The sequence below is a fragment of the Ischnura elegans genome, chromosome 6, assembly GCF_921293095.1.
Source record: "Ischnura elegans chromosome 6, ioIscEleg1.1, whole genome shotgun sequence".
NCBI lineage: Eukaryota > Metazoa > Arthropoda > Insecta > Odonata > Coenagrionidae > Ischnura > Ischnura elegans.
Window position 1 is genome coordinate 100,862,599 of NC_060251.1, and position 56,629 is coordinate 100,919,227.

General features: G+C 38.3%; 2 protein-coding genes across 3 annotated transcripts; both read right to left on the reverse strand.

Moving 5' to 3' along the window:
* Nucleotides 1-16,607: 16,607 nt before the first annotated feature.
* Nucleotides 16,608-48,568, reverse strand: LOC124161263 (protein takeout-like). Its single transcript, XM_046537551.1, has 6 exons — nucleotides 48,278-48,568; nucleotides 33,806-33,898; nucleotides 32,906-33,053; nucleotides 26,392-26,525; nucleotides 20,238-20,387; nucleotides 16,608-17,790 (listed from the first exon to the last, which is right to left on the reverse strand). The coding sequence occupies exons 1-6, from the start codon at nucleotides 48,345-48,347 to the stop codon at nucleotides 17,636-17,638; spliced, it is 750 nt and encodes a 249-aa protein (XP_046393507.1). The 5' UTR covers nucleotides 48,348-48,568; the 3' UTR covers nucleotides 16,608-17,635.
* On the reverse strand, nucleotides 28,584-30,973 carry LOC124161262 (piggyBac transposable element-derived protein 4-like). 2 transcript variants are annotated; one of them, XM_046537548.1, is made up of 3 exons: nucleotides 30,883-30,973; nucleotides 30,671-30,784; nucleotides 28,584-30,564 (listed from the first exon to the last, which is right to left on the reverse strand). In XM_046537548.1, the coding sequence occupies exon 3, from the start codon at nucleotides 30,560-30,562 to the stop codon at nucleotides 29,066-29,068; it is 1,497 nt and encodes a 498-aa protein (XP_046393504.1). In that variant the 5' UTR covers nucleotides 30,563-30,564; nucleotides 30,671-30,784; nucleotides 30,883-30,973; the 3' UTR covers nucleotides 28,584-29,065. The 2 variants fall into 2 exon arrangements, with proteins under 2 accessions (XP_046393504.1, XP_046393506.1); XM_046537550.1 differs by having other exon boundaries at nucleotides 28,584-30,567.
* Nucleotides 48,569-56,629: the final 8,061 nt, after the last annotated feature.

Here is a 56,629-nt window from a genome sequence, read left to right on the forward strand (position 1 = left end):
ACCGTTTAGTTCTACCACTATTATTGCATAGAAAAATTACAGAATTTGAGGGTATCCGTTTTTGGCTGTCATAAAATATCTTCAGAATATATATGTGGCTGCTTCTCTTTTGAGTAAACGACTTCATCATTGCGTAATATATTAATATTCATTTACGTGTCAACTTCAAGTTTGGAAAGAGTAGTACGAATAGCACATTGAATCTTTAATAAATGCATGATGGAATTTATTTTTCGCTGGGTATATTTTGGCACAATGACGTTTATCATGCCAAAACGTTTTTTGTAAGAACCGAGTCAAACTTATAAACCTATTTCAGACGTTTGCTGCAAGACTTATTCGTTGCGTATGTATTCACGCCGGCCGGAACGTTCGCCCTTCGCAACTAGAATCATGGGATGTTAGCCTTATTTCCGAGCTGGCTGGTTGTTGCAATGGTTCGCTGTCCAGGATGGGTTCAAGAAAAGATAATCTTGGTTGGGAGAAGGAAAATTCCAACGAATTATAAATGGTATACCAAACTTTGATGTATTTATGGTTACTGAATAAGGAGGACAGGTTCAACGCTCCATAGAAATGCGAGACGTTAAGGCTAACAAGGGGAGACCGCGTACCTTGCTGCATCTTTTTCAATTAGGGCGTTAGTTAGGCTGTAAATAATTAATTTTCATGCGTTACTTTTTACAAGTTATATATATCAATCCAAAATGTCCAATACTCCCTAATGGGTCGGTTGGGGTAGTGGTAGCGTGCACTATTCAAAAGATAGATTCACCCGAAGGACCGTGGTTCAAGTCTGCGTCATGGCTTTATTTTTTGTTGTCTTCATTGTGATCCTACGGCATCAAGTTTATCATTAATTATAATTGCAGCAATCATTGACATGAGACAATTTTTTTATCATCATTATGGCGTTTAGGTATTTTAGCAGTGTCATTACAAACGCAGAGATACGATGACTACAAGGGTTGGTGTGCGCTAAAATGTTAATTTTTTTCTTTGCTTATACTGACCAACTTCCACATTAAAAATGAAAACCACTCTTGCAAGAGCACATACCATTAAAGGCTCGCGGCAAGCAACAATATGCGTACAGGCATAATTAATAAGAACACAAAGCGAATATAAAATGCCATATATCTCGAACACTTGTAATTCACATTACTCCAAAGGGAGTTTACTTACTCAGTACATACCTCAGTACCTTGTACTCAGTACCTACCAGTTTACCTCAGTAGCAGTGCTAAAAGAACCATTCTGAAATATAATTTCAACTAACAAATAGGATGAAATAAAAGTTGATAACCCTGGACCGGGCGCGCTGGCGTATAAAATACGTCAATCCTTGAAAACCAAGGATTTCGGGGCTATAATGGTCTCGTGTATTCTTACAATGTACTTTGACTGCCTATATTGCGAGTTTTCAAAGTTCGAGGTATTGTAGCTAATTTTTTGGATCAGCAAGATGAACCCGTCACCAGTGGAGTACAAATTACGCCGCGCGACCTGCCGTCTACCTTTATATCTGTATCACCTATAAATGTACTAATTTCAACAAATAAAGATTAACTTTAACAAAAATAGTTTGTTATCATATATGCACATATCATGGGCAAACTACGCATTTTGCCCGGTCGTGTAAAAAGACAGTCGCGCCATAATTCTTTAACCAAACTACTTTCAGTTTATAAATTACGTAGGTCTACGCGGAAGATGCTATATTTTGACTCAACACACTTTCTGATGTGACTGAGGTACCTATTAAGTAAATTATTATAATATAAATATCAATTTGATCTTACAATACCTTCAAATGATCTTCAAAACAGAATATCATCGATAGGTAAGAGTCAGGAGCAGCCTTGAACCATTTATTCCGTATAGCTTGTGCTTAAGGCACGGGAATAAATATCTTCTCCAGGCTTTTGTTTCGACGTCGAGATGAAATTTGGAACAAAAAATCATTTATAATTCTATTTTGAATTCATGTTTTCGGTACTAGACGACATTTTTAGGAAGCAAACTCCACCGATTCCCGGAAACTCTCGCCGCGCTAAAGAAAGCGACGGAATTCAGCGATACTCCACTGGTGACTACTGCCTTGTGACGTCACATCTCAATCAAGATGGAGGCACTGTGTTTCAGCGCAACATGAAATTTTCCGACTTTCAAAACGTTTTAAAGTGCATACCCCAGATGCAGAAAATAAAAGTGACTATACTAATGTTTCTTTTTTAGGCTAAACTTTCATATTCAGCAATAAAAAAAAATAGTGCACTTCCCTATAGGAGACCCTTTTTTATTGAAAGAGCTTAGCAGAAATCAATATGCTACTTTAATGTAAAGGAACAATGAGCGGTGCTAATGTCGACGGTGGTAATGTCGAGCGGAGAAAAAACGCATTTCTTCTTCTTCTTCTTGAATCGGTCATTGCGCCCTGACCCACTCCTATCTCTTCACTGAAGAGAAGACCCCACCGCGATGTGGCTGTTGTGACAGCCCTCTCACTGTGAGAATCCTCCTGACGGAGTGTGATGATTACCAGCTTACACGAGACAGGATAGGCTTCAGAGGCAACCTAGAATGTATTCTGGTCGATGACACTGACCGCCTAGGCCGTGGCAGAGAATTCACTGAGAAAACTGGCCTTATACATTCAATTTGATTGGTTAAACTTTTATATCAACATTCTCAACAGTGCCGCACTAAACTGAAAATATAGCATATTCTTATGTTGCAATTTGATTGTGCGTGGTGCTGATGACCTTCGCTGTCGACGCACCCGTAACCTCACCTACTACTACTTTTCTTTCTCTCCGCAAAGAACATTTGACCATAACGGTATGAATGGCATGAGTCGTTTCAGCAGCCATTTGAAAAAGCTAGAACAATGTTTTTTTCCGCGTGACGTTGAATTTCTTATGCATTGCATTATATCCACGAAAAACGAACTTCTCGTATACAGCCTATCGCGTGGCTCCTTCGATTCCTCATCAAGATAACTATTGACTAAATCTTCTCTGATTCACATCTGCTCTCCCACAGCATAAAAGAGTGATTGTGTCTTTCATTCATAATGCTATCGATGACACCCAATGAGGTGGCTCTAGCAATTCTAATTGTGAGACATCTCGCAAAATGCGCGATTTGTTTTGATATCGAAGGATTTGATCAATTTCCTCATAACGATTTGCATGAAATGTGCGCAACATTTATAAACGGAAATCTCGATTACACTTTCCGTGCGACCACTAACCTCCTCATATGCGATCTCTTATTTCCGCGTTAAGGTACACCTTGAAAAACAAAATACAAGGGCATGAATTATCGCGAAACTAAAATCTCAAACTGCAGCCTTGAAGAGGCTCTTGCTTTTGCCTGTTTTCACCTTTGCACGGTAGTTAAACGATGACAAGAAATTAGCTCTTGTGTCAGTGTTATGGATGAGGTAACCATTTCCATGTGCGGTAATATAACATGCCTAATGTTTACTACTTCTACGTAATAGACCACCCTATTCCGAATTCCTGGAAACGACTTTGCAAGAGAACCCGTCTCATCAAAATACAGAATGGTTTTTTCAGACGAAGGAGGGACCATTACTAATCCTATCCTATGTAATGCCTATATATACATACATTGACCTGCTATTATTAATTTTATAACCTCTCATGCGCACCACGTTTTTCGTTTTAGGCATCTGAAATGTTCTTGTATAACTTATTTTACTTTCTCATCAGCAATATTCCCTGGGCTACAACCTTTTCGCGGTGGAAAGGCTTGCGAGTTCCTCTGACCCCTAGAACTGCACTGGCGGGATTAATTCTAAATTATTCCCGGTAGGTCCACCCATGCCAGATAGGTCGCAGGGTAGGAGCCAGACGAAAAGTAGTCCACGTGATGGTGTCACGTGAAAAACACCGTTGGAATGGAAGTGGGAAATCGTACCAACTATCTTTTCCCTGAAAACATGGAGTACAACCAAATGAGCCTCGGAATCGGATCGAACGGGAACTGTCGCAAAGGGCGGGTGTCGTTAACGGCAGCGAGGTCGGCTAAGTCCTCGGGGTCGTCAACATGCGAAATCCTTGCAGAGACTTATCATCATCACCAGCAGCAGCAATGAAGAAAAGAAGACCAAGAAGAAGTCGGCCATAAATGTATGGACGTGGAATGTGAGGACAATGATGAGGGCGGGGAAATTAGAAAATATCAAAAGGGAAATGGATAAAGGGAGGATCTTAGGATTATGCGACGTGAGGTGGAAGGATGGTGGGGACTATTGGAGTGATGGGTATAGGGTTATATATAGTGGGGGGGAGGAAAGCCAGCTAGGGGTAGTCTTAGTATCGAATGGGAAAATGGCTAAGCGAGTGGTTGTTATAGACCAGATAAACGATAGAATTCTGGTGGTAGAAATTGAGGCACGGCCCACCAACCTTATGGTGGTTGAAGTTTACATGCCCACTAGCAATCATAGGGAGGAAGACGTAGATGAGGTGTATGAACAACTCGAGGAAATAATTAGAAAAAAAAATCCGCATAAGAAAAATTTAGTAGTGATGGGGGACTGGGACGCCTCAGTCGGAAAAGGGAGGGATGGACATGAAATAGGAGATTTCGGACTAGGAATGCGGAACGACAAGGGAGAGAAAGCAGCAGAATTTTGCAGGAGAAACATATCAGAAATCAACTCCACACACCTCATGTCAAAAACTCTTTAATTAAATAGCACATGTTATAATACACGCCATTTGCACACACACCCGTTGTACACTCTACAACTCAACACTAACTCAAGAAGACTTCTGGGACGAAAACAAAAGAATGGCGAAAAGTTGGCAAATTTATATGACACACCATAATACAAAATATTAATTCCGATACCTCCCCTTGTCATAAAATTTGAACACAAGTAATACAAAACCAAAAAAAAACAAACATCAGTCAATAATCCCCAATAAATTTCGGAACTTTGATGTAGCCTCCCCTGACAATGCCTTTGTAAAGATATCAGCCACATTTTCCTTTGACGGCAAATACACAAACTTAATTAACCCTTTGGCCACAATATCTTTAAGGAACAAGTAACGAACATCAATATGTTTTGTTTTATCAGACAGCGCATAAGTGGAACTAACATGTATTGCGCCTTGATTGTCACAAAAAATTGTGATTGGCAACTTAATGTAATTAAAATCATTAAGCTCATTGAAAAAATTGTGCAACCATAACATTTCTTTTGCACAAACTACCATAGAAATAAATTCAGCTTCTACAGTTGAAGTAGCAACTACTTGCTGTTTCTTGCTAGACCATAAGATAGGAGAACCAGCAAATTTACATACATGACCAGAAATTGACTTTCTATCCTCTGAATTAGCATAGTCAGCATCACAAAAAACACTCAAAGATATGTCACTAGCTTTGAAACACAATTTCGCATTTCTAGTTTTCTTTAAATATCTGAACACCTTCTTGACTCTCTGCCAGTCTTTTACACTAGGTTTTTGTGAATATTGACTCAACTTACATGCAGCAAATGAAATATCAGGTCTCGTATTATTTGCTATGTAGAGCAAATTTCCTACTGCCTTTTGATACAATGTTTGATTACAGCTATCTGCTTCTTCCGAAATTCTCTTATCTCCTATATCTAAAGGAGCTACACAACCATTCACATTTTCCAGATTATATTCATGCAACAGATTATCAATGTATTTACATTGATCAACATGCACCTCACCTTTGGTTACAGTCACAGACATGGACAAGAAACTCTTAATTTGTCCAAGATCCTTAAAATCTAGATAGCATTTCAACTCAGATTTAAACCAATTCAAAATGTCAACAGGACCAATAGCTACCATATCATCTACGTACACTCCAACTAGCATATTTTCACAAAAATATACACAAGGCTCACATACAGATTTCTGTAAACCAACTGACTTTAGCACATTATCAAAACAAATATTCCAATCCTTTGAACTTTGGTGTAAACCATACATACTCTTTTTTAACTTGTAAACAGAATTTAAATTTCTCTCAAAACCATCTGGTTGCTCCACAAAGACATCTTCCTTAATGCTACTTTTAAGGAATGCTGCATCTACATCATAGTGTTGAATGTTCCACCCTTTGATTACAGCAAGAGCAATTAGGACTCTTACAGTTTGACGTCTTAAAACAGGACTATAAGTGTCATTATAATCAATACCCTCAACTTGCCTATAACCCAAAGCCACAAGCCTAGCCTTGTAAATGTTGTCGTTATTGTCAAGCCCTTCCTTGATTCTGAACACCCACTTGGTTCCAATAACGTTCTTGCCCTTTGGTCTATCCACTAATTCCCAACACTCATTTTTCTCAAAATTATCTAATTCCTTTTTCATTGCTGATTTCCATCTTTCACATTCATCACCATTCAAAGCTTCTTTGGCACTCTTTGGAATATTATTGATTATAGTAGACACAACATGCAAATTACAACCAATACAACCATCACACTCTTTCCTGTTTTTGATTCTTTGTGATCTTCGCAAGCTTGAAATCATTGGCTCCTCATGTACTCCTACATTGATTTCATCACAAGGTTCATTCAATACATCAACTATTCTTGGCATTGAATCAGATTCATCCTCAGGATCAAATGAACTTAAATCCACAACTAATGGTTTATTATTTGAATATACTGACAAATCACCAGTTGCAACTTCCTTATTTTTCATAGGAAACACTTTCTCTTCAAACACTACATTTCTCGATAGAATGACACATTTATCCTTTAAACTCCATAATCTATACCCTCTTCTATTTTCAGGATAGCCTAGAAAGACACATTCCTTGGCTCTAGCGTCTAATTTCTCAGCTTTACTGTGTTCCTCGTACACCCAGGCACGACATCCAAACACTCTCATTCTATCAAGTTCCTCATCAGATAGTTTTTTATTAAACCACACCTCGCACGGTACATTATTGTCAATGGCAGTTGATCTACACCTATTCTTGATGTAGCACGCAGTATAGAGAGCCTCACCCCAAAAATTCAAGGGCATACCTGCATTCAACAACATACATCGAATGAGCGTTAAAAGCCGTTGATTTAGTCTCTCTGCCACTCCCATTTGTTGATGCTCTCCAGGCAAGGATAATCTATGAATGATGCCATGGTCAATAAAAAATTGCCTCAGTTCATTATTACAATATTCTCCTCCACTATCTGTTTGAACGCTCTTTAATTTCCTTTCATGCAGATTCTCAGCTCTTTTCTTAAAGTTAACGATTGCCAAACAAGCCTCATTCTTATGTTTCAACACACTCACTTCACTGTATCTAGAATAGTCATCAGTTAGGGTTAGGAAATAATTACCTCCTCCTAAAGACTCAGGTTTCACGTAACAAATGTCAGAGTAAACAATGTTTAAGGGAGCTTGTGATTTCACTAACCTGTCGGGGAAAGGACTTTTTCTTGCTTTGCCTTTTATACACACCTCACATTTTTCACCTGCCCTCTGCTTGCTGATCAAATCGCTGTAAGGCAAATTTTCAGCATGCCCAAAACGACTATGCCATATCTCTCTTGTTACCATTTTACAAGCAACAGCATCCACAGATTCTTGTCCACAGTTACTGCCCTCAGAGTCTGATTTCTTTAGTTCATACCAATCAACTTTGATGATATACATGTCGTCTTCCTTTCTTGCATGGGCACTGAACAGCTCTTCATTTTCATTTCCTTTGTCATAAGCAGTCAGTATACCATTGTCAATCTCAAAACGCACGTTGGTTTTTTCAAGTTGCCTAACCGATAAAATGTTATCAGATGCATCAGGGACCCACAGCACTTTTGTCAGTTTCAGAGTCCATCCACCATACTGATCATTTATTTTTAGTGTAACAGATCCACTGCCTCTTACATCACAAACAACTGTTTTTTTTCCACTTGCACTGAACCAGATACATTATTTGCAAAGTCATTTAGTAACTCACGGTGGGGTGTAATATGATGATTGCAGCCGTTGTCCACAATCCATATATTAGCATCGCCTGATTTGTTGTTCTCTTCAAAATCATTGTCCTCGTTACCTTTCATCAAATGCACAGCATATTTCACTTTTACGGTATTGTTTCCAATCTTCTTTTCTTCTACTTCAGGTTCTGCATTTTTATCATACGTAGCAACTTTATTCTTAAACTCCTTCTGTGGCTTTTTGTTTTCATTGCTCTCTGAATTCCTGTAGTAACTAGTACTTGCCTCCGAGTTTCTACATTTGAAGGATGGATGTCCTTCTTGACCACAATTATAACAAACCAAATTTCCCCTTGATTTTGCTTCTTTTGCTTTCGGACATTCTCGGGCATTAGACATTTTCAAGGGCATGGACGATAAGATGAGTAAGACCAATGTCGCAACAAAGTACACGATTTTTTTCAATGAATTTTTGATTTGTTTCATTTTGTGCGTCAGCGCTTCTGTTCGGCAGTTTAAATTGCCGAGGAGAATCTGTGTTACGTAGTTTGAATGGAGTACATGCCGGCGAAGAAATTAATTTTTTATCAGTAAAATATTTAGGAAAACGACCGAAATAAAAGTGGGGTGAGAGTACGGATTCAGGTGAGGAGGAGCGTATCAATGAAAAGATGAGAGAGGAGCACTCTTGATCGACTGCGTGATCGTCTCGAGTCCAAAAGGCGAACCCGGCGACCGAGCCTCGAGGGCTGTGTCCGGCTGCATGACTGCGGTTGCTAGCGGTCGCCAGGTTCCCACGCCTGCTGGGACGTGATTGGGGAGGGCGCAAAAGCTTTTCATCGATCGTAAAAATATTTAGCGAGGATAATAACATTTGACGATGTTTTGAGATGTTTTTGATGCGCTAGACTAAAAGAGCTTCACTTATTCCCCTCAGCGGAGATTAGCATCGATAGGTAACTAATTAATTATATTATTCAATTATATCAATATAAGACTGAATCATATTACGCATTTATGATAAGTCAGCATCCCCCTCTCCACGCTTGACAATGAATTTAACAGGATTTAAATGGAAGACTTGCCCAAGCATTCCTGCGCGAGGTTATAAAATGAAAGCCGTGATATAACTGCAGTAAGCTTGGTTCGAAATTCAATTCAAAGTTCACAAGAGGGGGCCCACATATAACAAAGTAAACTTCCGGGCCCCTCAACTTCGCTATATGTGTGCTCCACTGTATTACGAATCTATGACAAAACAACAATTCTATGCCTAATAAATAGTTTAAATGCTCCACAGGGCCAAAGATATATTGTAAATTTTAACATGTAAAACTACATAACACTTACCTTAAAAATCTTCTTACTTCACATAAAAGTAATCACTACTCCAAATAAAACCACGAACTGCCGCTCGAAGGCCAAAATGAGCCGGTAGTCAAAATAACTGGAAACGCAGGAGGATGCTGTCCCAGTCACTCGGAAGAAGTTGGAAGAAGCACATTACAGCGCCAGTAATTCGACAACCGATTACCTGTCCGTCCAATAGTTGTCTATTGTTTCACACGTGTTCTGTAGAAACTCCCTCCCCTACTCTTCCTACCCGTCACCCTCCACCCTTCGCCCTCTACCACCGCTTTTTAAGCACGCGCAGGCAGCGGTGGCGTTCACGTTTACAAAATTGCCACCTTTTTCCTCTTTCTAAATCACTTATAAACGCGCGACCAGGACAAAAGATCACCTTTACGAGGAGGCGAAGTTACGATAACTAGCCCCATCGTAGTCATCCTCCAGGCGCCTGTCCCCCTCCCGATCACCCTCAAGCACGACCCGTCTGTCTCGCGTTACCCTTTTCCCCTTCGGACTAGCGTTGCGAGCCAAAATTCATGCGATTGCAATCTCAATAGAACATCATTTTGTAGTTAGGTCTGACCCGGTGACCAAGTTGATACTTTGAGAGCAGGCTTAGCACAAAGAAAAGTCTCCCGAGGTGCGATCTCTAATCGCTGACAATTGATACATGGCAGCTATCTAAAAGTGAGTCTTGGAATTTGATACAATGTGAAGCAAATGTTGGCAATCTGTATGGCCGTATTCCTCGTAATCAGTGAAAGGAATGTTTACATGATTCAGGCACTCGCGCAATTACGTGGCAGTATAGATGCTGCATAAATGCAGCAAATTAGAGCATGGGCTCTTTCGCGGTCATGCGTTCATGCATTTACTTAATTTTGGGTGTTTGTGTCATGATGAATTTTGATTTTATAACCAATAGGAGAACTTTTCTCTCTTCGTCACCTAATTTATTCATTCATCTCTTTACTGAAGAGAAAGAACCTCCCCACTGTGATGATTGTAGGTGCCGGTTAAATATTAGACATATCCTGATAGATTGTGTTACATACCGCGACGAGCGAAGACAGATTAATCTAGGGGGAGACCTAGAAGTCCTTTTAGGAGACCACCCTACCAACTTAAATTATGCATTTCAGTAACTCAAAGAAATAAATATTTTTAATAAAATCTAATTATGCTCACCCTTGTTCGAAGACATCATATGCAGTGGGTCTCTTTCTACATAAGTTTTGGAATTAAATGACACAGTAGTGGTGCGAAATGACCTAGCCGTCGACGAACCCTAAATTTAAATACAACTACTACAAAAGGTTTGGATGGAGCGAGTACTTAGCGGAGAGGAGATGTTGAAAACGGTATTAGAGGGTAGAATGTTAGGTGAACGAGAGAGGGGAAGGGAGAGAATAGGATTTTTAGATAGATTGATAGGGAGTAGGCCTTTCAGTGAATTAAAGAAGGCAGTGTTGGAAGGAGAGGGAGGCTCCCTGATTACTTCTTTAGTATTCCATGGAAACCTACCTTGATCGGTAGAATACTGTCTAATAATAATAATAAGTGCTCTGTTTACTTCCGTTCACTTCATTTTTTGGATCAAGTTAAAGAACTTAAGTTCCTATTTACCTTCAAATATGAATAGGTTTCTATTCACTTTCATTCACCATATACTCGTATCTGATTGTAAAATTAAAAGCATTATTTAGATTGCATATTATTTTAATGAACAATATATTTCAAGAAGCAATGCAAGTTTCACGATGAGCCTTCAAAATTTTTGTTAGGAATTTTTCTTTAAAACGCATCATTCGCATAATTTGTAATGTAAAAGTAATTAAACCAAATTGACGCGAGTGCGCTAATCGGGTAAATTATGCTAATTAAACTCTTTCTTCTTGCCAACTTACCTTGTTCTGATGCCCCGAAATTTATGTCCTGACAGACAGTATTATTATGTAGTTCCACTGTGTAGTTTTTCACATCCTCTTTTGTTTGAAATATCTTTTAACGTCTTAATTAAATTTCTTTGGCTTTGTCTACAGTCGGTTCAATATAGCTATAATGATTGCAGCGCCTGCCTTTTGGTGACCATATTTGGAACTCCAGATTTAATTTTTTTTCTAAATATTTCACGAAATACTGTTCCGATCATGGTATAAGAGTAAGAAAATTGCTTTGTCGTCCTGTTATAACCTATCCTGTGAATTTCACTGCTTTAGGTAATCAGGAAGTGGTCTAAATTTACAAGATAAATTCACTCAGAGGCATATGTTACGTGCAAATTGATCATTTTGTTTCGATATATGTCAGGTTTAATGATTATATTCGCTGTTGGCACCTTTGCATTGGTAATTTTTGGGTTAGAAAAAGTTTGGGCTAAGGTAACACAAACTGAATCATTACGGCAACATGTAAGCAAACTACGCATTCGTAAACGGGGAATAAACATGAGTAAACTGTATGACGGCTGTTTCAACTAACCTTTCGAATCAATTTATGGTTCTCATCACTTTCACTGCTGGCCATTTTGATGAAAAATATCACCATGAGCGGCAGTGATTTTTGTGCATAACTAAGTAGATATGTCTCTATGGATACCGTAAAAAATGATAATAATAATCCTATGATTGTTTTAAACAAATACAATTTAAATAAACGTCCTCCGCTCACAGCATTGGCAAAGCTACGCAACCCGTGTCACATGAGTTATGCAACCCGCTCTACGAAAAATTTTATCTCCATTAATTCTCATCTAACGTTCACGTATTTCGACTTATTTTGCAAATAAATAGATATATTTAAAAATTTGGAGCATTTGAAAATGATAATATTTTATTTATTTTTAATGAAATAATATTTTTCTCGTAAAATAATTACAAACTCATTATTTACTCATTGTTTTGGGATAACTTTCAAGAATCAAACTGAAAAAAACACAAGAATGAAGAGTGCTATTTAAGTCAGTGATAAATTTTAGACATACGAAAATATCATAAAGCATAAAATCGTTTTTTTTACGGGCAATCAGGATCGTAAGTGTTAACAGATTTCCTCACTCTATTTTTGGCACATACTCTGCACTTTTTTCTTCCTTTTCTTTTCATTTCCAAATTATGTGGTGAGTGAATATGTTCAGGGGAACCCATTGAAGGCATTGCCTCAGGATAGACATTTAGCCATGATTTTATTAGTTCATCACGGTATTCTAACAATTTTTCACGTTTGCCACTAAATCTTTGGTATAGAATGAAAGAATGAATAATTATTATCTGAATGAAGTATATTCTCAACTTAAGGTACCAACGGAGAGTTTTTTGTTTCGCAAAGACAATATGACAACAATTGATCGGTCTTGTCTTTGCCTCCAATATGTTTATTGTAAGCTTCGACCATACTGGGCTTAGTTGAAACCCTTCCCCGCCTGCCCGCAAAATCGTGTCCATACTCGGACGAAATCATCTTCACATCTCTTTTATCCCTCCATTTCAACACGCACCCCCCATTATATTGTAGCGAGCCACACATTCACCCTTCTCTAACTTTTCAAAAATATATTCGGGTTATTTTTTCTCTTCATTAGCAGAATGACTCTACAGTATGCTTTCTCTGTACAGTATGTTTTTGCAGACAATGGAAAAGGTTCACGCTGTCGTAAAAGTTATCCATGTACACAGTGTACCCCTTATTTTTAAAATTTTCCAGCAATTTGTGAGTCACTTTCTCTGCGTTCCCTTTCTCTCCACTTCTTTACCCTCGGTGCCACAATGTATCAAGCTATCCAAAACCAAACCGCATGGATCAGCGATCACGGATAATTTTATTTCGTATTTGTGACGTTTGTTAGGAATTGTTTTAATAGTAACCGTGGATAACGTCAACTACATAGAACCATGGATTCGTCTAGACTCACAGCCCTTTCCGCGTAGTACACTTCACTCATACTTGCATGGAATGTATCATGCAAGGGTCGTATTTTGTAAAATGGATCACTGGGTAAGTGTTCGCCTTCAACCAATTTCTAAGTGCATAGTGCGCAATATTTGCAAAAGCTTTCTCGATATATGCATTTGGAAAAAACAGGGAGATTATATATTTCAGATTTTCCATTAATATTATAATCTACTAAGAGAAATATTTCCCATCGGAAATAGAAGGCCAAAAATTTCCAATTATCTTGGACTCAAGACTTATTCAAAGACACTATTCGCATTTGGAGAAGTATTATTTCGAACCACATTTTCAGCATTGATATTCGTTTCTGTTACAACTCAAAAAAACGTCATTGGCAATGAGTACTAAATAGTCGTAGGGATTCTCGCTGGGAACATTTAATTTTAGTCCTGAGGTGCCAGAAAAATGGATATCTGTTACTTGGAGTTCAGCTTAGTACCATTAATCGAAGTTATTTGAGTACTTTCGAAAAAGTTTTGATGAAGGTGCATGGGCGTTTTCTTCCTCACTCTCTTCGGAAGACTCCTTTGGGATTCCTTTCTGGGATGCATTATCTTCCTCGCTATCCATCTCCTCATCAAACTGCATGAGGATATCCATCAACTCTAAATAAGTCTTTTTCTTCAAATTTCTCTTAGGATATTCATCTCTTTTTTTCATCACGTTCCCGCTGAACCAGATGTTGATGCCACTGACTCCTTAGCTATCTAATGAGATGGGAAAAAATCAAGATAGGTAACAGGTGACACCTCCGATAATGCTTCAGAGGATAGATATCTCCGAAAATCGAGCATATCAATCTATTCCGAAGGCTCCGAGCACCTAGTACTTTCCTGTGGCAGCGTCGTACTTGCAATGATATTTTGGCCAGAGGGCGTGGAGGGATGAGAGTGAAAGGAATGCCTTGACGACACTGTTTTTATAGGCCATACGAAACGATATCCGCATGAAATGAGACGAAATATTACCCTTTTATTCCACACATTATTGTGATCGTCTTGGAATACCCGGTATTAAATTTCCGTCATATCGGCATTGAATTTCATTCTCAAGGTCAATACTAATGGATCCTGTGTCAAATATTTTATCTTGAAATGGTGGTCGATTTCAGTTCCGTGTGTAATGTATATGCAGAGTGGTAATTATATTCTTATCTGTCAGTTTAACAAAGTATTTAACCCTTTGCAATTGAACCGTAATATAACGAGACATTTGTCTATCATATTTTGACTCGGGGTTTTGTGAAACAAGTGATTGAATGTTCAGCAACACTTTTCATTATATTTAAGAAAAATCCGGCAACATTACGGCATGTTTACATAATCAATAGGCCATTTGGAAGAATAAAAGAAGAGTGCAATGGATTATAATTCATTATTATAGAGGGGGATTACCTAATGCCCCTCTATATGCCTTATGGTAATAACTTCTTAGAGCTAACTTTTTCCGCGTTATGCACGACAAAGGTACATATAGAGAAAATTCTGGCATCGAACCTGGGTCAACTACGCGTATTACTTTTTCAAGGGATTTATCGTCGCTAAACGTAATATCTAATATTTTCAAAAGCAGCAACCATGGCAATTGTCGAAACCTATGTGTTCACATATTTTTGCTATCTTCAGATATATCTACGCATTTCCACATATTCGAATAAACTAAATTTAACACTTTATATGACATAAATAAGATTTAGAAGAGTTTTGAATGCATACGAGACCAATTTATCTCCGGTTCCGAGACGATTAAGTTCAGAAAAAAGTAAAATATCATAAAAATTACGAAAAAATGGAAAAAATTAAAAAGTAGTTAGCAAAAAAATGAGAGATGATTCCTAGAAACGACGGTCAACACTGAATAATATGGAATGTAATAGAGCAGCGAGAGTTAATTTGGAGCGCCCAAGACGTTCTCGGCTTATTCTATGGGCAATTGAAAACGGGTCGGAGCAGGACGCACGGGTGCGTCCTCCGCTCAGCACAATAGTTTGCGCAGGACGCACCGGTGCGTCCGCCGCAGCGAAAGTGTTAAGGTACTCGATGCTTAATATTCTTTACGAAACTGTCCTGAGGGCAAAGAAGTTTCCATCCAAGCACATTGTTGAGTTCAGTTCATTATTAAATATTATTAAAAATAAATGTGACAAACATGCTTTCATCGAACAAATCTTCCACTGAGTGCCGGCGCCATCTTGAGAAGCTCTCTCGCATAAATGGAGAACACAGACACTCAATTTCGTACTAGTGATATTATATTACACTTGAGCAGAACTAAAATGTGTTCGTTTATTTAGTGACATAATGCATAATTTATATAGCTGTGAAACTTGCATGACATTGAAATTCTTTATTTACTAAAGCAATGAGTGAAACTCCAGTTATTTTTCAACGCTTTTCTCAAGATGGATCTAAATTAAAATTCGTCCTCTGCCGACACGCAGAGATCATGGATGCATTAATGAATATTTCTCGGATGAGTTTTACCCAAGAATGGGTCTCATAAATAGACAGTGATGGACAGAATCTTAGACCAAAAAGCATACAGATTACATGTAGCTAGTCTTCCGAGTACATGGGTAATCTACTTCTCTTAAATTACTTCTGCAGAATCTTTACCAATGTGGATCCCTGTTGCTTATTCCCGTTGACTCAGTTTTTACTATTTTCTATGCCAAATAGAAATAGAATAATCATTCTTCTTGTTGGATATTTGTCTGATAAAATCTGTAGAGTTGCATCATGAAATGGTTTTAAAACATTTACATTAGAGTTAATCTAATTCCGTTCAGTAGAAGTCCGGCAATGGATATGGCAACTTGGTGGAGTTCAATCACCAGGTCATCTACCAAATACGGGTTTTTACATCATGAGGTACTGAAGAGCTCCAACGTGTTTCTATATTTTGTATCAATTCCAATTGTCTCATCCCTAGCTGTTTCTACCGTGAACGTAAATTTGCTCTTGCCATTGCACTGTGGCTGAAATGATCTACAATGGTCTTTGTATCTTTAACGAACAGATAAAGGGTATGTGTAAAACGTTAGAGCTGAGCGATTTCTGGCATTAAATTCAAAGCTGATAGTATATTTTTAGCATTACCGTAGCAGAGTAAAGTGCGTTAGTGTCCAACAAACCATATTCATTCAATATATTCTGTAATTCCTGTCGGATTACTTATCTGTGTGGATCCGTCACAAGTGTGCATTCCGAGCAATCGCAATGAGATGCTAGTGCAAGCATTATGTACAGTAACTGCCAGATATGAAGTAGTATTGACCGAAGCCCACACGTCAGTAGTGATAGGCAGTATAAGGTTGCAGTCATAAATAGAGCTGTTAATAGTTAACAAATTTTTATTTCACTTCTTCAGAGAAAAATTAGTGGCGCTCTTTTTGCCATTGTAAATGGGATTACCAGATTATCTTAGAAGATTGTCGGATATAGTTTTTGTAAATGTGGTACATTGCATTTTATTACGTACAGAAATGATGCTATGAAATCAGTAAAGTCACAAAATTATGCATCAATCACATGCCTGAATAACAAACATTACCAAACAAATATTTACACTTACTTGCTTTTTTATGTTAGTGTGTGCAACAAAAGTATTGCAAAAACCAGCCTTACCGTCAATTTTTTAAGGAACTTAAGGATTCCAAATGTCAATGTGTGACTTCCGTTGAGTGTTTGTAGTTTGTAAATAGGAGGACATGCAATATCTTGTTGGAATTTCTACCATGTGCTTATCATAAGTTTCAATGATGTGCCCCGCTGGCGAGTGGGCTTACCACACCGCTTAACCAAGATTCTGTTCAATTTCCTCCTGTGTTGTTTCATCACTCGAGAAATGGTTGCCGTTATTGTCCAATTTACTGATTTGTGCGTATTCGCGAAGACTATGTTCAACAAGGAAATCGTTTTGCGCTAGCGGCACATCCAGGTTTTCTGAAGGTCTGGTAACCCTATACACGATTCATGTGACAGTAAAATAATGTAGTCCCAGTTTACAGCGTGTTATGTAGTTAATTCCGGGCGTGCAGCAGCAGCGGTAATCCCTTTTTACAAGAATGGGAGTTCCTTTCTCTCCTTCTTTAAGAGTAACCAGAAGTTCTTTGAATTACAGCGATGCAGCCGACGTGCGCACTTGGAAAGCATGGCAAACCTGGCATAATTCTTCAACAGCGGCGGCACGTTTCCACGAAAACGTAACTCACACGAAGAAATCTTCATTTTCCCCCCTATTTATCACTCCACAGGGTCATTGTCTGGGATTCAACCCTTGGCTCGCATCTTCAACCACGGTTCTGAGTCCTGCCCTCTCGTGATTGCCATAAAATTAGTTAACAATGGGTCACTGGAAGGATTATTGGTCGGGGAAAAACTCCGTGAAAGGTATCTTTGAGAACATTTTCTTCGTGAGAGCAAGGTGAAGTTGTGAAATGGCTTCCTCAAGACCGGGCCCCAGATCCTTGTACAGTTCCTTCCAGTGAGTGTTCAGCAAGTTGTTCATGGTGGCACCTTTGGAAAGTAAACATGCGTGTTAACAGGGTAGATTAAGAGTTCCAGAATGAGCAACTGGGTTCAGTGATATCTACTTTTTTAAATTAGTAATCATTTACAATTATCAGTTATAATTCCAAAAAGTAAATAGTTACAATTTAATTTTTTCCCCGTAACTTGCAGTAAATCTTAACCCATTCCCGGCCGAGGAAAGAAATACTTGAAAATATATTGTTTTTTGCTTTATTTTACCTATTAAAATGCTAAATAAGGTAAATTGAAAATATAGGCCGTAAAAAATTGCTTGTAGTAAAAAATTAATGTTGCGTTTTCGCAACTTTAGCAGAATTCAGTATCTATATGTAGATATGCAACCCACAGTACCGTATATTGCCGTCTCGTGGGAATGTGCCGTTTTTACTGTCAGATATAATCCTACGTCTCTTTATGGCACGTATTTAACAGATATCGCCATATTTGATTATTAGAATTCTGAAATGTCATGTTTCCAGTGAGATGTTGAATTATTTAGCCTGAATCCACTATAAAATATGACTTACGGTTTGAAAGAAATGAGTCAAAGCGAATATTTTCTCAGGAGAGCATGCATTTCAAAGTTTCTAATTGACATTAATTTTATCATTGCAGATTTAATAACAACATTTAATGACTATTTATGAAATAAATGAAAGTATTTTGGGTGCAATGGAACACAACATTTTGTACATTCGTGCATAGTTTGGCGTTTACGCTGTCGCGTCGGCAACTTCTTCTGATCTCACTTTTTTAAGCTCTATGGCCAAATTCGTCCTTTCTTACTTGACGAATCTGCGATGAATTACATGGCCTACCTGTTCCATGTTTATGGACGTGAATTGCATAGGGGTGCGTCATGTACTGACTCATTCACTTCACTTTTTAGATACGTCCCTGCTAGATACGATTAGAAGTTTACCAGTGACGTTTATTTGCGTTGCATAACCTGTACATTTTCCAGGCGTTATTGCGAACGCTGTCCAGTAAGATGATAAACTAGGACTTTTGTCCCCCACTTTTTAGTGCGGTAATTTGCATTTACATTATCACGTAGGCCCACACCTCCTATGTATTTACTATACTCTCCAAAAACTCGAGGCTTTGGAATAGCTTTTTTTCTCCTGAAACGTTTCCCTGTGCCTAATGGAAGCGCAGAACAATATTATGACCTACAGCTTCATCAAATGCTTGTTTTCATGTTCCTCTCGGTTTTTTGCCTATGGTTTTACGATATTCTATCGGGCACTCTGTTCTATTTTCACGGATGGTTCCAGTGACACAAAATCCTTTTTCTTTCAAAACAATAAATAGTCTGCACGATGAAAAGAAGTTATTGAAAAATACACGATGATTAGAGGGCTCAGGGATAACCTTGAGCAACTCCAGAATAACTCTTGCTTCCAAGCCCAACTTTCAATCGAAGTAATTTCCCATCCCCTGGTTGAACCCTAAAGCCGCCTGAAGAACATAAGCACTAAAGTTTAAAGCGAAATCTAAAAAGGCTTGTTTTTAAAGAACATTTTTTCGCTGTGGTGACAAAAGTAAGGCACCATTTGCTCATTCAGTGACAAATGATGCGCAAATGTTCCGAATTGTAAACATTTACAAATCTGTCATTTTTTTCCAGACAAGAATTGTCTGAAAAGAGTAGATTTTCTTTTATTGATCTAAATCTGTTGCGGCTCAATGATTTTCAAACCAAATCCGTCTTTATCGTCGTCTTTCGACCGTCGATAGGTTTCTATGTCGTAAGAAACAAATCCTCTAGAAGTTCTCGTATTTTTCCCGTGACTCTTACTTCAATGCTTGTTTTTAAAATAAGCGTTACTTTTAAACATAGTAATTTGATTCCATTTATGTGATGTTTGCTAGATTATTTGGAAGATAGTGATTTATACGCTAGGAGATATATATTTTTCTCAGAGCATCTGAGGTTAAAATGTCGATCCGCTAGCGTGGGAGGCTTTAATTACACGTGCTGCTAGAGAACAGTTTAACGAAACAATTGATATATTAGTTAGTCTTTGAAAGAGTCAAATCTCAATAATAAAGTATAGATATGAAAGTGTGTCAAGAGTAACTGATTGTTTAAAAACATCAATAATATGCGTGACTGTGAGGCGGTGCGAATGGGCTTTTGCGTCGAAGTACCCTTGGAAACTAGTACTAATAATGTATTACCGTACTACTATACTATATTTAAGCATACTACATGCATGCTTAATGTCAATGCTGGCGATTCACACTCAAGTCATACTGTCAAAGGTAACCTTGTGAAATAGCACTGTCAACTATACACTGAAATAGTGTCAACTGATGATGTGCACGTCAACAAAATATCCTGGAGGCGTCACTCAGGAAGTAAGTTTTCAAGTCAATTCCTATTTTGAAATAAGTGTTACTCCGAAATTACGACCTCTAAGTCTTACCCAAAAGCCTGTTTCCTTCGAAAAGATTTTCGAATCGTACTCGTACTTTCTCTGGGAACACTTTGACTCGGAACTGCTGTTGATCCATATAAGTGAGACCGTCTCGTACCATCGGCTTCCCTCTAAGAGTCCACTCCGCTGTCAGGTTGCCTACGAAAAGAAAAATACATGTTTTTATGCGAAAATTTGAAACGGACACGGGTACTAAATGGTAATTTTTAATGGTTAGGCCTAGAAATGGAAATTATTTTCTGTTGCGATTAGTTTTCACATTATGATTTTATGGAATTTTTATTTATAATAATAATAATAATATCGTTTATTTTCGTAGGCACTGGGGCCCATAAGAAAATATAAGTACATCTTTCTACATTTCACATTGAGATAGATAAATAAAAGAAAAAGTAAATAAATATATATACATATACAGTCAAATGTGAACAGTGCATATCGCCTAGTACATGAAAGAAACAATACAATATTTTCGACAAAAAAAATAATAATAAATAATCGCACTTCGATATAACACACTAATTACAAAATTAAAGGTGACAAACAAAAGAAATATGAACAAGAGATATGAACATAAGAAAGTGAATATAAACAAGAAATATGAACATAAGAAAGTGAATATAAACAAGAAATATGAGCATAAGAAAGTGAATATAAACAAGAAATATGAACATAAGAAAGTGAATATAAACAAGGAATATGAACATAAGAAAGTGAATATAAACAAAAGAAATTTAACTTGGGGATAAGGAGGCATTCTTCAGAAACCCATATGTGCTGTGTTTGAACCTATTGACATTTGTACTGCTTCTTATTTGGGCTGGGAGAGAGTTCCATATTTGTGAGGCGGTTACTATGAATGATTTGTTCATATGTAGCGTGTGATGTTTTGGAATATGGAGGTCAATGTTATGATTTCGGGTTGGTATATCATGAACCTCAGATTTTCTAATGAATTTCTCATACAAGTATGGCGGGTAACCGGTCGTTAATATACTGAAGGCTAGAGTTATTATGTGAAGGGTGCGACGCTCTTTATTGTGACCAATCCGGTGTTCGCTCCGGCACTGCTAGCGCCAGCGGTCGGAATAGGAACAAGGAGCAGTTCACGAAACCTGGGGAAGACGAACGGAGAACGAGGAGTCAGACGGAGGAGGTGCACGCCGGCGGACGGGGAAGGTGCACGCGGACAGACGGAGAAGAGGCTTTTTTCACGGAAGAGTCGGCCTCACCTGGGGAACCACATCCCGGGATTTTGTTCTTGTCTTTCGTTTTTTCAGGCTTATAAGTCTGATTTTTTGTATTCAGTGTTCAATTTAATATATCCAAATTGAAAAGTGGAGTCTCTTTCATTCCACAATTTTTCTCACCAACGACCGGCAGGCAACCCACGAACCCAACCCGAGAGAGAGAGAGAGGAGTCTGGTTACATTTGGCGCCCAACTCGCGGCCGAAACCGGTACGTTTCTAAATCTTTATTTTGTGAAATCTTCTTTAATTTACTGTGAAAACGGCACGAAATTTTGGCTCATCGGTGGTGTAGGCACCAATTAGCATAGGATTTGAATGTCCCATCCAAATGCTACCTTTTTCCACGGCCCAAACCCATAACCTGTAGTGAAGTCTCCCTGACGGGCCTCTGGGAGTGAAGTAATTGTTTTACCTATCCTTTTTATTTTGGTGGGGTAAATTAGATTAGGCTGAGATTCGTGCGTAGTCGTGCCGTTCCGTTAGTGTTATTCAGTGCTGGCAATGGCCACGTATCGGGGAAGAAGGGAGGAATCATCGGACGATGATACTTTTAGTTCACCGCACCAAATCAGTACGGCGTTAAAAAAGATGTCACTTGAAGACCACGTGTCTACCCCCGTGGTCACGGGCACGCGCGTCGAGGACGGGCAACAGGCCATCCACGCACAAGGCGTAGACCGCGAACTAAAAGATTTACTCGTAAGTGTATTGAATAATCAGACCGCATTAATCCGGGGTATCAGGGATGAAGTGAAAAGAAGTTCTGATAGAGTCACGTCCGAAATGGTCTCGCAAAGTGAGAGGTTGCACGGTATTAGCATGCGATTGAATGAGACGGACCGTGGGAATGTAGTAGAGGGAGAGAATAGGAACGAGGTAGGACGGAATTTGAATCAGCCCTTATTTGTGCCTCCACCGAACTGTCTCTCTAGACCCACGTTTCGAGCCCGGCATTTTGAGCATCCCGTAAGTTTTATTCGCAAAGTTGAGGAATATATATGTTTTTATTCCATTCCTACGCGGCAAAGTGTGATTCTGGCAACAAATATGCTTGAGGGAGCCGCGAAAGACTGGGTAGATACGCTATATCCTCCGCTAGAAGATTTTCATGATTTCAAAACGGGGTTTTTGGAACGATTTTGGAATCGGGAAGCTCAATTTCAGCATAAATTAAAGCTGTTAACTGGATCATTCGACATACATCGACATGGCCGAATGTCTGATTATTTTATGGAACAGGTTAGAGCTGCTAAACTTTGTGAACCGCCGATGGAGGACGACGAAATCATTTATTCTGTCGCAAGGCATTTCCACCCCACAATTCAAAATTTGATATACACGGCAGGAGAGTTGACCATTAATAAAATGAGGGATCTCTTAAGCTATTATGATACCACAAGTGCAATGCAACGCGAGGGGCCACGTGGGTCGGACGGCCATCAGCCATATCGTGGATCACTTCAAACGAGCGAGGCTCATTCAAATCCATCCCGCAATTGGTATAATACGCGAATGGGCGAGGGTGCGAGGGGAAACAACCGTTTCACCGCTCGCGAGGACGACCCAAACCGCCCGCGCGGTGAAATTGGGTGTGTTCCTCGGCAGAATGACATTTCAACACGGGATAGTGGCGTGAGGGACCCTGTAGATTTAAACTTAACCCGTTTGGATTGCCCAGATCCCCAATGCCAAACGATGACTTAAAGGCGGATCTACCAACCGTGCTATCTTTTCAGCTGGAGGGAGACCCCTACGATGATTTAATATGGGAGAGAGAACGCGAACCTGAAGTGCTTAAATGTCCTACGATGGAAGTTGAATGCTATGGAACGAACGTAGAAGCTTTGTTAGACACGGGTAGTTCGATCTCCGCAATATCAGAGGAGTTATGGGTGGAACTCTCGTCAAAAAGAAACGACATTCCTCTCTTTCCCATGTGTAAGTCGCACATAATTTGCGCGAACGGTAAAAAATCGATGCCGATTCGAAAACAGGTGTTACTCCCATTGCGGATTGAAAACCGAGAAATCGAAGTTGTTTGTTTAGTAATCAATCACTTGATACGACCTTTAATTTTGGGAGTAGATTTTTTGTCCAAGTTTCGCGTTGGAATTGATTTCCAGGATAATGGGGTAGACATTAAAATCCCGTCTGACGAGTTCGCAGAAGCATGCGCCGTAAAAACTGCCGAATCATTTAAGGAAAAGCTCAACGTCATCCAAGACGAAGGGATGCCGCTGAATACGAAAAATCCGAAGCCTAGCGGGGACGACCGTGTTGAAGGAACGCTCAATGAACTCCTCGAGGAGTTCGAAAATCTATTTTCAGAAAAACCGGGGTTGGTTCCCAATGGTGAACGTGGAAATAAATTTGCATTTGTGGTAGTTGATGTTTTTTCGAAATATGTTCAGGTGTATCCCATCAACAAGCCCAATACCAACTCTTGTTTAAGGTGCCTTAAAGATAAGTACTTTGCATTGTGTGGTCGGCCTAAGTGTGTTCTTAGCGACCATGGGACGCAGTTCACAAGTGCCAAATGGAAGGACGAGTTGAAGGTCGTGGGAGTAGATGTTGCCTTTTCGTCTATACGCCACCCGCAATCGAACCCGTGTGAGCGGATAATGAGGGAGCTGTCGAGAGTTTTTAGAACGTATTGCAGCGATAATCATGTGAATTGGCAAGCAGTGGTCCCGTTCATAAACAAATGGTTTAATGAAGTAACTCATGAGAGCACGGGTACAACCCCGTTTGCCTTGCATTTTGGCAGGCAACCGCGGCGCGATTTCAGCGAACTGTTAGTCATTCCAGAAACAAATGTTTTTACCCACGAGGCATTAGTCGCGTGTGCTTTCCGAAAATTGAAGGCCGCCGGTTCGAAAAGGAGAAACGCTCAAAGAGGGAGGACACACCGTTTTTGTGAGGGTGATCGCGTTTTATTGCGATGCCCAAGAGCCTCTGACACGAAGTTGAAGCTATTTCACAAGTTCTTTCACCTATACACTGGGCTATACAGAATTGCGCGCATTGTTGGTGGGAATGCAAGTGAACTTACAAATGAAGAAGGGGATAAAATAGGGATTTTTAATTTTTACAATTTGAAACCGTACATCGTCGAGGAAAAATAAAACGAGAAGTTTATTTTTTTTTGCTATTACCCTCATGTTAAAGCATTTTTTTTAATTCCAGTGATCAACAAAAGAGTAAATTTATTTTGGTCTAGAAATTTCCCTTTTGTTGAGGGAGCCATGTGACCAATCCGGTGTTCGCTCCGGCACTGCTAGCGCCAGCGGTCGGAATAGGAACAAGGAGCAGTTCACGAAACCTGGGGAAGACGAACGGAGAACGAGGAGTCAGACGGAGGAGGTGCACGCCGGCGGACGGGGAAGGTGCACGCGGACAGACGGAGAAGAGGCTTTTTTCACGGAAGAGTCGGCCTCACCTGGGGAACCACATCCCGGGATTTTGTTCTTGTCTTTCGTTTTTTCAGGCTTATAAGTCTGATTTTTTGTATTCAGTGTTCAATTTAATATATCCAAATTGAAAAGTGGAGTCTCTTTCATTCCACAATTTTTCTCACCAACGACCGGCAGGCAACCCACGAACCCAACCCGAGAGAGAGAGAGAGGAGTCTGGTTACATTATACTTAAGCCAGTTGAGGTGATTGTAATAGTTACTGAAATGGTCCCATTTTTTTAAATCGTAAATAAACCTTACCTTAATAAATTTATGATTCATATGTATTTACTATCATTTTAGAATCATTCATTTATAAACAAAAGTCATACGTTTCAACAAAGTTTCGCGTATTTATTTGTGCATCGTCAGGCCATCGATGCTTTGTGCATCAAGGAGAAATGTGAAGGAGAAGAAATACGTTGGCGTAAAAAGATTGGCGGATGGGAGAATTGAGTGGAGAGCTGCGTCAAGCCAATCTTACCATTGTTGACCAATAGTGATGAAGATACCATAAATAATATTATTACCGATTGGAAAAATATTAATTCCCCATGACCGTACTCTTTGCTGGGCAAAATAAGGGCGGCGTGGGAAACACTTCCCAAGCAGGCCTCCTCGAAGGAGAATGTTCATGAAGTTTGAAATCTTAGCAGTAGAATGCCCAGATGGGCCAATTTACCATTGAAATTCATTGTACCTCCCAAAACCCGTCAGAGGGAAGTGATAGGTATTCACAAATTTGTGGAAGCTAGTTTCCCAAACCACAATAGAAATTGTGGAACAACTACAATTTTTATCCTAATTAAATTTTCTACTACCCTACCAAATGCTTTAAAGGCAGTATCAATAAATGAACTGGGAAGGAATCAAGTATTTTGAGTAAAATATGCAAACATGGTCATGTTGGGTCAAGTTGACCCACCCGGTCAAAATAGGGTGTGAGGATTGGTCGGGCATGCTAGTGTTAAGCCAAGTAATGACCGTTGATGGACTATGGTGAACGGGTGGAGGCATTTGGTCGAACTTCCGGGGGCGGGGGAGGTTTGGAGCCAATAGTGGGGAAGGGTCGGGTGTTGCGAGGGGGCGTGAGGAGGAGTTGGAGTGGGGGTGGCGGAATGACGTTGAAATGTGTGGGGAGGGGGGAGGGAAAGTTATGGAGTGGGTGGAAGAGAGCCGTTACTACGAGTATATGTTTTGTTACGAGTATAAGTTTGACATGAAGGAAAAAAGGCAAGATGTGACCCGCCCTTGGTCACTGTTCATGGTGTTGTTGGATGTGGATAGATTCTTAGAAGTCTAATGAATGATCTGGTGCATGTTTAAGTTGGGTGATATCATTGATGGTGATTGAATGAGCGTACGACCGAAATATTACTACCACTACTACTGTTTCTAAGAAGAGCTCCGATGTTATTGATAAACCAGTGTACTCACTCAGTGTGATGTTGCTGTCGCCCCTTCCGGTAATTGGCAAAAGAAGCAACCTTCCACTCATGTCATACTTTCCCACGATGCTGTATCTTGGCAACCACACCTTGAATCTTAGCTCGTAGTTCTTTGGACGGGCGCTAGAAGATAAAACGTGTGTTAGCACTATCAAACAATCCTCCATCCCCTAATTGATGTAGGGGATCGAGGATTGTTGCTTGCATTCTTTTTTTCCGTTTTTTGTGGAGATAGTATTGTTTTTTATTAAGAAACTTTTGATTGGCACTCGGTGCTTCGAGCAATTGGAAGAATTGAGTGAAGTAGAATCGCCTAAAATGCTAAATATTACAGCCAACCCTTTCATTGTTTTGTGCCACATGATTAATTGTGTTTACTGATGGGATTTTTGTTATCTTGCGGAAAATATCATGAGGTAGGAATTACATTATTGTTAATAAATATGTAAAAGTCGTATAAAAACCTATGGCAGACCCCAAGAATCCCCCCTCATTGTTCTGCCTTATCTAGCATTTTTTTATTCACAAACCTCGTAAAATAGCTCATATTGACTGTTTTATATCGGTATATTCAACAAATGCACGTACACGAACAACCATGCCCTGGATAGGGGAAACCTACCCTGGCGGGACACGAACCCGCGACCTCTTGTAAGACTGGCGAGGACTTTACCCGCCGCCACCGAGGCCGGCAAATGATCATTTATGTCATGTTTCGCTACGCTTATCTGGAAGATAGTTGATATGAATAGTGTTGGTGTTGATCAGGACTAATTTTTTTGTGTTGTATAGAAAGCTTTTTATTCTTCGCTTGCATTTTAATAAGAATATTTAAATGTACAAATGACCCAAACCGTCGACTCACCACATGAATAAAATCCTACCCGAATATTTTTGTGGCTTTTGTTTAAAATTTTAATGTTATCAACTTTGTTTTCTTAAAGACCAAATATCTTGGTGCATTATGTGTACGCGAGGATTTAGACCCCCTAAACCTCTGTTTTACTTTATGTGTTTGTATTCTATATCTAATAATAATTTATTTACTCCTAAATTTTGATTTTTACAGCTGAATACAAGATAACAAAGAGGAGCTTTAGGTGGTCTCCAAGGTCATAGGACCAGAATTGAGCCACCATCAAATAACAAAAGTGTATGCCAATAAAAGAGAATAATAATGCAGTAAATAATACCTGAGTGTTTTAAAGAAATGACATCAAAGTATATTTTCAATTATTTCTTGTGAGAAAAGCCAGTCTTTGGCAAGTCTTAACATTTTATATGGTGATTTAATTTTTTTTAATTTTAGCGGGCAGTAAATAAAATAACTTTGGCCCCAGGTACAGAAAACAATGTTTATGGATAACGTGTATAATGTTGACCTTGGTCTGTTTGTTACTACACACTTCACTTGTTAATGTATGTACTTAATTTGTATCATGTATATTGTGTAACATGTAGTGCCATTACTCCCTCATGCATGAGTCCCTTCTCCACCGTCGCAATCGCACTCCTCAGCTTCCTCACCGTAGTTGTGTAATTTCAATTGACGTCTTCCTACTCTACCCAAACCACATCGCTCTCCGCGTCCTTACATTCCACGCCGCGCCGTGCGCATTGTCAGTGCGCAGGAATATGCCGCACTGTAGTGAAACGCATTTAAACGAAAATTTTATCTGGAAAGTACTTTTCCTTTCATCGTGAAAGTTGCTAAGCGTATCGAACGTACCTTGGCACGAAGCGTTTTAGTACATAAAGGTGATAGTGTATTGAGCTTAGGGGAAACTTGTAAGGCAAGGCTATCATTTAGTGTCATCAAATAGTAGAATTTTTATGGTAGGTCACACATTCACGGTATTTCCTTTTTCAAATAATATATTTCATTTAACACTCCGGGAGTGGCGCACCTTTTTGTAACTTGGCTAGTGGCGCGCGGTCTGTGAGACCGCAAATTTTGTACAGGATTTATAGAAGTAGTTTATTGTTTTTCATCATTATTTATTTTTCTAGAGGTTTTGTTTATCCATTTTTTCACTATTTAGATTGCTTTTTAGTTAAAATTATTTTTCTTTTTGAAGAAAATAAAAACAAATTCAATCTTCCGCGAAAAGTGAAATGCATAAATTTTTTAAGCGATAATAATATTTAATATTTTTAATAAAAGCATTGTATAATTCTCAGTAAAACATAATACAGACTCAAGCATACACAGTGTTACAAAAAAATTCAGCTTTACATCTTTCAATAATTTGGTTAGACATACAGGCACTAATATGTAAATTTATCCAACCATTGAATAAATTGACAGCTATATTTTTACAAGTACAAATGAAAAAAATACAAATACAAAATATTTTGGAAGGACAAATTATTTCAATATACTACTTTTTTGTATCAAATCCGACTACGTGGGATATGCATTAACTTTCACTCGTGAATGTCGTCAGAATTTATGTTCCCTATCACACAGTTATTACAAACAGAGTTTATATGCTCAAGGCACATGAATTTTCTGCATAAGTGGCATGCGTATCGAGTCTTTCTATTTTTGGAACGGTCGCAGAAACTACAACGTCCAGAAACTCGGAGTGCTGACACTGAATCCTGCTCAGGAGGAATTTTCAGCATGGTTTGTATTCGTAGTCGTATAAGTTTTGGAATATTTAGGCATGCCTGTCGATAACGAAGTTGATTGTCCATAAGTTTATAGGCCAATTCTTCAATATATATACCCTTCTCAAAATATTTTTATTGCTGTTAGCCTCAAATATAATCTGTGAGTTTATGGTAGCCACATTTAGAAGAGTGTAAAAAATCACAACTGGCCAACGATTTGTGTTTCTTTGACAGTTATATGAACTGCACATTTTATCTACAATGTCAACTCCTATTTTTCCTCGGTTGTAATCCATGATAATGGCTGGCTTATTTGTTTTTGAATCTATTTTTTTATCATGGTGAATACTTGACAACAAAAGAACTGCCTTATTCCGTTTGGGAACATAGGAAACCAGAGTAATTTCATTATGAAAACCAAACAATGAAGAATGCACTGCGCGATCTCGAGAATTGAGAAACTCAACAGGAACCTGTCTTTTGTTTTTCCGCAATGTTCCAATCATTGTTGTCTTATGTTCAGAGAGCATAGTAGTCATCAATTCAAAACTGGTAAACCAATTATCTGTTACTACATTTCTGCCTGAACCTAAGATGCAATTACAAAGACGAGGAACCAAATCAATAGGTTTGTTGCTGCATCTGTATGGCCCTTCAGGTTGTGTGCCGACGTAAACCTCCATGTTCATCACATAAAAAGTTTCAGCGCATGCAGCTGCTTCTATTTTGGTGCCGTATTTATTTGGTTTACTTGGGATAAACTGCCTAAAACGACATTTTCCCCTAAATGCTGGGAGCATCTCATCCACTGTGACCGTTGGTGAAACTGTAAAACCCATCTGGCATTTGGAAACAAAATTATCAAACACTTGCCTGATTGGAGAGAGCTTGTCAGATTTGAGTCTATCTACTCTCGTTGTTTTGTCATCAAATCGAAGGCATCGAAGCAGAAATCTAAATCTGAATTCACTAGTGAGGAGTCTACAAACTTCAATAGAGGATCCATTGGTTTTGAACAAATCTTTGGCGTTCATGCGACTACATTTTCTAATCCCACATAGAAGTAGCAAACCAATCAATCCTTCTATTTCGCATGCATTTGTTTCATAGGCATATCTCTCTCTCTTGTAGTTACTTTTTATAGACCTTATGTGCTGATTGGTACATTTTACAATTATTTCAATGATTTCATTGCTTACAAAATACCTCCAGCATTCCTCGACGGTTTTCAAGTTTCGAGTTTCTGGTGTGACTGATGGCATTGTAGTTCTGATTATGTCACACTTTCTTGCTCGAGAAAGGAGTGGAGGGTCGCCTCTCCAAGGTGTGCCATCCTTTCCCTTGTACTGCTGGCCTTGAGTCCCGTCGTCGTTTGATGCTTCGTGGCCATCCAGATCAGAATCGCTGAATTCCTGCTCTGTGTCTGTAACATCGTCCTGGGTATCAACATGATCCTCCTCATTTTCATCTGCCGAATCATCACCTTCCTCTTCAACTTCCTCTAAATATCGCTGGATCCTTCTCTCCGCTTTCTCGTAATTCATCCCTACTTGAGAACAATCAACGTGGAATATATTATTTTTCTCATTGTAAATCCTGTTACATGGGCATGAGAATACAAGCAAATGAGATTGAGAACTAATTCAAAATACCTGCAATATTTTGGACGCCTTCCAAAAAACAGGTTATGTGGGTATCCGAGACAGCAGCGCATTCATGCAAAGTTTACAAGGTTCAGCGTAGAATTTACTCCCTTCCACTCAACACTGTAAGTTATCAAAAAACGTTCAAAATATAAAATGTATAATTCTAAACCTCATCAAGACACAATAATAAAAAAATTCTAATAGTGAAGGTAATTTACCAGCAGAATGATGGGCGACACAGCAAAAGTCAATTCAGCGGGTACCTGATGAGGGTGCTACTCTCGTGTAGCGTGTGTATTCAATGAAAACCCACCGTGGAACGACTAGCAAGCCTCGAACAGCGCACAGAAGAACACATGACTGCCGTAATCAAATGGATACAAAGTAATGAAACGGAGAAAGAGCACTATGGCAATTACGGCGTCAGGCAGTCGAAGAATGCCATAAGAAGTGGCGCGGGTCTCTGAGACCGCAACTATGTTTTATGCTCGAAGTATACATTTTAGGCTAAATCTCTCTAACCAACAGGAAAGAGGTTCCCAAGATAGACAAAGTAACGAAAGGATATCCACATTTGTTTTCTAACAAAAAAGTTGTAGACCGTAAAGCAGGTGCGCGGTCTCAGAGACCGCGCGCCACTCCCGGAGTGTTAACTGCGTTTTCATTCATTCAGTGTATAGTTTGCTCCTCATTACGATCCATGTAATTGCTATCTTTTATTATGCCCTTTCTTTTATAGTGCGTTAAGTATTAAGAATCATGGAAGAGACTATTGTAAGGGTGAATGGAAAGAGATCCGGGAAGTGAGTCCAATTCTATTAATGGTACCATTATTTTCATTTAAAACATCATGGAGACTGCTACGCAAACAAAACATTCAGAAGTTTTCTAAGAAGTAATTACAAAAATTCCTAAGTAGACAATAATCCCAAAGTAAAAAACTATCCCCTTAGCCGGAGGCCGTTAAGCCGGAGAATAGTGTTTCACAGACGTTTACCCAGGGACACTCTTGAATAATTGCCAAGAGTGTCCCGCAGTGAAGAGTACTAAAGAATCCTTATCCATTGTCCTGAGAACTAAGCACTAGAATTGATTCAACCAGTGCTCGTCGTATCCAAGCATTGCGAGGCTCTGTAACTTCGGTAACCCATACTCCGTGAGGCGCGCCACTTGCGGCTAGCGAAAGAAACAAGGTTCCGCTGGAGCCATGGGTGCCTCGGAGCCCCGTTCTGCCGTTCGGTCACGACGTGCCTGTGTCAAAAGAATAGCTCATACAAAATAAATCTCAGAATATTGGTAATGATTCCATTTTACTCAAGATCATTGTGGTAAGATCACAGAAATTGTGGAAGAAGTGCAAGAAACTTTTTCGTTGACTTATATATAGACTTATAGAAACCTTAGCCTTGTAATCTTCACCACTTTCTTCATTTCTATACCTGATCAAGTAAAATCTATGTCATGCCAGTGTTAACATGACAATACTCCGGACTCATACTATTATCAAATGCTAATAACTTGGCATTTGATGGTAGCACGAGTTGCCGACTCCTTGGTCAGGTTAAGTAATAAAATAGCGTGAAAATTACTTCTTATCAGTAAATGGATAAGTAAGCGTATAATCACTGATAAAATTCCATGAGACCGGTCTATGACGTTTGGTTAATTACTTTCATTGTAGTGGCTTACATTAATTCATTATTTAACTGTAACCTTCTCTTGGTATAATTTACCGGTGTACTAGTTAGGTAGTGCACCTAAAGTTTACTGTCGTAGTTAAAATCTGCGACATATTTCTGATTTTTACAAAATGCACCCAGGTAAGACTGGAACCTGTGATCCAGGTATTAGTGGTCTAATATTTATAATCATTGCACCCGAGGCCCACAACTAGTATAGTTAATACGGTAACCCTTTTAATGCACAGCAACATTTTTGTCCTGATCCCTTAGGCCCGATCAAATTACATTTCAGCTAAACCAAACGTCATGAAACCCGTGGTCATGGTTTTTTATGGCTTATAGGAAAGAAATCAGAAGTAGTTAGGACCCGATTGAATGTACTTTATGCAAAATTTGAATATGTGAGAGTATACTGAGCTTACCTTTAAAATGTGATAGTTGAATAAGCGATTTTTCTAGCCAGTTAAAAGTGATACCTTATGAAGAAAACGTTCGCTCAAGTTTTGGAATTGATTTGAAGCTGTGACTGTCCGTTGAAAGTTAACCGTGAAAGCCTTACCTGGCCGATAAGAATCGAATCTCGCTGAGGCCGTGGTGGTAAGAGTCGATCAGTGTTATGTTGAAAGCCGCGGCTCCACCTCCTCTTTGTACATTCATCGTTGGAACTTTCAATGGATCCAGCTTTGGCACGCCCCACTCTGGAAGGCCTAAGTAAAATAGCAAAGCAGCAATTAGTTGAAATCTACATAGCTCATCAGAAGTAAAACCTTGTGAGGTTTTATCTCAGCGTTTCGAGACAATCATACGGTAGGCACATAAATTTGCTCTTAAAAGAAACTCGGCTTCTATATCTATTTTTCTAGAAGAATTTAGCTATCACTCCATATTTGAGCGTACTAGCTTGTATATATTTATTACCTCTTTAAATGTGTTTGCATTTTTAATACAAAGAAGAATGAAGATATTTGAGATATGGTAATGGAGACGGATGGTTTGCATGGAGGAGTACCTACTGACAATGAGAGGAAAGGGCATGTTGAAATCCACATTAAATGAGGGAGGAGAGTAGATGAAACAGGATATATTGATGCAAAAAAGGGATAAAATAGCGAAGCTCCATTAGTTTATATTTCTGTAGGTAATTTTTTAAAAGATTTCTATTGAGTTGAATCTCAGCGCCGGTGTACACAGTTCCCCTTGAGGTAGTCGTGTGCCAAGCAAATAAAAATGCTCTTACGAGGATCTATGCTTCTATATCCATTTTCCCAGGAGAGAGTAGCTATCTTTTTTATTTGAGTACACATATTTATCGGTGCATTGAGTACCATTTTGAATAAAATCGTCTTTATTTCATTGAGGATAAAATGGGAATAAAATTTTACCAAAAATGTTTATTGTGTGTCAACAGTCTTTTATGCCAAAGCATCCAAAACCTAATAATATTACTTAATTTCCTTACCATTTTCCATCTTTGCCAACATTTCCTGGGCCATTTTCACGATGCAGGGTCCCAGCTCTGGGTCTTTGGGCTCGCATATTTTGGTTAAATCAGCTGTGAAAAGATAAATATATCAGTCGAGAAATATTTGGTATTTTTTAAAATACATTTAAATGATAATCGGGATAACAGATAAGTGCTATGAAACTTGTGTCAAATACGCAATTGTGAGATGCAAGTAGTGATCGAGGTTATCTGCCCCGCGAGTGCGTATCTGTATGTCAGTAAAACCTCTCAAGTTTTGACGATCCATCCGTCCAAAATGTATGAAAGCCAGTGCTCATCATTGCTCGGTTGCGTAGCAAGTGTACATAGAACTTTAGGGGTGCGATTTTGGAATTAATGTGGGGAAAGTCATTAGAAATCATTTTGCTCTCTTGATACCCCAGCAAAACATCTGCTAACCTCGGGTGTACGTAAGTCAGAAAATTAGCACTTTCCTGTCCTGGTTTCTGAAATAACGGTGAATCAGTTGGCCACGATCCTCCTCCCTCGTGAACTAAATTGACGCAATGTTAATGCTGCGATTTTTTTTGCGGGAGTACACAAAACCTTACTCAGCCGCTGCCTCACTTTCTAGCTAGCGGGGTGGTCAATCGAATTATTTTTGACGTAAATTTCTATCGCATCTCTCTAATTTTTATCCAGCCCCTCGAAAATTTCCACTGTTTACAATATGACTATTGCTAGCAAAATTTTTAGAAGCTCAATATCTTTTAAAATGAGTTGCCTGCCATTTTTCAAAGCAATTTTTATACTTGGCTGGCCAGAATCCAAGACCCTAGATTACCAAAGCCAGTGTTGACATCGAACCATCAATGCAAGGTCTGTGGTCCTTCACATTTAGCTCTCTCGCTGTCCCTAGGCTATGGAAGCCCTTAATTGAAATATATACCTGTGCTTTCCCTGTGTGTTGGTTGTGTATTACTTGTTCCAATTGAATCCATAAATATTTATTGTATATTTTTCGGAAACTTCATCTCTCTTATCCAGCGTGTCACTATGAGTTAATTTACTCTATGATTGGGATTATGTTTTGGAACAAATATTTTTATTTATAGGCGCAGTGCTACATGTCGGTAAAAGGGGCAATATTTGGGAAAACTCTATAGTTCTCCAGGGAGGGGTGAGAGAGGTGCAGATCTCGAAAAGATGCAATGCAGTTTATTCGTGAGAGTATTCCTCGAAGCATAAGATGATGTGCGAAGAGGTGAAAAAAATTGTTTTATTAGTATGATGAATTAGTGCTGTAAATAATTGAAAGTATATCCCCTTTTTGGCTTGAACTCGCGGTGTATTGCGGTCTAATTTCAAAACATGCAATGTTTATGTAATTCGGGGCACCTGTCCATCTTATTTATATTCACACCAGATAACTATAATCATTGCAGGTAAATGTCTGTATGGGTTGAAAATTACATTTTATGGCGTTTTTATAAACTCGCTTTGTTTGTTATCTCGTCCGGGTGAAATCTTGTAACCCAATTTTAACCTTCTTTCCGAATGCCTATCAAGCTGAAATTTTCAGGATAACTGGGAATCAGATGAAAATGCAATATCATAGTACTTTTATTATGATTTTTACTGTATCTAGATTGTTATTCAGAATTTAAAATAAAATATGGAGATTATTTTTAAAATGTCCACCAAAATCCGATGGCGGCGCTGCGATCGTTTAAAGGAACGAGAATGATGAAGTCGTGTCAGCGAATTTGTTTATATCCAAATTAATAGAGAAATTGATTGAACAATGTTTTACTTGTATTCTTTTTAATTCGCCATAAAAGCGTTTTTCTATGGAAAAATTATTGCTAGTCAATAGGCCTAACTGAGAATCGTGGCGGGAAGTTGGATTAGGGAAAGTGGACTTGAGGAATGATTCCGGAAATGCTCCTTTCAAACCTACCGTGGTTGGTAATGTGCCCCCGTCGACCCGTGACCCCGTAGTATTTCATTCTACAGTTCGACCTAGTTTATTGTCCTTCCTTTCATTCACAAAATTTGTTCTCTTCCTGCTCATCTACGCTTATCCAATAGTTTTGTTTATATCACGGTTTTAAATACCCCTAGCCCCTTCGATTACGCGCCATCCACATCCGATCTCGTCATTATCGCATCTAGTAGTTTCCTCACCTTGATGACCTTGAAAGTAAAGAGACAACCTGATCACGCATGATTTAGGGCATGAGGTCCTACTAAACACGGTTGGTCAAGCTATATTCCCTTTAGTATACAATATTTATATTTAAGAAGATATATCACATTTGTATTCATTTATAATGTAGCACCACTTATATCAATGGGCTTATTCTACGCGTCGTTACTACACTGTTGACCTTATATTGAATGTATTTGAAACTGTTTATCCGCGATAAAATTGAATTCTTAGCTATTACGCCGTACATACTCTTCAATGAATGTAGGTACTTTGGCTAACAGAAAACGGTGGATTAATATAGTGAAAGCATTTAAATGTTTTTTTTTTTTCGCAAGATAGATTCGATTTTTGATGGAATTTATAGTTTTTCAAGGAAAAATTCCTGCTTCAATTTTTACTCTGAGATGTTTTTATTATGGGCTACTCTTTACACACTGAATTAGTTACAGTGTTAGCGCATATTCTGAAACACGCATTCGGAATTTGTGTGGCATGACGGGAAACGAAAAAAAATTGTGCATCAAGAAAATAATAATTTCTTGAGAGTTGCGGTAATCGCAAATTGCGTCGGGATCTCTTTCTTCGAAACGAGGCTCAATGGAATGCCGGCTTTAGGGAACTCGGCAATTGTGAAAGTTCCAGTTGTTCGCGACGTTACGCAACGCCGACGGTGATCGTATTTCTGCTACCGCTGACTCCCTTCCCGTTCCCGCTAGAACCTTTGTTAATGATTAAACCACGCGGCCGATTTCTATGCGATAATTTTCATTCAGTCAGTAGCACATACTTGGGACAGGGATCTAACATGGTACAAAAGGTTTTTGTTTTACTTTTTCAGGTTGGCTACCATGGTGTAACGGCAAGGGTGGATCCAGGATTTTTTTCTGGAGGTAGGAGGGTATCAGGGTCTGACAGGTTAACGGACTTCTCATATTTAGGATTGAAAACCACATGCAACAATTACTTTCAAAATGTACTCTTAATTCTAATATAAAAGTATTTAATATGTAAATACTTATAAATATGTGAAAGCATAAAATTTATTAATATTTTTAGTAAAAACCCCGTCCATTATTTCAGCAACTGGGGGGGGGGGGGCACGTGACTCCGTGCTGAGTCCTCGGAGTAGTATCTATTGTTTAATAATCGTACTATCTTCAAAGAGTAGTGCTGATTGTTTTTCCTAAGTTCACGTGGTTTTTTTTTGCAGGTAAGTTTTGATACTGTTAAATGTAAAAAGAAAACGTACTACTGTGTCCCAAGCTAGATTATTTTGGTTTTAACATGGCACAGGCATTTGAAAACAAAGGTGTCCCAAAATAGGGGGAGGTATCCCTAACTTGGGACAACAAAAAAATAAATAAAAGAATGGTGGGTTGAAATTTTCGTATTTACAAAGTACAAGGGCTCTTCAGAGTTGTGGTTAACATTTATACAGTTTGTGGTTATTTTCTACACGGAAAAAAAAGTTTGGTTTGAACTATCGATTTCTGATGAAATTTATCAAACTTTTGGGTTCATATGGCACATTGAAAAATTCAGTAATAATTACCAAACCAGTTTGATAAATTCTGTCAAACTGATTTGGTAATTGTTACCGAAATGGCCACAGCAGTTCGATAAAAACTATCAAAATCGAGAGTATAATAAAACCGATCTAGCGTGCACATGTGAAAGATTGTCTTTCCAGAAAACAGTATTCTGATTGAAAATCATAAAATTAGGAGTTTAACTTAAGTTTCTGCAAAAGAAATAAGAAAAAAGTGGAAAAATAGTATTCATGCATGAAGCATCGAACGTGGGTCCCCCGCGTGGTAGCTACGTACTCTAACAACTAGTCTAATTTTTTTTATCATTAGATCTTTTTATTCATTAGCGAAAACTTTCTTTGCACTTACATCCCGATAACAACCAACAAAACTGAAAATATACATACACCAAACACTTCCACACACCCATAATGATTACAATACCTGTAGATATGCATCAAATACTTTTTACAATTGTACTAAACATTTTAAATACATGGTTACAATAACTATTTTTCTTTCTTGTTTTAATGTTAGGTAACAGAGAAGACATTAATGTTTAAAATACACTTTAGGGAAATGAATACTCTTTGAGAATATTTCTTGCCTCTTGGCCTAATAAGTTTAAATCCATATTTTCAAAGTTTTTGTCAAAGGTACCTTCGTTTTTTACAATCTGATTAATAAAGGACGTCGTTATTAGACCCATCGCGTCCATTTTGTGGCTTGGAAAAAGGGTATAGTTCAAACATAAAATTTTTAGATCGCTTATATCTTTTTCTCCAAAGATATTCAGCTTCCTAAACATAGCTTTAACATCACACCATTTTTTTCTTACTTTTAAGCATGTAAAAAATTTGTGCTGTAAATCTTCTGTGATCTTACAATATTCACAAAGTTCTGAGGTGACCATACCGATTTTTTTTAGTTTAATTTTTTTTGTTTTAGTCTGAATCGGTTGCCATAATAATTGATAACTCAAACGCTGTAATATATTATTATTGGAAATAATCAACCTTTGTTTTGAAATGTGAATAAGGTGTGACTTCATCTTCCCTTTGTAAGCTTAAGGAGAATACTTGATGCACACAATTGCATGAAGTAGTTACTCCATATGAATATCTAGTGCAGATGCGCAAGTAAACTTTATTTGCAGGCTTTTAAAGTCGATATGGAAATGACTAATGTACTGGGTGATATCCTTAGCATGGATTGGGTCTAGTATGTCGACTTTTATCACATGTTATTAAACATGATCGCGAATGATTATACCTCAAGAATATCTCTAATTAAAGTTTTAATGTGTCGAAATATGCAAACATTTCCTTACAGCTTTAATATCCAAGGTAATACGCTATTCAATCATTGTCTTTGATGCACCACTTTCGGATAACATTGCAATTTAAAGCAGGAGCAAACAGAAAAATGAACGTAAACAAATTATAACGTTATCGCCATCACAAATAATGAAAACAAATCATTTCTACCCAACTATCTTTTATGTAAGGCCTGTTTAAGACTTTCAACTGCAAATGTGCATTGGTATAAACAAAAGAGGTGCGGCAGACCGTTCGATAGATTACGAAACGCTTATTAAATTCTATCAAACCAAATTTGCATAGCAATGTAGAGTTTGATAATTTTTACCAAACAAGCAATCACCTTCGTAATATTAACCATAACTTCGAAGAAAGTTACCAAACTCAGAATCGTATTAAATTAATTCAGTTATTTTTACCAAACTCTTTCGTGCAACTGACCAAATTATGCAATACCAAAATGTTTGATGAAATATATCAAGAGCTCACGCTAGCGTTTGGTAAAATAAATCAAGTGCTTAATAATTTGCATCAAAGTTTAAGTATATTTAACAAAAATACTCCCTATCACACCAGTTCGATAGTTTTAAACAAATATTTTTTTTCCGTGTACAGTATTTTTATTTATGCTTGAAATGATGAATTCCTAAGAACAGTAGGAGAGAAGAGAAGTCGTCGTGAAAACCTTAATAAGATAACTAACTATAAGAAATCACGATGGATCGAATCACATAGATTGGTGAAAGAAACCACACAAATCGGACAGATTTCTAAATTTTCAATCACATCACCCTCTTTAAACATAAAATAAATGTAGCACTTGCACTAAAATTTAGAGCTCTGAATTTGAGCAATAACATATTGCACGAAAATAATTAAAATAATCCAGGATATTCTGAAGAAAAATCATTTTCCAAAAAACTTATACATTCTATACTTCACACAAACAACGCTATATATTCACATACTCAAAATTCCCTAAACAAAAAAGATTCATCAAATACAACATCCCCATACCGTGGAATCATCTATTAGTAAATTATCTAAACAAATTACGAAGGTATTCAATGAAATAAATTATAAAATTGCACACAAAAATCATAATATTTAATTCACATCACATAATTTAAAAAATAGGTTTTCACAACACAAGTCATCAGTAAAAGGTGGTATAACTGTGTGCTCTTGCTAGCCACAGCATAAGCAATGGCCATGTTTTTGATTTTGACAACGCCGAAATTTTAGATCATGAGGTTAGCTTGAAAAAAAGACTTTTCAAAGAAATGGTTTACATATCAAAAACAAATAACAGTTGCAATACAAAAACAGACATTGAAAACCTCAGTAAAATTTATTTTTATTTAATTAATCAAAATTAATGGTGACTAGGTGTGGTAATGGCTTAGTAACATAATATCAATAAATATGTACAAAGTTAAGGTATGTCAAAAAATTTTATGCATTCTGTTCTTATATATATATTTAAATTATATTATTGTAAAAAAACCTATCGTAACATTTATTTATGTAAAAGTATTGCAATCTTTGTATTTTATATTGTTCTTATGTTTTCTTTCATAGCCCTGATGATAGTTTAAAATAAACAGAAACGTTGGCTAAAACTTTTTTGCATAACATACATTGACCTACACTCCAAGAACTATTTTAGCATCACTTAATAAGAAGACGGAACAACCGTATGGGTCACATTTTGAGACATGATGGCTTGATGAAGACAATCGTTGAGGGACAAGTGGATGGAAGAAAAAAAGAAGACTTCGGGCAAAATATATGGAACAGGTAAAGAAAGAGAAGAAATAGGTGTGAAAAGATAAGCTTATAGGAGAGTAGAGTGGAGAGCTGCGTCAAACCAGTGTTGATGATGATGTTGATGACATAAAATTTGTCGCTAGTATTTGTTACTATTTTTTTTGCCCGTGAGGCATATGTAAAGTTATCGTAAAAGAGTGGTGCTGTAATGAACATAGTATGAATGAAAACAGAATTACTTGCACTTCATGTTTTATTTTTTGTCTCAAACAGTTTTTTTCATACCCAATAAATTTCAATGTGTTCGCTCTTAGTCGTTCGAAAAGAGAGTAACCCGGCGTCTACATTAGCCTACTCCTAAAGTGCCCTTTTCCCACCTATTGGTTCCGGATTCAAATCCCGGTGGTGGCCGAGATTTATCAGAGGCTGTCCGATCCCTTCTTGAGTGCCTTGAGGGGGGCACTCAGCACTTCGTCCGTCGTTAAGCTGTGGTCTCCTTGGCAACTGTCGGTAGGAGTAGTCTATTGTCGACGCCGAGTTTCTATCTAGTCGAGTGGCTAAAGGCAAACGCATTGACATTTATTAATTATGAAAAAAAACTATCTGAGGCGACAATTTAAAAAACTAACTATATAATTCTGTTTTCATTAAACCATGTTCAAAACTGCGCCATTCTTTCACGATAATCCGGCTTTATTGTAAAATGGAAAACTAATGAAAGCTTGCATAAAGCTATTCGGATTTCCGGTCAAGTAATGGGATTCATGTTGGCTGGCAATGTGAGGTCTGTCGAGTTCCTCGTTAAAACGAAATATCGCCAGGCCATCTTCGAGTAAAAGCACAGGAAAGCTGAGGGGCCTCCAGTTTTCTCCGAACGTGGAGGTAACATTCATAGAGAAACTCAAACTTAAGGTCCTGAACGTACTCACTGTTTGCCCTAAGTTTTTTTTATCACTTGGACGACACTTGTATCTTGTCTCCGAATGGAGTGGAAGCACTAATGTCAAGCTTGAGACGACAAGTTTGAAAATAAAAACCATGCGCTGTGATTCTAATTCCATCCAAAACCGTATATTTATAAATAGATTCGGTTTTCATTTAGTGAAAATTCATGGTGAACGAAGATGAAGAACCTCTGTAAGTTTTCACATAATTTTTGTATTGTACGTAGTTATTTTTTACACTATCGCTTCCACTCCATTCCAAGAAAAGATTAAATTGTTGAACGTTCCAGTGAAACCGTCATACTAATAACCGCGTCGTAATCGTGAACGACGGCTTAGCATCGAAACTTGAGAGGAATCGATTCTCGATTCCACCGATTGTCGATTCCACCGATTCTCGGAATCGGAATCGAGATTCGGTCGTCTAATGTCGATTCCGGTTCCAAAAGATAAAAATTTTGAACATAGACTAAAAGCTTGGGGCATTAGGGCCGTCACACTCCTGAACCATAGTGCAGTGTACATTATTAAGGTTACGATGTATGTCTGAAGCAGTTAAAAGTGTTCTTTATCATATTAAAGCTGAGAATGTATTACGATAATACTAAACCGCTATTTTTTATAAATATACTTTTTGGGCCACTTTATTGTCTTTTTTATTTATTCTACTCAGGTTTAAATAAAAAAACAAAAATGCTACGGAAAAATCAATATTCCACTTGTTAGCTTGATTAAGAATCGATGGAATCGGGAATAAATTTGAATGAATTGGAAGCTGAATAAAAAAAGTGGAATCTACTCGTACACAGTCGAAAGGCGTCGTGCCAATAAAACGTTTTTATGAAATTTACAAGAGTTGTTTATCTTCATTCACCCTGCATTAAATTCAAATTATGAATTTAGCTGGTGGCATGTTTTTATGCCCTATCATTTTCACTGGCTTTTGCGTGCATTATCATCCATGTATTTCGGTCACCAGCCCGCTTTTAGACTTGCGCAACGCTCTGCAGAACCCGGAGTTTTCCCATGTCCCATAAACGAACCACCGAAATCACGATATTACGAGATGCGTGTTTCGGTGACATAATGGCCTTTAAGACGGAGTGAGAGAGAGAGAGAGAATCCAGCCCTCTACCGGCCAAGAAGCGGCTGCGAGACGCTTATTGCTTCCCTCCCAATCTTCCACGAAGACTTTCTCCGCCGGTCACACCGTGAAAGGGACTTTTGCCTCTAAACGCTGGACTCACTTCCTGCACGAAGGTTGCCCCGCGCGGACCCAAATGGGAGGAGTGAGTCTGCAGCTTCCATTTGTGAACACCGCACGCGGTTCTTCTTAAGTAATTTCTCTTCCCGCTTTTAGATAAAAAACTATACGCTCGCGGTAACCAGGTTCATTATGCATTACGTGTTGTTTACAGTTCTTTCCGCAGAGGAAGTCATTGGAAAAATTAAGAAGGGAAATTAAGCCTCGCCCATTCCGCGTGAAGTGACTGAAATGTATATCCAACAGCTCGGCCTATACAACGATGGAAAATTCAAGTTTGCTCAGTTTAAAGTAAAGTCTAAGTTTACGATGTTAAACTAAATAAATTTCGAACTAATTCGATGTAATTTTATGTATTTTAATCAATATTATTCTCGATTAAAATCGTCGAAAACTTACACATCTTAGCAAACCCACTGTATATTTATAAATTTAACCTATTTTTCAAATAATTTAAATTTAAAAAATTCTGCATCAATACACTCTGGTCAAAACGACTTTTTCACCAATTACATGACTTGTAAAAGACAATTGACAAAAATGGTTGTAAATGGAACCAGTGAAATTAATGAGCTTCGACAAGTTCTTCCAATTAAACAGAGGTATCAAAACTGTCGACTTTTCCGTCATTCTGTCCGAGTTTTAAGAAGGTTTCTTTGCTTTGTAGGCAAATCTGTTTGAAACTTAAATGATTTCTCTGGTATTTTTCCATTACAATTCAGGCACGAATACATTGGGAAATATTTTGAGCAATTAGTATTTAAATTATCCGGCTAATGTTTTAGAAATTTATTTCGTTTCCATAACACGCAGTGATTCGTAGCACGAAAGTACTCAACAGAAGGTGGTAATTAATGCCAATGCATCTGCGTGCATCCATGTGAATGGATTTGGGTCAAAGGAATCGCCTGACTCCATAGCTCAAGATTGAGGTCGAGTATATTTGAAAACAAATATTTATTGGGCGAAAGCGTACGAGTATTCTTGGTTGGTAGACCTTGGTGCGAAATATTCGTCAAGCGCTTAATTTTGGACGTATGATCTTCAATGTGCCGCCCTTATTGTTTATCTAAGGCCATAGGGAGCCTGTCTTTTATCCTTGAATTGGAAGAATGCCATGCTGTGGACAGTTAATTTCTCCTTGCAAGAAATATTGACAATTTTAGCTGCATTCCGAAAAGGAGATTTCTTGAAAGCTCTTAGTACGAGAGCTCTTTCTTTCGTAGAAGAGTGGGAACATACGGAAGATTAAAAGTAAAACGTGTGGCATGAGTAGAGAATAGGATATGGATTGGTAGAGATAGTTATGAAAAGTAGGAAGCTTGGTAGATCTTTACTGAACAAAGGACTATAAGGTGAATAAATAAATGTCAAGTAGTGGTAATAGGATCGTGTATAATGGCACAGGTTATGTCGATTCCGAGATCCATTTTCTGGCAATTTAAGCATTTTCTCCCTTATAATTTGTCATTGGGACGTTTTATTTCTCTGGTCGTTATAGCTTTCAGCTCTAAGTTGGTTTATGCTGCGTCACAAAAAATGGAGTAGAAAGGGATTGTGGTAAAATTTTAAACGTAAATGTAAAGTTTAAACCTAAATTAATAAATATTCCATTACACTTTGGTCAAAATTTATGTGATAGCCACAGACGGTCGTAGTGACGTTAAGCATTTTTGGAGGTCCACCAAGATGAACCCTACTCATAGAGGTCATAGGCGTTAGAAAATAAAAATTGGGATAACTCGGGGGTATGCGAAAAATGGGCTTTTTTGCGGTTATTATTGAAACCTGATTTTGAGAATTTATTCGTATATCAATTGTTTTATTTTTCATCGGGTAATATATCAAGGTGTGATAATCTGAAAGACTGATTTGTGTGTTTGTTTGTTTTTGCGAGTATATTTAAAGCCAAGGCGATCTAGGGTTAGAAACAATTTTGGAATGAAAAATGGCATTAATTATAATCGATACGTGTCACCTAAGTGCTTAGTGCCGACGAATTTTATTTAAACTTGGTTATCATTCTTACTCTGATGACCGTCAGTTTTCTATGCTGACTAGTGTTCCTAAATATAGCCCTCTCATTTGACCGATAAATCAATTTTTAATTAGAGCGGATTCCTCTCCTAGTTCGTGATAAAGGCGGTTGGTATTTCATACGCGAATAAAAGAATTTTTTTTGGTATTGTACAACGTCAATGATTGTGTAATTAAGACTTAGGATTATCAGTGGTCGTTCTATTCTCAAGTTGAACGCGGTTGATTAATTGATAGTCTATTGTACTTGAATTCTCGCTGGTCAATAGTCTCGTAAGTGGTCTAGTCAACCATTGCGATATCACACGTGCGTGATACCGTGAAAAATTAATTTTCCCCGAGTTATATTCGTCTGCGAGAATAATGGACTCTCCTACGGAAAATCATTTTCAGCAAACACGGTCCTTAACAGTCAAATGGTACATCATTTTGCACTACCCGCTATCTCTACTTTGAAGATTATGGAGTAACATTGAAACCTAAGTCTTCATACATTTTTATAACCGTGGGAAATGCAATTATTTATTTCAAAATACAATATCATTGTGTAGCCCTTATTAGTTTCTGGAATCAGGTGATAAGGTAATCCATAAAGAATCCTGCTTTTATTTATTTAATCCAGATGTAAGCTAGTATAGGTGTGGGTAGAGATAATCCTTGACTAGGTCAAATGCTTATAAAGTTAACATATTCAGGCTGGGAGGGACAGTGTTTTTCCCTGAGCCGCGTCTCACATCCGATGATTTTGATTTGGGGTGTCCGAAGACTTCACTTGGGATGTAAACCGTGGGCACATTGATCAGTCACCTAACGCTCTGCTCACTTGTGCACCGCTGTTCCCCGAGGAAAATTACTTGGTTAAAATTATGAGTTTAAAATTTGAAAGAGACTGTAAGCACATTTTCCAATATGCAAGCCAGTTAGGTTTGATGCTGAAAGATGCAAGCTTCACCTCAACAAAACAGGCGAAGCCAACTTTCTCCGGAGAGATATCATAGAACAATGATACTTCATTTAAATTTTACAAACTCTGCCACACGTGTTTCAACAGTCTTCATCGGGTACTGCAAGCTAGTCGAAATACATGTGGTATGGTTTGTAACATAAAAAGGTAGTGAGTAGGATGATATCTTTGTGCATCATTCAAGAAAACATATGGAAATAAGGCATTTGATGTTTCTCTAAACTGCATCGACCGAATACCTCCTTACTCGCCTTATATGGGGATGTCTAATTGGGATTTTAGGACGCCTGTCCAATCGTATGCTGCCTCTTTGCATCGGCTTGGCATAGTTATAACCGGTATTTTGATAGAAGATAAGGCTATTTGCAAAAGCGCGTATGCTTACAAGTAAATGAAATGTAAAAACTACATTCGTCGTGATAAATTCTTCAATTATTCATGATTGTAGAGGCACTAGACCTCATCATCCACACTTACTGCCATGTAAAGTGCTCTGTTGTGACCTCCTGGAGGGGTTCGAGATGAGGCTTTGATGGAAAATGGAGAAGTTATTGGACGGAAAGAAAATGAACGAGAAGGTGCTAGACTTGGTGGCCGCGGACGCGGCGGTTAACTTCTCCAAGAGATGCCGATGAGATCGAAGGCTTGGATAGAGCTAGTAATGAGCGGGAAGGGTTTTTTTTTTAAAGCCGCGTTGGAGAGAAGAATATTGGGGAAACGAGGAGGGAGGGGGAATAACATAGATTTTGAAATTACATGAAAGTGGCATTATTGCGAATTGGAGACGGAATTTCAATGTAGGAGGTGAGGTATTTCGGTGTGATTTATTGAAATATGTTCCACCTAAACCTACCTTAATTGATGGAATAGAATACCGATAACCCTTCCGTGACTGTGCGGGGTAACTTAGTAACCCCAAATTATGTTAATTTTATGTATTTTTTTAATTTTGTCCCTTTGATATTTTTTGTATTTGAGCTCAGCCACTTTGTTGTTATTTAGGTGACGAATGATTTTTTTTTCGTTTAAATTGTTTTTGAAAACGTCAATTTTTATTGGAGGGGTAACCGAGTTACCCCGCACTGTTGTTGGCGGGTAGAAAAAAACTTGATTCTCATGATTGCAGGGATAAAAGTTGAATGCAATAAATTTTATGATATTGCATCTACAATGACGCCAATATTCTACATGGTGGCACCTTTTGTACTTCTTTTTCCATTGCGTGATAATATTAATGTATAGTTACAATAGCAAAATATAAATTATTTCTGCCGTTTCGTACAAAATTAATGCAAAAACTTAAATGTAGCGTACAATTTATTTATCAATTATACACAAAAGATATTATACCATTAAACAAAGAGCCATGGCGTTGAATTCCAGGAAAGACTAAAATACAACATATAATTTATGAATTGTGAATGGGGTACCTGAGATACCCCACACAGTCGTTCGCGTAAGTTTTCCAGGCACAGTCACGGAAGGGTTAATGTCATCTTAAATGCCACCATGTCGTTGCATCAAGACTTAAAAGGCAATGGTGTGCTCACACTATTGTCGGTAAACGGATGGACAGATTAAATGGTCGGATAGGGTGAGAGACGAGGTGCCGTATTAAAGAAGCGAAGGAAGGGCAATGTGGAGCACCATACTCCACAGAAAAATTCCAATGGATAGGCCCCACCTTGTGGCATAGTAATTTCGTGAGATACATGAGGTAGGGAGGAATTGTGGGAAAAGTCTCCCGAAGAAGGCCATGAGACATAAAAACTCTTGGTTGGTGAACATCTGGTAACTGAAGGAATCCTATTAGAATGGGCTGCAATGCACCAATTTTAGGAATGCATCACTACAAATGAATGAATGGTGTGTTTATTTCTAAGTTGCATAGGGTGGACCTTTTAGAAGGGTTGGACGACATGCCCCGTGACGACCCTGAGCGTCTTAGTCGGGTAATAAAACTTTTGAAAACTGGTATTCTAAATAAAATTAACTTTGGTATTCTATATAAAATCTATGTATACAATTCACTTCGTATAAAAAATATTTTATCTAATATATTTCAATGTGGGCAAAATTGAGAGTATCGATATTCCATCGAGTTTATGAAGTGATCCCCGCATTTTTTTAAATATAAGATACGATGGATGCAAAATGATCTCGGATAATGACTCACCCTTGACGTAAAAATACTACAACTCTAAATGACTACAGGTGGAAAAAGATCATCTGGGAATTGAAAGGACTATTAAGAAATATTAAAATGGAGGGATACACTGTACCAATCTTCGGGTTTTATTACTTTGAACGAATGAAAAGGTGACCTAAATAAAATTAATCTTGAAAATTGCGCTCATGATTTTGATGATCTCAAAGGGGCAAACACATTTTTCTCAAACTAACTTATTTAATACTTTTAAACAGCATTCGAGTGCGTCATCGACTCACTCAGTTTGAGGCTGGACACTGCAGGAGACGCCGCGAGCACCAGCACCAGGAACACCGCGAGAGGCACCATGGTGATCGTTCCCTCTCTCTCTCCTTCTCTTGCGCGTCAGATCGGGAGGTGAGCCGCGAGCGTACCAAGGAATCCGCGATGTCATCGACGAGAAGTGTTCCGAAGGCGCTCAAGAAGCGAAGGGAGAAAAATCGTTTCGCTTTGAAGCGCGGTCCTTTTTCGATGCGCTCCCTCTGAAGGTGCGTTGGGATGTGTGCGCTAAAAGTGTGGATGAGGATTAGAAGCCGTTTGCATCAGCCTGGGGAGGCGGAGTAGAGGTGGGCGAGGTGGTGGGGTGGTTTTGAGTGCTCCGGGAGGGAGGGGAAGGGTAAGAGCGGAGCAGGAAAGGGTAGAAAGTGGCGCTCGTGCGAAGGGGACGCTACTGGAGAGGAGAGGTGTCTTGGTGGCAGGTTGTTTTTGTGGGAAGGGGTGAAAGTGATCTCTCATCCCCCTTGCTTTGCTAGAGATGTACGGGGTTATGGTGGAGGGCGGTAGGAGAGAGTATGCATGTGCTTCCCCGTTTATAATTCATAATTTTGCTACAATAGCTACCCGATTTATTTATTGAAATATCTACCGCTAAACGCTTTATTGCTAGTGCTATTGCCTCGTTCAGATTACGATTGTTCGAGCGATCGTTCTAACGATAGTTGGCCAAACTAGTGCCTCGTTGGCATTACGATTGTTCCAGTAATCGTTGGAACTATCGTGTATTCACACAACGATGGTTAAAATCTGTGCTGCCCTCTAGTGCTGACAGGTAAAGTGAACGAGAAGTTGACGGTTAGTTAAGCTGTTGAGGTATGCAGGGTCAATATATTACTGTGTTCAACGTGTATTTAACAAATAATTTTTCTTCCGCCCTTATTCTTCCTTTCTTGGACAAATTCATGAAAAATAGAGCGAAGGGAATTTCGCGAATTTTTCGTCCTTCTCTTGTCGCTTCCTTTTCCGGTCTCCCGGCGCCTAACCATCGTAAAGTGGCAACGTTCGGAACTACGGTAACTATTGTCAGGACATGCATTCACACTACTAGTTCGGCCAACTATCGTTAGGACGATCGCCCGGACAATCGTAATTTGAACGTGGCAAAGCAGTGTGAATGCATGTCCCGACAATAGTTGACGTAGTAGTAGTCCACAGTCCAGTCCAGTTTCAAGCAGCAAAAATATATTTGCATGACGCTGTGAATTTATATTAAGTAAAAACAGAACTGAAAAAACGTAATGTAAGTTGTATAATAAAGAACAGGCATAATTTAATGGTCCTAAAATAACTGTGACATTAAAGTGGTAATAAATAATTTGGTTAGTGTTGTAGCAGGTATTTTATAACATTTCTGGATGAATGATTCCACATTCATACAAGTTTTTATATCGTTTGGAATTTCATTCCATATAACGGTAGATATGACGACGAACGATTTATGGAGCATTGTGGTAGTTCTATGTGATGGTAAATAGAGATTAGTGGGTTCACTCCGTGTTATCATGATTCTGGCTGTAGGCGCGTACTGAAAGAGGTCAAGTTAATATTTCTTGTTTGTTTTCGACGTTGATAATAGGAAGAGTCATACGCTAGGAGCGTACTTTTTGCGTTAATTTCATTCCCCGTTTCATTAGGCACGAGATGAATAGCTCTCTTAGTTGTGTACGAGTTAGCAGCGTTCATTGTTAGTATTCTACCAGCTAAGATAGATTACTGTGCGGCCACCTTGTGCGTTCTTTTATCAATTCGAGGATCATAGTAGAAAGTAAACCTCTGATTAGATTCGCAGCCGATGAAAACGAAGCATTTGAAGGTACGAATAGAAGGATGTTGAGACGGAGAGTTCACTCCACGAAGGATGCCTAAACATTTCGCGAAAACGTAATAAAGGGCACTTGTCTACCGTAGCTTTCGCATTATTTATTAAAGTATCTGCCATTTAACTGTTAAGTATTAGTTTAAGACAAGGGTGTGGTACTAATTAGTCGTTTGTGATTTTTACGGCTGATTCATAGTTGATTTTTAACATCTTTTTGTCATCCAAGAGTATTTTTTTCCGTCGAGACATTAAAGATGGGACTCTTTGAGTAGTGGGATTGAGTCTGAGGTTTTTTAATTTGCTTTATCGCGTCGTGCAGCCTTGAATTGTCGGGTGGAAAGAAAAACTTCATTACAACTGCAAGTCCTTGCTCCCAGTAACTGATACAAAGTCAAGGCTATAAGAGAGATCGTCTTCATCCCACAAAGGAATATTTCTCTCAATTAATGGTGACTTAATATTTTTTTGGAAATTCCATTAATCTTTGGATGTATTCGTCTTTCGTGCCATTGATAAAACCTGGACTTAACATGGGTCAGGCATTGGTGCTGTGATACGACCAAAAAAATTAACATTGTCTTCTGGTTCCTGATGTGGGGATAATAATGGTTTTTATGATGTATTTAAGATGCTATTTTATGAGTGAAACTGGATAATATTTTAAGTGTATACTTTGCTTTCGCCTCAATATTTTGCCGAGTGATTATAAATTATGTCCATAATTAAAAAATACTTGGTTTAAATAGGTAACCATTATAATTATAACAAACTTACATAAAGTAAAGCCTGAAGAAGAAAAGTCCTATAGGAATGCCATATAGAATAGGAGTACTCTCTATTCAAGCCATGTATCAATATCAATTCAAGCCATACATCAATATCAATTCAAGCATGTGCAGCATTTTGGAGGAGTGCATTACCCTAAACAAAACCCTAAGGCGTATTGCTTCCTTCGCCGTAAGAAGTGAACGTAAACTTAAAGTGCGTTCATTAGCCAAGAGAACTTTATTTGTCGTGATTAATTGCTTTCATTGGTGCGTAGATAATACTGATCATTTTAATGAGTGCTTGCTGGTGTCTCATTCTTGATTTAACGCGGAGAAAGCGTGTGATGAAAGGTTTCATTAGCGTGAGAAAAAAACATTGAACTTATCATCATTCAATTTATTCTAGGAGCCGTGGGGAAAAATTATCATCTACTCCTGAACTGATATTTTTACCCTTAGTCCTTCATCATGAGCTTGTTGATTATATACTTATGTGCGCCTGGGTTTTATGGATATTCCTAAAAATATTGCAATACATTATTTTTAATTTATCAATATCATCCTCTGGATCCCCAATAATTTACGCTCCCTTCTTCCTTTTCCTTAATAATCCTTCGTTGACTTTTGTTGGTTTACTGCATACAGTTTTTCATCCTAGTTGTTCTGTTTTATTTTTATTCACCAAGACATCGTGATTTCCCATGCTTAACCCTTAACCCTGGCGAGAAACTCATGGGTGCACGCACCCATGAGTTTCTCGCCAGTGCACGCTAGCGACTTTTTGCCGCACTTTTACATTCTTGGTTCTACGAAATAAGCACGCAAATTTGAGGGTATTTTAACGCACTTGGGTAACTTCTAATTAATAATAGCACTTTGAATATTTTTCCTTTTTATTTATAAACAAATATAACGCGTATTAAAGTACAATTTGTTTCATTTTTCATTTGAGGATTTTTTCTTGAGACATTGCAGACGATAATCGAGAGATTATCTAGTCAAAATCAACACACAAAAAAAGTTATGCTACATCTTAAATTCAATCATTCATAATATAGAAAACACAACAACAAATATTTACAATTACAAATAAAATTAATTGTTCAATTTTTTATCCTTATTGTCCATCACTGTCTCTATCACGACATAGGAGACATTTTTTCACGCATGTGAAGTGATGTTTGTGTACAAATCTGAAACATTCGTCGTACTTATTTACTGTTTTATTATTTCTATGTTTTCCGCAAATAAAACAAGGACCCTCCCTACTTTGAGGTTCACATGTCGATGCAGGAACCTCAGGACATTTCCCAACCCTCATTGTAAGAAAAGCCTTTATATCTGCAGGAAGGTTACTCATTTTTACCCTGGACTTTAGATGTTCATCTATAAGGCTTAGTGCGAGAGCTTGCAAATACTCCATTCTTGGTCTTCGGTGGATTTTTTTCCCAATACTATTAGCCGCAAAAATGACGTGGGCGTTAACAGCAGTCATATCCAAAAATCGGAATAATACTGAAAGAGGCCACCTTCGTGTTCTTCTTGTGGTGGAATAATTCGCACACTTCTGGTCCACCGAGTCGACGCCTCCTTTAGTTAAGTTATAGTCCAGGATCTTTTCAGGTTTCCCAGTTTCTGGATCAATTTCCTCTTTGTTGTTCAAGGTAGAAAGCAGAATTACGCATTTGTTTAGTTTGGTGCAGCATGATACAAGAGTGCAGGTATCCTGGAAAGCAAATAATGAAGTTCCGGTCTTTCGATTTTTGCAGGGGAGAAATTCTCCGGGGATATCAGGTTTGTTTTTTTTTTCATGGTACCCAAGAACGTTAGACCATTTTCCAGTAAATAATTAGCTAAATCAAGACTTGAATAATAGTTGTCTACAGTTAGGTTTCTATTTGAATTTTTGATGGGCTCCACCAATCTCTTCACCACATCTATCGCTTTATTTGACATTTCAAACGGTCCATTTGGTTGTTTACCGCAATACATTTCAAAATCGTACGTGTAAAAGGTTTTTGCATCACACACAGCATACATCTTGATACCGTACTTAGCAGGCTTATTTGGCATGTACATAACAAAGCTGCATCGTCCTCGTAAAGGATGCAGCATTTCATCTATAGTTACTTACTCTGATAAGGAGTAGCTCTTCTTAAAATTTTCCCTATGTTCAGAATAAATTTCTCTGATAGGGGCTAACTTATCTGCGGCTTTCCTGACAGATCTGGTTCTGTAATCATCAAATCGAATTGCCCGCAGAAGGAAGCGGAATCTGTTTATCCCAAACGCAGCCCTGCAGATCATCAGACCTGTTCCATTTGTTTTCCAGGCTCTTCTAGCATCTGCCTTACAACTTTTATTTATTGATAGAATGTATAAAACTCCAAATAAAGCCATTATTTCAGCATGAGAAGTAATCTTGCAATCTCTCACTCTCGACCACACCTGAGAAGATCGTTTACCTTCAATGTAAGAGTTTGTATTCTCAACAAGACTGTAACGCACTAGATACTCGTCACACTGACTCAAACATTTGTTCTTTGTGAGAGACAAAGTTCAGAAATAGAATACCAGAGTGTGCCACAACAGATCCATACGCAGTAAGAGCGCTATTTCGAATTTTTGGAAAATGCGCCAAAATCCCCGCTTAGCGTGCACCTATTGGTTTGAGGTTGAGATAAATTATACAAGTAATAACAATAACGAAATATTAATGCAAATGCTTACAAAAAATATAATACATACGAAACAACATATTAGCATATTATTGGAAAAAGAATTATGCGACAGATTATCAGAAGTTCCTTAGTATCGTGTGAACGCCATCTAGCGGCAAATCACACGAAGTTGTCGTCGTTCTCACTTTGTAAGATTCTAACGCAATAGTTGGTCGTCACATTGACGCAAAAATATGTTCTTGGTGGAGGGAAAAGTACAGGGATAGAATACCAAAATGTACCACCAGTATGCGCAATAAACGCGCTATTTCGAATTTTTGAAAAATGCGGCAAAATCCCCGCTTAGCGTGCACCTAAGGGTTAATGACCTTCAGTACGGCTAAGGATGCTAAGTGTCAGACTGATTACTGATATTAACTGTTTTTTACTGCGTAGGAGATGAAGCGCCGAACAAGTGTTTAATATAATGTTTCATGAAAAATTCTGTTGAATCGTCGCATTAACTTCTATCACATGAGTACATCGATGTATAGTGTTTGAATATTGGTCAATATTAATTTATACATCTTTTTTTTGGGGTTGTCAGGGTATTTCTACGTAGGATATGTATTTATTCACTAAATTTTCGCATAATGTCGGAACATGTTACAATATGAGCTCAGTAATATTATACATTTTGACCCTTGACTACCTTTCATAAATCTTTTGGGGCAGAAATGGTAACCCAACGATTCTTAAATGGCTTCTTTCTAGAAAATGTATCGAATTTTGACTGTAAAATGCAAAAGCAAAATGTTTTGATAAGAGTTTAATGTATTTTCATGGAAACAAAACATTGAAAATTAGCACAGGGAATAAGTCAAATCAGGGAATAACTCAAGCCGCTAGTATAACTTCAGGCTTAACTAGGTTCGACAATATGGACATCTATCTGCCAGGAAAGTGATGAGGCGCCGATTTTAATATATACGTACGTAGGTTTTATTCCAAGTTTCAAGCACTTATTGTTGAAAAAAAATTTAGGATGCAATGCGATGACTGATGATGACGACAGAGAGATGTCCTTACTGTCGCACCGAACTTGAGTTAAAAGGATATGCGTGCATGATAGATGTACCCGACGATGAAACTATGCAATGAAACCCGGGTCCTGCTCTCTCTAATATATTTGTGAACCTAACAAGGTTTGTTCTTTCATTTTACACAGTGGAAAGGTTTTCTGAAGTACTATTTATGCCTCCCGTCGCCTTACTATGCTGCCTCAAGTTTCCGTGATGGATATCGCGCCCGGAAGGGGATTAGGGCGTTGCAATTTCCGTGGTAGACGACGCGAGTGATTCAAGAAACGAGCGGAAGGAATTAGGTGTTAAATGGAGTTCACGACGCGCCGTGATCAACCGTTGGGTGAATGCAGGTCAGTTTGTAGATGGGAGAAACTGGTGCGGTCACTTGACCATGAATGAGAGGGAAAATGCTGGGGGTGTGGCTGCTCGCGGAACAAACAAAAGATTTTGCTAGACTGCCACTTCGCGATGGATGATACCACCAATAATACCACGAATATTACAAAAGAGGATCCTCAGGTTGTCCTCAAAAAGTGTTGTCACTAACCGCGCAGTTAAATGGGTTTACAAAAGTCGCCACACGCGTCGCTGTCTGACAAAGTGATCCGAGTTTCAAGGGGAAATAAGGTATAATTATGGGTGTTAACTGGAGTTTATATACGTGATGATGTGAATTATCAAATTCATAACTTTTCAGTAATTAGTATAATAATCTGTGATTTCGCTGTATAATTATCACTGTAGAGAGCATTATACAGCAATATATTGAACAAAATTGGATCGCATTGAACTCATCGCCGCGCCGTGGACATTTTTGAAAATCGATTTTAATGCGATCGAAATGGCAACAGAGATAATAAACCTTTAGGAAATATAGCCTTGAAAAATACCATTCCAATAGGCCTCTAGGCGTTTTGTCACACGTCGCGAATTTAAATGGGGTTTCAAAAGTCTTCGATTGTCAGCGAAGCAAGTGGCGACAGATTGTAATGCTCCCGGGATGGCAAAAAAAATCAAACTTATGCGGGACAAACCGGTGTCTCCTCTATGTCATAATACTGATCATCACCACAATCGGCTCTGGTGGGATGATATTGGAATAATTTATGGATCCAAATCGTTTAGCCTAGACATGAGTCACAGAGGTTCACGGCTATTATATGTCCGCTTCTTTTTACTTTCGGAAGATTGAGAGCTGGTCTTCGATTTTCTCATCCGTTTAAGCAACTCGTAAATAGATCGTTCGCCAGTCATCTCGTGACTTGACAATTTAGGTCTTCACTGAGTAATTTGACCGTGTTGCGTTGTCCGCGCTCATGAATCCGCACGTCATTCGTCGACCTAGTTATGAACAGGTTTGTGTCTTTAAGCCGTCCCCGCAGAGATCCAAGGAATCTTTGGACCAAAAACATAGACATATGTTTTGAAACGTATATTGCTCAACAGGGAAGGTTAGAACCTTTCCCCATTCGTAGAACTGGCCACGGTAAATGAATTACTTACCTTTGCAAATGAATTTGCCGGAAAGAACCTTGATTTTGCGTGAGATATGAAATAGTTAAGAGATAACTTGGTTGTTAACGGCATTAATTTGAATTTATTTTGGCTTGATCTTTCTCTAAAAGGCTGTAATAGAATTCCTCTCACTGTAGAATACGTGTGGTTGTTTATTTTAGCTACGCAAGGAGTAGTAATCACAATAATTTGCTTATTTAGTATTATATTGTTGGAGTGACAAAATTGGCTTCCTTAAAAGCTATGAATCCTTATTCTTGACTTTAGTTCTACAATTAAAAAAAATTGTTTCATTCATTGATAAATTTTTAGTTTTAAAGTAAGTTGTCTCTTGTAGCAACCAGATTTTTTTTCTTATCATGCTCAATGTATTTCTAAAAAAATGTTCTTACAAAGTTTATTTTTTCTGATATTATGCAAAACCATCTGATAACTTTTTTTCGGTTGTAATCAAATGTCATTCGGGAAG

Bases quoted from the DNA above. Each gene is read 5' to 3' on its own strand.
- LOC124161262 (XM_046537548.1), bottom strand. From the start codon at position 30,562: ATGAATTACGAGAAAGCGGAGAGAAGGATCCAGCGATATTTAGAGGAA.
- LOC124161263 (XM_046537551.1), bottom strand. From the start codon at position 48,347: ATGGTGCCTCTCGCGGTGTTCCTGGTGCTGGTGCTCGCGGCGTCTCCT. The intron at 33,899-48,277 runs GTGAGTCGATGA...ATCTTTTCACAG, and splicing joins AGTGTCCAGCCTCAAACTGA to CTGATTTAACCAAAATATGC. The intron at 26,526-32,905 runs GTAAGGCTTTCA...TTTATCTTCTAG, and splicing joins ATTCGATTCTTATCGGCCAG to CGCCCGTCCAAAGAACTACG.